The 69,489-nt window shown below is 50.4% G+C and overlaps 3 protein-coding genes and 1 long non-coding RNA gene across 9 annotated transcripts; 2 read left to right on the top strand and 2 right to left on the bottom strand.

The window, feature by feature from the left end:
* Positions 1 to 4,032: 4,032 nt before the first annotated feature.
* FPR2 (formyl peptide receptor 2) lies at positions 4,033 to 11,594 on the bottom strand. Of its 3 annotated transcripts, none has more exons than XM_047834128.1 (2): positions 11,560 to 11,594; positions 4,033 to 6,182 (listed from the first exon to the last, which is right to left on the bottom strand). In XM_047834128.1, exon 2 carries the CDS (start codon positions 6,169 to 6,171, stop codon positions 5,116 to 5,118), a length of 1,056 nt encoding a protein of 351 aa, XP_047690084.1. In that variant the 5' UTR covers positions 6,172 to 6,182; positions 11,560 to 11,594; the 3' UTR covers positions 4,033 to 5,115. The 3 variants fall into 3 exon arrangements, with proteins under 3 accessions (XP_047690084.1, XP_047690085.1, XP_047690083.1); XM_047834129.1 differs by lacking the exon at positions 11,560 to 11,594 and adding an exon at positions 10,658 to 11,016; XM_047834127.1 differs by lacking the exon at positions 11,560 to 11,594 and adding an exon at positions 7,138 to 7,645.
* An 18,651-nt stretch (positions 11,595 to 30,245) lies between these two features.
* Positions 30,246 to 40,122, top strand: HAS1 (hyaluronan synthase 1). The gene is made up of 5 exons (XM_047834938.1): positions 30,246 to 30,369; positions 34,110 to 34,817; positions 36,550 to 36,775; positions 37,376 to 37,508; positions 39,178 to 40,122. Exons 1-5 carry the CDS (start codon positions 30,361 to 30,363, stop codon positions 39,851 to 39,853), a joined length of 1,752 nt encoding a protein of 583 aa, XP_047690894.1. The 5' UTR covers positions 30,246 to 30,360; the 3' UTR covers positions 39,854 to 40,122.
* Positions 40,123 to 45,834: 5,712 nt separating this feature from the next.
* SPACA6 (sperm acrosome associated 6) lies at positions 45,835 to 55,888 on the bottom strand. Of its 4 annotated transcripts, none has more exons than XM_047834942.1 (9): positions 55,129 to 55,888; positions 54,588 to 54,665; positions 48,460 to 48,528; positions 47,761 to 47,784; positions 47,305 to 47,414; positions 47,108 to 47,212; positions 46,506 to 46,662; positions 46,216 to 46,426; positions 45,835 to 45,887 (listed from the first exon to the last, which is right to left on the bottom strand). In XM_047834942.1, exons 1-9 carry the CDS (start codon positions 55,376 to 55,378, stop codon positions 45,854 to 45,856), a joined length of 1,038 nt encoding a protein of 345 aa, XP_047690898.1. In that variant the 5' UTR covers positions 55,379 to 55,888; the 3' UTR covers positions 45,835 to 45,853. The 4 variants fall into 4 exon arrangements, with proteins under 4 accessions (XP_047690898.1, XP_047690900.1, XP_047690899.1 ...); XM_047834944.1 differs by having other exon boundaries at positions 55,165 to 55,886; XM_047834943.1 differs by having other exon boundaries at positions 47,108 to 47,217; positions 47,337 to 47,414; positions 55,129 to 55,882.
* Positions 46,499 to 50,733, top strand: LOC125152716 (uncharacterized). Its single transcript, XR_007147287.1, has 3 exons — positions 46,499 to 46,608; positions 47,323 to 47,484; positions 50,024 to 50,733. It is a non-coding gene; the product is annotated as an uncharacterized LOC125152716 (long non-coding RNA).
* Positions 55,889 to 69,489: the final 13,601 nt, after the last annotated feature.

Raw genomic sequence — 69,489 nt, 5'->3', positions numbered from 1 at the left:
ACCTAATTATGTGTACCTAAGTAGTAGAGTTTAATTTTGCCTTTTGGAAAACTGCACGTAAAAAAGAATATAACAGATCTATTCTGATATCTGTGGCTTTTTCATTTAGCATGATGATCTTAAGATTGATCCATGTTGTGCAGACTACTTCAGTTATCTTATTGTATAGTAATTCATTTTAGGAATATACTGCAATTTTTTAATGTTTACTTATTTATTTTTGAGAGAGAGAAACATTCAGAGTGCAAGCAGGGGACAGGCAGAGAGAAAGGGAGATACAGAATCTGAAGCAGGCTCCAGGCTCTGAGCTGCCAGCACAGAGCCCAATGCAGGGCTTGAACCCACAAACTGTGAGATCGTCACCTGAGCCGAAGTCAGACGCTTAACCAACTGAGCCACCCAGGCACCCCTGCAATTGTTTATCCTACTGTTGATGGACATTAGATTTGTTTACAGTTTGGTGCTATTATGAAATATGTACGTATTTTATAATCTTGGACACACACTTGTTCAGCTGTGTTTTTCCCTTACCTACGATGTATGTGCCCTAGCGTTCATAGGCGCACATTTGTTGGTAGGGGATTTATGCATTTATCTAGGAGTGGATTTGTTGGGTCATAGAGTGACTTTTAAAAGACTTTGAAGTGGAAAATGGAAACATATACAGGAGTAGTAAGCTTCAAAAGTTGAAAACAGTCTGCTGATCTCTCACTGATTGCCTTTTTTTCTTCTGGGGATTATCTCTAATCAGATATCATGTGTCATGTCATTTTCCCTGTAAATACTTTAGTATGTATCTGTAACAGATAAGGGTTTTAAAAGACTATAGCCACCATTACACCCAACAATTAACAATAATTTTTTAAAATATATTAGGGTTCTCCAAAGAAACAGAACCAATAGGTTGCATGGGTGTGGGTGTGTGATTTATTGTGAGGTATCCACTCGCGTGATTATGGAGGCTGAGAATTTGGAGTTGGAAAGGGTGAGGAAGATGTCTTCCTGATTAGTAACTTGTTAGCTGATCCTGAGAACCTCTCCTTTTAGAATAGAATTACCTCACCCCCATCTGCCATTTCAAGACCAAAGCAGCTCCAGAGGATCTCAAACAAGATACTGTACAGCAACCTTTCTGTTAAGATTTATTTTGCTGGGGCGCCTGAGTGGCTCAGTCGGTTGGGTGACCGACTTTGGCTCAGGTCATGATCTCATGGTTCGTGAGTTCAAGCCCCGCATCAGGCTCTGGGCTGAGAGCACAGAGCCTGCTTGGGATTCTCTCTCTCCCCCTCTCTCTGCCCCTCCCCTGCTCATGTGTTCTCTCACTTGTGTGCTCTCTCTCTCTCAAAAGTAAATAAACATTAAAAATTTTTTTTATTTTGCTAACTTAACTGCCTACATTGCCCTCCTAAGAGCTGCCTCACCACCCCATAAGAAGACCATTTGTTCTTGGGTGTGGACTTTAAAGATATATCTGTGTCTCCAAGATCTGATCCTGGTTCTTAGTTGGTTCTCTTGTAAAGAGAACACTTATTCAACTGCTAATCAGCACAGGAATCTGATTGTACAAATAGCTACCAGGGAGCTTTGTGAATGAATACAGATTCCTGCATTCTGTATCAGACTCTGTTGATCAGATGGCTTGGTGCTGCAGTGACCTAACCCATATTTAAAAACATACCTCCCCAGGTGATTCTGATGGAACAGCATCAGTTGTAGATCCTTATTTGGGAAACAGTTACCTAGATGGTATTTGGAGCTGGGAGAGCCAGGAGATGGAAACACAAGGAAAAAACACAGTTGCTCAATCTTCAGTGTCCCAAGATTATGAGACATTCACACAAAGTCCCTTTTTATCTAGTAGCGAGTTTATCTAGTATCTTAGGGTGGGATGAGATACAGGAGACATGCCCACTCTCCTATCTCTGGAATGAACATTCTGGAATGAATGAGGGGGACTTCCTGGATTACAAAACAGATTTCCTTGTTCAGATGCATTTGGAAATTCACTTTGGGGGAACTCACCTGGAAGAGAATCTGGTTCTTCAGAGGATCTCTCCCAGTGAGGTTAGGTTGTAGAGCTGAGGAGGCGGCCAGACGCCTGTTTCCTTGCTTAGTTTTCTGGAAGCCACAAGGTGGAGCTCTATTTCTAAGTCTGTTTTCTTTAGTGCTTAAAGGACACCAAAGCTGGGTTTGTTCACTGCTGCTTGCTTCCCTTTGACCCCTCAGCTCTCCCTGTCCTAATAAATCCAAACTTAGAGAACTGCAGTGTCTGTATGAATGGGTTGCCCTACTTGAATCAGCCTAAATCCAGAAGCTATGAAGTTTTCCTGGTATGAAGGAAAAGGGATCTGAATTTCCCTGAACTGTTAAAAAAACAAAAAAAAAAACAAAAAAAAAAACAAGGAATATAACAAACCTAAGGGCAAAAACAGATAGAAGATAAACATGGAGATTAACATATTTGCATAAAGGAAATCCCCATGTACCACCAGCAGTAGAGATCACAGCATTCCAGAAGCCATCAGCTGCAACATACATTTTCCTGATCAGTTTCTCTCCTTTCTTCCAATTATATAACCACAATCTTGATTATGGCAATCAATTCATCACTTTCCTTCATAATTTTACTGCATAGGTATGTATCTCTAAACTGTATAGTTTAGGGGCATCTGGGTGGCTCAGTCATTTAAGTGTCTGACTCTTGATTTGGGCTCAGGTCATGAGCTCATGGTTTGTGGATTTGAGCCCTGTGTCCAGCTCTGCACTGATGGTACAGAGTCTGCTTGGGATTCTCTCTCTCCCTCTCTCTGCCCCTCCTCCGCTTGTGCTCGCCCCCTCTCTCTCAAAATAAATAAATAAATAAATAAAAATACAGTTCAACTTTATTAACTAAAAATTTTGAAAACATAAATGGAATGCTGTACATACTGTTGTCTTTTTATTTTGTCTATGTGATAGATTCATGTTGTAGTTTTTAAATATTTTATTGCTGAAGAGTAATTTACTATTACTACACTTTATTCTGTTAATGAACTTTTGGGTTGTTTATAGTTTGGGGCTGTTGTAAACAATTCTACAGTGACCATTTGTGAAAACATGTGCTGTTGACATGAATATATAAAATTGAGGGTATGTGGGATTGCTGGGTATAGGAATCTTTTTTTTTTTAAGATTTTTTATTTATTTTTATTTTTTTTTAATGTTTATTTATTTTTGACAGAGAGAGAGAGACAGAGCATGAGCAGGGGAGGGGCAGAGAGAGAGGGAGACACAGAATCCGAAGCAGGCTTCAGGCTCTGAGCTGTCAGCACAGAGCCCGATGTGGGACTTGAACCCACAAACCGTGAGATCATGACCTGAGCCGAAGTTGGACGCTTAACCGACTGAGCCACCCAGGAGCCCCTGGGTGAAGGACTTTTGATAACAAGACTACCTAATATTTATTTTGAGTTCTTTCTTTTGCCAATGCATCAGGAAAGTATGTTACACAGTAATGGATTATTTGCAAGTGATTATTTGCAGAAAGCCAAAAAAAAAAAAAAAAAAAGAAAATGAAAAAAAAAAGCCGAGTATTATCGTAGACTGATTTATGTCAAAACAGAAGCACCAAGCAACAGTCAGAGTGCTTTACTTGAAGTAGAAATTCAAAACCAGATTCATAAAAATGTAAGCCACATGGGAATTTGTAAATCTTGTAAACTGCAATGATATGAGGGTCAGAGATCATTTTAGCTAGCTTTAAAGGTTCTCACTTGGGGCGCCTGGGTGGCTCAGTTGGTTAAGCGTCCAACTTCAGCTCAGGTCATGATCTCATGGTTCACAAGTTCAAGCCCCATGCTGGGCTCTGTGCTGACAGCTCAGAGCCTGGAGCCTGCTTCAGATTCTGTGTCTCCCTCTCTCTGCTCCTCCCCTAATCATGCTCTGTCTGTCTCTCTCTCTCTCTCTCTCTCTCTCTCTCAAAAATAAATAAAACATTAAAAAATGTTTTAATAAAATAAAGGCTCTCACTTGATATCTGGATGATACCATTGTTTATTTATTCATCAATTCAATATTTATTGAGTGTCTGTCTATCACATGCTAGGCACTATTTTACACATATGGTATGGGGATCCATTGGTGAACAATACGGACCAAAATCCCTGCCTTCAGATAGCTTACATTCTCATTATGTAAAGGAAAGCATACCAAGTACTACACACAGTTATTATACCATTTCATGCCAATAGATTTGACAGTTTGGATGAAATGGCTAAATTCATTAAAAGTCACAGTTTGTCAAAATTGATGGAAGAGGAAATAGAAAATCTGAATAGTCCCATAACTATGAAAGAAATTGAACTTGTTACTAAAAGCCTTCCCAGAAAGAAAACCCAGGGCCAACTGTCTTCACTGGTGAATTTCTGAACATTTATGAAAGAATATAATCAGAGAAATCACTTCCCAAGTCTGTGTAGGAGGCCATTAGAAGTTTGGTGCAAAAGCTGACCAGGATATTAGTGGAAAGGAAAATAACAGACCCATCTTTACATAAACATAAATGCATAAGTTATAAACAAATCTAGTGACATAAATTATAATTAGACAAAATACATCATGACCAATCCTGGTTTATTCTAGGAACGCAAGGGTAGTTTCACATGCAAAAATCAATCAAGGTAATGTATGGTGGCGTAAATAAAAGGATAAAAATAATATCTTCATATATGCATAAAATTCATTTGATACAGTTCTATAGCCATTCATGATTTTTAAAGGAAGAAAACACTGAGTAAACTATTAATACAAAGAAATTCCTGTAATCTTATTAAAAATAGCTTAAAATAAAACCTACAGCAAACATCTTAATGGTAAAATAACTAAAGTTTTCCCCTTACCATACCCTCTTATCTAAGCGTTACCAGTTCCCCATTACTTTCTCTTCTCCTCCCTTGTACCCCTTTACAGTCTCCACTTATCCCAGGGGAAGAAGCCGAGGCCCAAAATCCAAAAATGACATCTTATGTTACTTTTTCCTTTCATGATGCGTGTCTCAGTATGACCCAAGGTAAGATGGAGCTGGAAATGGGAGAAGGGTAGGAGCATACAGAGCTCAAAAATGTCCCCCAGCTGCCCTCACATTGCCTGTAACTCTGCTTCTTCATGAGGTAAAGTGGATTTGTTTGTTGTGTCACTGGTCTGGGATAAGTCCTCAGTAAGGGCCCTCTCCAGACTGGCAGGCAGGGAGTGGATCAGTCTCTCTCGGAAGTCTTGGCCCATGAAGACATAAAGGATTGGATTGAGGCAGCTGTTGAAGAAGGCCAGGGAGCTTGTTGGATTAGTCAGGACATCAAGGATTTTGTACTTGCCCTCAAACAGCATCTGTTTGAGCCAGACTGTGCTTAAAAGGGCAACCATTTGAAAGGGGAACCAACAGAGAAAGAAGGAAGCCACAACAGCAGTAAGGACCCTTAAGGGACGGCTGGATTTAATCATGCCTTTTTTACGTATCTTGGCAGCAATGAGCCCATAGCAGATAGCAACAATGGACATTGGCATACTGAAGCCAATGATAAACCGGATGATCCCTCTGATTGTCAACATGGTGATAGCCACCTTCAACCTCTGTTCAATACTGTTGCCCCAGTGTGCAAAGTTGAAAGTACAGTATATATTCCCTGTTCCATCATTTACTGTAGTCAAGAAGATGAAAACTGGCAAGGTAAGGACTAGGGCAAAAATCCAGGGTCCAATGATGAGTTTTGTAGCCAGACTTACAGTGCGGTGGTTCTGGGCCCAGACTGGATGCAAGACACAAATACAGCGGTCCAGGGCAATGAAAGCAATGAGGAAGACACTTCCAAACAGGTTGATGTCCACCACAATGTGAATTACCTTACACAGGAACCAGCCAAAAGGCCACCGTTCTTTCATGGCCATTGAGACAATGAGAAATGGCAGAGTGGCAGTGAAAGAGAAGTCGGCCAAGGCCAAGTTCAGGTAACAGATGGTGGTGACACTGCGTGCCATCCGGAATCCAGCCACCCAGATCACAAGCCCATTGCCCAGGACGCCAAGGACAAAGGTGATCCCAAGCACCACCAGTGATAGGATCCACAGAACAGTGTAGCCAGCAGACTCGTGGAGTATCTCTTCATATTCATTCGGAGCGATGGAGAGGTTGGTTTCCATCTTGCACACACCTGAAACATTTCAACATTGGCCATTTCCAATCCATGAACCATCTTACAGCCTCCCTATTCATGGACAACATCAACTACCACTAGGTAGTAGTGGTACCCCCTCTCTACTAGGACCCCCACTCTACTGAAACTTGGCCGGTAATACTATAAAATTGACACTCTTTTGGCTATTACTTTGAGAAAGGATAGTTCTCCATATTCCCATAATAATTCATATGCATTCCACCTATCAGGCTGATTGCTTAGCCAAGAGGATTACAAGGCTCCTGTTTACTAGCAGAAAACTACACCGAGGGTGAATAGATAAGAGAAATTGATTAGGAGCCAGTTACAGCTTAGTGAGGGAAGCAGTAGACTCAGAGTCAGCAGAGGAGGCACATTGCTTAATGTCATGCAGAGTTTCTCAGCCTTGGCACCATTGAACATTTGGAATTGGATAATGCTTAGCTATGGAAGGCTTTCCTGTACATTGTACAATGTTTTAGCAACATCCCTGGCCCCCCTCTAGCAGCCCCACCCCCAGTTGTGACATGCAAAAGTATCTACAGACGTTATCAAATGTCCCCTGGGTGGGTGGGTGGGTGGGGGAGAATCACTCCCAGTTGAGAGCCACTGTTAACAGTATGAAGAGTGTTGGGCTCTGGGGGCAGGTCAGTCTGTATTCTCATCTGACACCTGCCCAGTGGGTTCTTGGTGACATCTCTTTGAGCTTCAGTTTGCTCCTCCACAGAATAGAGGCCATTTTATGGAGGAGACTGATTTTCAGGTGAGGGTTAGTTGAGAGCGGACATGGAAATCTTTCAGGCAGGACCAAGTGAGTCTAACAGACGGGAACTTTCAGTTTTCCCCAGGCTCTATGCTGTGTCCTGGGGCTTAGTCCTGGGCCATCCACGCATCATGGAATCTCAAGTTCAGGTCAAGTACAGTGCTCGCAACAGTAGCAGCTAGGACTTACGAGCATTTTCCATATGCCAAGAGTTCCTGTAGCCCTCACCACAACCCTTGTGTATGGCGTTTGAGGATTGACGTGTGCCAGGATTTGAGCTCAACCAGACAGATTCCACCAGAATTGTCCTCTCAACCTTCTTCTACCTGCTATACTTCCATAACAGAGTCAAGTTCTCTCTGCCCACTCACTAAGCACCCTACAAGGCACTCAGAAGGGATGATGTTGCTGCAACAGGGAAGGCCAATTGTGCAATGACAGGAGAGGAAAGGCCAGTGAGACAAAGTTGTAAAATTAGGGCCGCACCCTGGTTGCAGTGTGGGACACAGAACCTGCAAACCACAGACGATACCCCAGTGGATTATGATGACTACTATTTGGTAAGCCCCTCAAATGTGCCAGTCACTGTACCTTTTATGATCTCCAATTACAACAGTCTTGCTTTTGGATAAGTATGATTACCACATCATTGGGGCGCCTGGGTGGCTCAGTCAATTAAGCGTCCCACGCTTGACTTCTGCTCAGGTCATGATCTCGCTGTTTGTGAGCTCGAGCCCAACATCGGGCTCTGTGATCGCGGAGCCTGCTTGGGATTCGCTCTCTCTCCCTGTCTCTCTGCCCCTACCTTGCTCTCTCTCAAAATAAATAAATAAACTTTAAAAAAAAAAAAAACTGAAGTATCATTACCACATAACGTAAAAGGAAGCCATGACTCTGGCAGGGGAAGTGACTTGTCCAGTGTCACAATTACTAAGGAGCACAGTTAGATTTCTGACCGAATTTCATATGGCAGCTCAGCATTTGTGTGTCTGCTGACTCTACTTCTCCAGCATATTTGCATTTCCAAGTTTTGAAATAACTGTTGTAGTTCCGCTTCCTCCCGTCTGCTTTTCCCTGGCCTCTCCCCTCCTCATCTGTGCGCTCATCTGATGCCTTTGCCTCATATTTTAACGGGAAAATGGTAACCACTGGAACTTTTTAGCCTTCCCTGCCCCAAACCTTCCAATCTGCCTGCACTGCTACAGCCAGTGTAGAGTTCTCGTTCATCCCAGTGGCTACCTTCCCATGTTTGCTCTGGATCCCTCTCTAGCTCACCTTCCCAAGAACTTTCCTCCTGCATTATCCCTTTTCTTTTTTACCAAGAACAAAAACCCAAGATTTTCTTAAAATTAGATTATGTTATCTTATCTCTTCCCCTTACAAAGAAACCATCCCAGGGGCTCCTGGGTGGCTGAGTCAGTGAAGCAACAGACTTGATCTGGGCTCAGGTCATGGATTCATGGTCGTGAATTCAAGCCCCGCATCAGGCTCTGTGCTGACAGTGCAAAGCGTGCTTGGGATTCTCTCTCCCCTCTCTCTCTGCCCCTACCCAGCTCTCTCTCTCTCTCTCTAAATAAATAAATAAATAAATAAACTTCAAAAAAAATTTTTTTTTAATAAAAAGAAACCATCCTGGGGACCCAAGGGGCCCAGTTGGTCAAACATCTGACTCTTGATCTCAGCTCAGGTTTTGAGCTCAGGTCTTGATCTCAGGGTCGTGAGTTCAAGCCCCACGTTGGGCTCCACGCTGGGTGTGAAGCTTACTTTAAAAAATAAGTGGGGCACCTGGGTGGCTCAATGGGTTAAGCATCCAACTTCAGCTCATGATCTCACAGTTTGTGGATTCAAGCCCTGAGTTGGGGTCTCTGCTGTCAGCATAGAGCCTACTTTAGGTCCTCTGTCCCCCTCTCCTTTTGCTCCTTCCCCACACTGTCTCTCAAAAATAAACCTAATAAGTAAATAAACAAATAAATGAATATTTAAAAATAAAAAGAAACCATCCTGTTCTGTTTTTTAAAGATTTCATTTTTAAGAAATCTCAATACCCAACATGGGGTTTAAAGTCACAGCCCTGAGATCAAGAGTCACACACTCCACTGACTGAGCCAGCCAAGAGCCCCCTCTAAATTTCACTTTCAATGTTAGGGCAGCCCAGGGTTTGTACCTGCTCCCCTCCATCCTCTCTATGTAGTCTTTCCATAGGTAGTATCATCTGGTCTCATGGCTTATAATACTACACTGATAACTTCCTTTTTAGGTTTTTTTTATTTAAGTCATCTCCACACCCAACAACCCCGAGGTTAAGAGTCCCACACTCCACCAGCTGAGCCAACCCAGGGCACCTATACTGAAAACTTCTCATCTAAGGCATCAGCCTTGGCTTCTCCTTAGAGCTCTAGCCTGATATAACCACCTGACTTCCTGACACCTCCCTGTGGGAATGCCATAGGCACTCCAAACCTGACATTACCCAAACCAAACTCAACTATTCCATCCTCCCAAATCTGCCTCTCTCACAGTATCCTGTATCTATTTGGAATGTAAACACCCAACTGTTAAAGCTCCAAAACTAAATCGTATCCTTGCTGTCTTTGCCTTATCACCCAAAGCAATCCAAGTTTCTAGATTCTGTCTGCAAAGCAACTGAATCCACACCCAGCATCACTTCCATCTCCACTGCCCTTGCCCATGCCCCCTCTTCTGGTCTGCATGTTTCCACTGACCTTGCAAATAGCTTGTTCCTGTTCCGAATGCCTCCCCCCCACTCTCCCCAAAACATCCATTCTCCAGACAGTGGCCCTATGACCTTTTAAAAACACAGATCATGACATTATTCCGTTCAACACCCTCCAGTGGTTTCCAAACTCCTAACTCAAGCTTACCAAGCACTGTTGGATCTGCCCTGTCTATCCTTCTTTTGTGACCCAATTTCCAAAGCGTGAGGGAGTCCCCACACCAACAAACAATTTCCAAGAATTCAGCTCAGTTCTGACACCATCAGATCACATCGGTTAAACGTTCAGTCCTAAAAGATGCCCCTCCTGCCCCTGGGCCAAATCAGACACCAGCTGCAAGCCCAGGGTACCTGTGCGACTGACTGACTGGCTGTAAATCAGAGGTTCCCATAACCTCTTCCTCACAAAACTTAATGATTTCCAGAACCCGGAGAAATATTTTACGTACTAGATCACCAGTTGATTAGAAAAGGTTGTAACTTAGGAACAGCCAGTTGGAAGAGATGCATAGGGCCAGGTGTGAGGAAAAGGCGCAAGGCTTCTATGGGCCCTCCAGGTGTGCCGCTCTGCAGGCATCTCCATATGTTTTCACCAACCCGGAAGCTCTCTGAACCCTGCGTCCTTTTGGGGTTTTATGGAGTGTTCATTACATAGGCATGACTGATTAACTCATTGGGGTTAATGAGGATTGGGGATTGAACTGGGGATTGAACTCAGTTTCTACCACTTCTTCTCTCCCTGGAGGTCAGGGGGCTGAACCTGAAAGTTCTGGCAACCAGCCCCCAGCCTTAGGTGCCTCCCTCAAATCACTCATTAACATAACAAAAGACACCTCTATTACTCTCATCACTTAGGAAATTCCCAGGGTTTTAGGAGCTTGGTGTCAGAAACAGGATGAAGACCCGACATATATTTCTTATTATGTATCACAACATCACACTGGATCGTACTTCATACATTCACTGTGATCTTACATAATGGGCTCCATCCAAATTGAATTCCTTCAATTCCTCCAACATGCTGAGCTCACTGCCATCTCAGGGCTTCTGGATCCTCTGTTCCTTCTGCCTACGATGCTCTTTCAGGCTTCCCACATTTGGCTCTTACTGAATATTCAGTCCAAGCTTAGATACTAACATGTTCAGAGGCCCCACCTGGCCCATAATGCAGAGGAGCTATACCAGATATTTTTCCTGTGTATCCATTTGTTTATTTTCTACTCTAAATATCCTCCACATTAGCATATATGCTAGAAGACTACCAAATTCTTTCAATGTTATACTTCTAGAGTAACGCTCTCCAATGGAAACATAAATGTAAGCCATAAATATGAGCCATATATGAGGGTTACCATTCTCTTTACAAAGTAAAATAAATTGATTATAATAACATATTAACTTTGATAATATATTCTATGTAAGCAAACATATCAAAAGAATATTATTTGAAAATGTAACCAATATAAGAGTCATGAGTCAGGGGGCTCCTGGGTGGCTCAGTTGGTTGAGCGTCATAATCTCACAGTGAGTGGGTTCGAGCCCCACTATGCTGTCAGCACAGAGCCCGCTTTGGATCCTCTGTCCCAGTCTCTCCTTGCCCCTCCCCTGCCTGTGCTTTCTCTCTCTCAAAAATAAATATTAAAAAAAAAAAAAGTTACCAATCAGATATTTTACATTCTTTTTTCATGCTAAGTCTTTGAATATAACATTGGTTTCACACTTCCCAGCACATCGCGGTTTGGCCTAGCAAGAGCTCAACAACCATATGTGGCAAGTGGATTCTGTATTGGACAGCCCGGCCTAAGGGCTTAGGAGGTATCTGCCACACGGTAGAGGTTCAAATAATAAGTTTTGAAATTGTCAAGCCCCCAACTTACCACCAGCTGAGATCCTTTTTCTGTCTCTAGTTCCTGGCTTCCTGCAGAGTGACTCAACTCGGGCAGATGCTTTATTGGACAAGGGGGAGGGACAGTGGAGCTGGGACCAATCAGGTGACAGAAACCCAGGCTTCTTGCAGTTTCCAGAAAGCAGCCTGGATGTGTTGTCAGCATCCCCTTCTTAGAAGTCTGAATATTCCCCTCACCTCCAACCTTCTGTGGGAGACAGGAATTCAGCCCTCTAAATGTCAAGAATCAAGGAATCTGGATGTCCAGGCCCTCCCTTTCTCCTTCAGGGATTCAAGAAAATGAAAGAAACAATTAGTGAGATGAGAGGAACTCAAGGCAAGCAATAAAAAGCATAGAAGATAGTCAAAATCTTGTTTCTCTACTCACACAACAGTTTGGTTTTTTTTTTTTTTTTAGTTTATTTTTTAAGTAGGCTCCATGCCTGGCATGGAGCCCAAAATGGGGCTTGAACTCATGACCCTGAGATCAAGAGTCAGATACTTAACTGACTGAACCACTGTCCGTGTAGCACCCCTGTCCATGTAGCACTCATGATACCAAATGTGTAGTAAAGGGCTCAGTCCCACAAGCCTGCCCCCATTTCAGATGCTACTTCTCAGCTTGCCACCTGTACTTCTGACTGACCAGCTAAATCAGGGGCTCCTGTGACCCCCTTAGGTTCAATAATTTGCTAGAGTGGCCCAACAAACTCAGGAAGGCAATTTGCTTGTGTTTACCAGTTTATTATGTAAAGGTTATGACTCAAAAACAACCAAAGCCTGTGTCCATCTTGTCATTTCAGATGAAATAAAGAACAATAGGGTTTGTATCAACCCCCAGGCACACCTGGACAGCCAAGGAATCTGTGGGAACCCTACTAGCTTGTAAGTAGTTAATCAGCACTACCCTAAAGATATAATCACAAGGGGTACCTAGTGAAACCTCTAACATAAAAAATAAAGGTATTTTTCAGGGCACCTGGGTGGCTCAGTCAGTTAAGCGTCCGACTTCTGCTCAGGTCATGATCTCACAGTTCATGAGTTCGAGACCGCATCAGGCTCTGTCTGTGCTGATAGCTCGGAGCCTGAAGCCTGCTTTGGATTCTGTGTCTCCTTCTCTCTCTGCCCCTCCATGACTTGCACTCTATCTCTCTCTCTCTCAAAAATAAAAATAAACATTAAAAAAATTTTTTTTAATTGGAAGGAAGTAGGTTCTGAGTCTGAACAAGAATTGAGTTTATTATAATTCTTCCAGTCCACCATCCCATTGGTTTTCTTCCAGGGGCTTCCTGAACATGACCACGAAATGGCTGCCATTGTTCCAGACATCACCATCATGGCCACATAACCTCCCAAGCCAGGAGAATGGGGATGGGCAGAAAAACAGACTTCATTAATATGCCTCTCTCATTTTATAAGGAAGGAAAATCTGTTCTGCCGTCTTTGCAAAACCTCTTCTTACTTTCCACTGGCAGAACCAAGTAATATACCCATTTCTAGACCAATGCCTCACACACACACACACACACACACACACACACACAAAGTTTTAATGAAGTTGTCCTGATTGGCTTACGATGAAGGAAATTGCCACCTGGATAAAATGGAGTCCACTTATCAAGGAATAAAGGTGGTAGATAACTGTATAGGTATAGATCTCCAAAGGAGTTCTCCCTTGCTGGTTCCTGGGGACGTAGAAAGTAATCAGACATGGGCTCTGACCAACTGGATGAAGAGATGAGACAGTGAAGGGCTTGTGTCACTGACTTAGGTCCTTTGGGTTCTCCAAGCAATAGAAATTTACTAGAGGCATTGACTAGAGGAGTTTCAGGCTTTCATTGGAGCTTATGCTCAAGCACAAGGGTCCTTTGTGCTGGCTCTCTGGCAAAGGCCAGAGAACATTCTTTAAAAGAGACTGAGATGGGGCAGGAGTGACTCTAAGTCATGTAGTTGGGGAGAGATACAGGAAATTGGGTGCACAGGTATAGTGAACAGAACATGCTTCATCGTGCATTGCATGTCTAATTAGTATGTTAAATCTCCACCCCTGGGAGTGTTTTTAGTATTATAATTGGGGAAGAAGTCAGTGAAAGGTCAGTGCTGGGGTCCACTCTTGGTGCAGGCTGGTTTCGATTTGTCTTTGCCAGTTGAGACCCTCCTTTGGTAAGCATCCTGCTCCCACATTCCTGCAAAATATGCTACTTAAGGGGCCTAGGGCTTCACCTATCAACGGACACTGGGTTGCTTAATCAGGATTGAGGGGACTCAAGTCCAGTCCCTGCTCTGTCTCACTTGGTCACAGTAGAGTGAGAGTATACATAGGGATAGAGAGATGCCTGGGTTTTTATGCAATGCTCCAAAAGAAACAGCTAAACTCAGACTGAGAAGACCTAGTAGTATAGTGATGTTGCCTAGAGGGAACATCTAGGCTGGGTCTTAGAGGCTCAGGTAAAGAAGAGAAAGAAAATTGCATTCCAGGCAGAGGGGAGTGAAAATGCACAGGAGAGAGGCCAAGAAATAGGTTAAGTTGGTTATTGGAGCGTAGGTAGTGAGGCAGAGATAGCAAGTAAGATAGTAAGATAGTAAGTGATAGCAAGGGCCATCTCTTAGAAGCTCTTCACTGCTACAAGAAGGACTTGGACTTTCTTCTTAAGGAAATGAAAAGCCATTGGGACCATACCAAAATAGAAAGCTTCTGCACAGCAAAGAAACCCGTTAACCAAACAAAAAGACAACCTAATGAATGCGAGAAGATACTTGCAAATGATATATCCAATAAGGGGTTAATATTCAAGATCTATAAAGAACGTATACAACTCAACACCGAGAAAACAAAAACAAAAACATATAATCTGATTTTAAAGCGGGCAGAGGACCTGAATAAACGTTTCTCCAAAGAAGCCATCCAGATGGCCAACAGACACATGAACAGATGTTCAGCATCTCTAATCATCAGGAAGATGGAAATCAAAACCGCAATGAGATATCACCTCACACCTATTAAAATGGCTAGAATCAAAAAGACAGAAATAACAAGTATGGTGAGGATGTGGAGAAAAAGGAACCCTCATGTTGGTCGGAATGTAAATTGGCGCAGCCACTGTTGGAAACAGTATAAACGTTCCTCAAAAAATTAAAAATAGGAACAAAAGTAGAAATTCAACTACCGGGTATTTATCCAGAGAAAGCAAAAACACTAAATTAGTGTTTCATTACTGTTTAATTCTTTTTGAATTAAAAAAATAGAAGCACCCTTATGTTTCTTTGCAGCATTATTTACAATAGCCAGTGGGGTGCCCAGATGGCTTAGTTGGCTAAGTGTCTGACTCTTGATCTCAGCTCAGGACTCGGTCTCAGGGTCATGAGTTCAAAGCCCTGCGTTGGGGTCCATGCTGGGTGTGATGTGTACTTTAAAAACAAAATACAATAGCCAACATATGGAAGCAACCAAAGTGTCCATCAATAGATGAGTGGATAAAAAATATGTGGTATACGTATACAATGGAATATTAGCCATAAAAAAGAATGAGATCTTGCTATTTGCAACAACATGGATGGACCCAGAGGGTATTATGCTAGGTGAAATATCGGTCAGAAAATGATAAATACTGTATCATTTCATTTATATGTAGAATCTAAAAAAATAAGACAAGTGAACAAACATGCAGAAACAAAACCATAAATACAGAGAACGAACCGTTGGTTGCCAGAGGCGGGTGGGGAGTGGGAATTGGCAAAATGGGTGAAGGGGAATGGGAGATACAGGTTTACAGTTATGCAATGAGTAAGTCATGGGGATGAAAGGTACAGCATAGGGAATATAGTCAATGCTATTGTGATCATGTTGTATGGTGACAGATGGGAGTTACATTTGTGGTGAGCATAGCATAATGTGTAGAGTTGTTGAATCACTATGTTGTACACCTAGAAGTAATGTAACATTGTCAACTATACTTCAATTTTTAAAAAATAGGAAAAATGAAAAGCCATTTAAACAAGAAAGGGACTTGTCAGATGCATGCTTCAGGAAAAAAAAAAAAAAAAAAGCCCTAGAGTTCTGCAAAGGAGTAGACTTGAGAATGCTCCCAATTGAAGCCAGAGACCGTAGAGTGGAGGGTCTTGCAAAAGATTAAAGGAAAGTTGTTGAAGAGCTGCCCAGGGCAGGAACAGTGTCATAGAGAGGAAGTGTGGTCTGAGGAAAGATTGTTCAGGCTCAGGAGATGGGCTCTGGAGACTGGGCAGCCATGGGGAATGAGAAGGAAGAAGGGCTCTTAATGAATCCCTCGGTTTTTGAGTTCCTGTTACTATTGCTACATAATAAGCCACCTTAAAACATAGCGATGTTTGAAAAACAATTTGACAATAAATTATATTATTGATTATATTATATCATATTAAAAAAAACCATAGCGATGTCAAACAACCATTTTATTATGCTCATGGATTATATGGGTTAGGAATTAGAACAAGGCACAGAGGAGATGTTTCTTTCTGCCCCCCTAAGTCTTGAAAGTTTGGAAGTGACTTGAAGGTTGGAGACTGGAGTCATCTGGAGCTTCCTTCATCTACGTGTCTGGTACCTGGGTTGGGATGACCCGAATGCCAAGAACCTACACAAGGTCTTTCCAGCATGGCGCCCCAGGATAATCAGATTTCTTCCATCATGACTGCCTTCCTCCAGAACGAGAGTCCCAAGAGAACCAGTAGAGGGGTGCCTGGATGGCTCAGTCGGTTAAGCATCCGACTTTGGCCTAGATCATGATCTTGCCATTCCCGAGTTCAAGCAGGGCTGTGTGCTGCCAGCTCAGAGCCTGGAACCTGTTTCAGATTCTGTGTCTCCCTCTCTGCCTCTCCCCCGCTCATGCGCTCTCTCTCTCTCTCAAAAATAAATAAATGTTAAAAGAAAAAAGAAAACAAAGAACCAGTAGAAGCCTCATGGCCTTTTCTGACCTAGCCTCGGAAGCCACGTAGTGTCATTTCTACTACATTCCATTGGTCAAAGTAGTCCTGATCCCACCCAGATTCAAGAGGAGAGGGCACAGACCCTACCTCTCATGGGGAGAAGTGTCAAAGGATTTTGCAGCTATTTTCTTTAAAATAACCATACCAGGGGGCACCTGAGTGGCTCAGTCGGTTAAGCGTCTGACTTCGGCTCAGGTCATGATCTCACAGTTCATGAGTTCCAGCCCTGCGTCGCGCTCTGTGCTGACAGCTCAGAGCTTGGAGCTTGTTTCAGATTCTGTGTCTCCCTCTCTCTCTGCCCCTCCCCTGCTCATGCTGTGTCTCTCTCTGTCTCAAAAATACATAAACATTAAAAATAAAATAAAATAAAATAAAATAAAATAAAATAACCATACCAGGGTAATTTGGTGGGTTTGGGGGCCATCACTGATAGAATTCCATGAAGAGAAACAGAATATTTAGTTTCCTAGGGATGCCTCAACAAAACCACCACAGACTGGGCACCTTAGACAACAGAAACATATTTCCTCATGGTTCTGAAGGCTGAAAGTCCAAGATCAAGGTGTCAGCAGGGCTGTTTTTTTCTGAGGGCTCCCTCTTTGGCTTGTACATGGATGTCTTCTCACTGTGTCTTCACATGATTTTTCTTCTGGGGCACCTGGGTGACTCAGTTGGTTAAGTGTCTGACTCTTGATCTCAGCTCAGGTCTTTTTTTTTTTTTTTTTTTTTTAAGTTTATGTATTTTGACACGGAGAGAGAGCAAGTGAGGGAGAGGCAGAGAGAGAAAGGGAGAGAGAGAGAGAATCCCAAGCAGGCTCCACACTCAGCACGGAGCCGGATGCGGGGCTCGATCTCACAACCACAATTTCATGACCTCAGCCAAAATCGAGAGTTTGACACTTAACCGACTGAGCCACCCAGATGCCCCTGGTTTTTATATTTTTTAATTACTGAATAAAACCAAAAGGATAATAATCTGTGTTAAATGAAATGACATAAAATTCCATTTTCAGCATCTTAAATAAAGTTTTATTGGCACACAGCCGTGCTCATCGTTTACATATAGCCGATGGCTATACTCACACTATAATGGCAGGGTTGCATAGTTGTGATAAAGACAGTACAGCCTGCAAAACATGAAAGATTTACTATTCTGGCCCTTTAGAGAAAATGTTAGCCAACCCCTGGGTTAGATGGCCTGATTGATTGCGGAAGGAGTCAAGGGTACATTTGGGTTTCCAGCCCAGGCAATCTGGCTTCACCATCTCAGGCACTGCAGTTTACTGAAAGACTTTGAGGTTCACGGAGGCCACTCAGGATATCAGCCACCACAGGGGTCAGGGATTTTGCAATAGAGGCAGGAATTTGCCCCACCAGGGCCAACCCCAAAATCATTTCCCCTTTGGCCTTACACACATTAGACAATGTGGACATTCAGGAATCAGAGTCCACTTGGGACTTGCCCTTTTTTTCACCTTAGTCACTTTGCCTCTGTCAGTTCTGCAAGTCCTGGTGTGTTAATCATGGGCCACTTGGTAGCAAAGAATAAAACCTGCATATACTTCACGGCTTATGGGAAAGAGGCAGGGGCATCCAAGAAGTCTGGTTTGGGGAAGTCAGACTCCCAAAGACCTGGAAATTTGAGAGTTACACTCCATGGGGTCCCATGTCTCTTGTTTTCTCTCAGCATCTGAGCCCTTCTCCTCGATGAATAGTAGTGCCCTCTGCCATTCTTTTCACTTTAATTCCCAGCAAGACTGTGACTTCCTTTTGTCTCGTGGTCACATCCACACTTGTTACCCTTCCTCCCTTGGGAACATTCTAAACTGTGTCTTCTATGTGTGCCTCCAGAGAAATTTTTATAAAATACACATCTGAACATATCCTACTTCTTTTAAAAATCTTCAGTGATTCCCGTTTCATCCTCATCCTCCTGACTTGAAGTGCTGTGGTGTGAAGTTAGGAGCTGTGGCAGCTATCTTGCAGCCATTAGGTGGCAGTCTCCAGGAAGAAAGCCACCATATTGGGGATGATAAAATGGGAGAATTAAAAGTAAATGTTCTCTGAATAGACACTTCTCCAAAGAAGACGTCCAGATGGTGAACAGACACGTGAAAAAATGCTCAACATCACTCATCATCTGGAAAATACAAATTAAAACCACAATGAGATACCACCTCACACCAGTAAGAATGGCTAACATTAACAACTCGGGCAACAACAGATGTTGGCAAGGATGTGGAGAAAGAGGATCTCTTTTGCACTGCTGGTGGGATTGCAAGCTGGTGCAGCCACTCTGGAAAAAGTATGGAGGTTCCTCAAAAAATTAAAAATAGAACCATCCTACCACCCAGCCATTGCGCTACTGGGTATTTATCCAAGGGACACAGGTGTGCTGTTTTGAAGGGGCCTGTGCACCCCAATGTTTATAGCAGCGCTATCAGCAATAGCCAAAGTATAGAAAGAGCCTAAACGTCCATCAATGGATGACTGGATAAAGATGCAAGGGGCGCCTGGGTGGCTCAGTTGGTTAAGCGTCCGACTTCCGCTCAGGTCATGACCTCGCAATTCGTGAGTTTGAGCCCCGCGTCTGGCTCTGTGCTGATAGCTCAGAGCCTGGAGCCTGCTTCCGATTCTGTGTCTCCCTCTCTCACTACCCCTCCCCCTCCCCCCCCCCCCCCCCCCCGCTCTTGCTCTGTTTCAAAAATAAATACACATTAAAACATTTTTAAAAAATAAAATAAAATCTTAAATTTTTTTTTTGTAAAGAGTAAGTGTCTGGTTTAAGACATTGTTAGGTGTAATTGTAAATTGTAAGTGACTTAAAATTGAAAAGACCTAATTGATTCAGGGCCTTGGGAATAATGTTTTTAGGAGGACTGCCTTTACTCTTCTCAGGACACCAGAACTTAGAACTATCTGGAAGAAGAACAGGAAAAGGCCAGGTGGGAAATGTATCCTTAGAGTCTGGGGAGCTTGACAAGGGCACACTCGGAATGGAAGGGACGACAGACTCTTTGGAGTGAGTTATAGAAAAATGCACGGTGAAGAAATCAATATATTGAACATACAGTATTCCTTCAGGATGTCTTTCTGTGAAAGACAGCCAAGGAATTTGTTGGAAACTAAAGAAGGATGTGGCATCTAAGAATTAATTTCTTAAAAGATAAGAGTTCCTGGGGCACTTGGGTGGTTCAGTGGGTTAAGCGTCCAGCTCTTGATTTCAGCTCAGGTCATGATCTCACGGTTTGTGGGATCGAGCCCCTCATCCGCAGAGCCTGCTTCAGATCCTCTGTCTCCCTCTCTCTCTGCCCCTCCCCGACTTGTGCACATGCGCTCTCTCTCTCTCTCTCTCTCTCTCTCTCAAAAATAAATGTTTAAAAATTTTTTAATAAAAAATAAAAGAGGTTCAATACCATATCAGGGTGCTGATGGGAATGATGGAGTCTTAGAAAATACTGTTGCAACAGGAGAAAGAGGGGAAAACAAAGAAGGAAAGTTCTGGAGAAGGCGGGGGTGGGATTCAGAAGAGAAGTAGAAGGATAGGTCTTGGGCAGGGCTACTTGCTTTCTGGTCATGGAAGCAAAAGCAGCGAACGGTGATGTAGTCACAGACAGGAGGGTAGATTTGGTGGAACATAAAGCAAGTACATCGGCTGTGAGTGGGCATGATAGAGGAGGTCCGCAGCTTTATGGAGAAAGCAGAGGGGCCAAAATAATTATTATAGGGGTGCCTAGGTGGCTCAGTCGGTTAAGTGACTGACTCAATTTCAGCTCAGATCATGATCTCACGGTTCAGTTCGTGGGTTTGAGCCCTGCATCAGGCTCTGCACTGACAGTGCAGATTTCTCTCTCCTTCTCTTTCTGCCCCTCCCTCTCTCTCTCTCTCTCTCTCTCTCAAATAAATAAATAAACTTTAAAAAAATAATAGGGGCACCTGGGTGGCTCAATTGCTTAAGTGTCTGACTTCAGCTCAGATCATGATCTCACCGTTCGTGAGTTTGAGCCCTGCATCGGGCTCTGTGCTGATGCCTCAGAGCCTGGAGCCTGCTTCAGATTCTGTGTCTGCCTCTCTCTCTGCCCCTCCCCTGCTCAAGCTCTGTCTCTCTCTTTCTCAAAAATAAATACACATTAAAAAATTATTATTATAGAACTTGGGGAAATGAAGGTAATAGGGAAGCAGTAGCCTTCCAGAGCAGTGATCATGCGTCCCCACATGAAGAGACTGGTCCTGGAGGTCCCATGGGACCAATCAACAGGACTCAGCTCTGCCTCCTCGAAATTGCGATCTTTGGGGCACCTCGGTGGCTCAGTCCCTTAAGCATCTGACTTGGGCTCAGGTTATGATCTCATGACTCATGAGTTCAAACCCTACATTGGGGTATGTGCTGACAGTGTGGAGCCTGCTTGGGATTCTCTTTCTCTCTCTTTGCCCCTGCCCCCCCCCCCACCACCTCAAAATAAATAAATAAACTTAAAAAAAAAAAAGAAAGACACTGTGATCTTAAACCTTAGGGCAGTCATTTCCCCTCTCGAAGCCAGAGTTTTTTCTGTCATTTGGTGATGACGATGCTTAGCCAGTTGGGAGCTTGTTGAGCTCAGAGGCAGGAAGAGTCAGGATGTGGTACAGTGACTGCCCCAATAGAAGCAGCTCAACGAGGGCGGCCACCATGATTTGTACTGATTGCAGATAACAGGTTTCCTCCCCACCCTCAAGCCTTGATGGAGTAACAACCACACAGCCTTTCCTCCGTGGTGTGTCCCTTCCTGGTATTACAGAATCTTCCCTATGCATCGCTTTTCAAATGATTGCGTTAAAGATTCTTGAGGACAAACTGTCCTCAGGGCATCTCTGTGGTTGGTTGGGGGTGAGAAAACATCTACAAGCTATTTCTAGGCTGTAGAGCATTGAATTCCATCGCAAGGTGAACCATGTCTGTGACACCGGGCATCTTGGGGCACCTGGCTGGCTCAGTCAGTAGAGCATGTGACTCTTGATCTCAGGGTCATGAGTTCAAGCCCCATGTTGGTTGTAGGGATTACTTTGAAATAAAATCTTTAAAAATTGGGGAGCCTCGGTGGCTCAGTCAGTTGAGCATCCAATTCTTGATTTTGGCTCAGGTCATGATCTCACAGTTCATGAGATTGAGCCCTGCATCAGGCTCTGCGCTGACAGCATGGAGCCTGCTTGGGATTCTCTCTCTCTCTCTCTCTCTCTCTGTCCCTCCCCTGCTTGTGCTCTTGCAAACACACATACACACACACACTCTCTCTCTCTCTTAAATAAATAAACTATAAAAAAAGAAAAGAAAACCAACCAAATATTGTGCCTGACCTTTCACAATGGTGGAGGAAATGGGGGCTTTTGTGCCCCTTAAGAGAGAGGGGGAGCAGAATCTGAGACAGAGAAGTTGCATATCTTACAGCTCTCAGGCAGAGACTCATGGGAGGAAGAAAGTCTGAGCTCATGTCTGTCTGTCTGTGAGTCACTGGACCCATCCTCAATCTCATCAATCAATCATCAACCAGATATCCACACACCTTTTTTTTTTTTTTTTTTTTTTTTTGCTTTTTAAAAATTGTGGTATGGGAGCCTGGGTGGCTCAGTCGGTTAAGTCTCCAACTCTTGATCTCAGCTCAGGTCTCGATCTCAGGGTCATGAGTTCAAGCCCCACACTGGGTTTCATGCTGCGTGTGAATTAAAAAAAAAAAATTGTGGGGTCGCTTGGGTGGCTCAGTTGGTTAAGCATCTAAGCTCAGGTCATGCTTGCAGTTTGTGGGATCGAGCCCCAAGCTGGGCTCTATGCTGGGAGCAAGGAACCTGCTTGGGATTCTCCACACCCCCTCCCGCCCCCCAGCTCTCCCTCACTCATGCACACTCTCTCTCTCTCTAAAATAAATAATAAAATTTTAAAAATTAAAAAAAAATAAAAAAATAATTTAAAAATTGTGGTAAAATACACGTAATATTTACCATTTTAAGTACATAAATCAGTGGCAGTAAGCATATTTGCATTGTTGCACAGCCATCACCACTGCCTAGTTCCAGAACTTTCTCATCACCCTAGACCGAAACTATGTAGCCAGCCAACAGTAACTCCCCATTCCCCAGCCCATGGCAACCTGAATCTGCTTTCTGACTCTGTGAATTTGCCTGTCCTGGACATGTCAACTATGTGGAATCAGATGATACGTGACCTTTTACGTATGGCTTCTTTCTCTTTGTGAGGCTTATCCACGTTGTAGCCAGCATCAGGGCTTTGTTCATTTTTCTACAGCTGAAAAATATTCTGCTGTATGGATGGACCACACTTTTGTCTCTCCATCCATCTGTCGATGGACATTTGGGATGTTTCCACCTTCTGGCTGCCCTGGAGAGTGCTGCTATGACCATTTGTGCACATTTTTGTTAGAGTTTTTGTTTTCTACATATACCTTTTGCCCAGTCTGTTCTCTTGGAGGGCAAGGACTTTACCTTCTTCTTCTTCTTCTTCTTCTTCTTCTTCTTTTTTTTTTTTTGATATTTATTTATTTATTGAGGGAGAGAGAGCAGGGGAGGGGCAGAGAGAGAGAGAGGGAGAGAGAGAATCCCAAGCAGGCTCCACTCTTGTCAGCGCAGAGCCTGACGTGGAGCTCCATCCCACGAACCATGAGATCGTGGCCTGCGCGGAAGTCAAGAGTCTGATATTTAACCGTCTGAGCCCCCCAGGCACCCCTGGACCTTATCTTCTTTGGCTAAGTGGTCTCCCTGCTAGGTGGCTTGTATGTTAACATCTGTGATACTGTGATGTATAATAAGAAATATCTATTTGATCTTTATCTCTGTTTCTGGCATAAAGCTACCAAATCTGTTGGAATTTCCTGCATTGGGAGTGATGAGGGTGTCTTTGGTTACGTTAATGAGGTGGCTTTTGAAAAGCACCCCAGGCCCGCAGACCCATGGGTGGGACATTTGGATATTCAGACCAAGAGTAGATGGTGGAACCAGTTTCCGGTCACATGCTCCTGGGCACTTTCCTTCATCACCTCCCTGAGTGCCAATTTTGGCATTTGGGAAAGGGAACTCAGTACAGGAATCAGAGTTGCCCCGGGGAGGATAAGAGCTGGGTTGGAAACACGCAGCCCGGGTGCTGCCACCAGGTGGAAAGCGGAGTCTGCATTGTTTCCTTTTCTCGTCTCCCAGCTTTGTGACTGGAGCCCCCGGAGGGCGCGTGCCTGCAGCACTGACCACAGAAAGGGGCTCCAGGCATCTCGCCTGCTCCTCTGACTTCCTCGTCTGGAGCCCACAGGGGCAACTCTCCTCGACACACCATCTCTGCTGCACGCCGTCTGCTCCCTAAACTTGTCCGAGCTCCTCGAAATAGCCTGGAGTAGGCAGGATCTTCACTCTCCTCCAGACACGAGGAGGCCGGGGTCCAAAGATTTGCTCCATGGCCAGCCCAGTCCCGTCCACGCACATAGTGGGGTCGTGGGCTCTGCTGGTCTGCAGGTGGGACACCTGGCCAGGGTAGGACATAGCTTGCCTAAGGCCACCAGCCTCAGAACCCTGGAGCAGCTGACTCCAGACCGTGGGCCCCTCCAGGCCCCTACCAGGCTGACTCCCCAGAGCACCAGTGAGGTGGCCAGGACAGGTGGAGAGCCCCCCTGTTGCCACCTGAATCATTCACGGAGACCCTCCATGCGGCCGCTTCAGGAAGAGCTAACACGTATCTCACGTGGCAGTGTGCCAGGTCGAAGCCCTCTCTCTGACTCTTACGCTGACAACTTGAGATATTCCCATTTCACAGATGAGGAAAGAGAGGCTCAGGGGAACGAAACGGCTCCTTGCCAAGAGCACACAAGTCACCAGGCCCTCCTTGGGGCCCCAGACTGTGCCTCCAACTCCACATCCTCGCATCTGTCTTCTGACTCAGATGGCTGTGTTCCTTCCATGGAAGCTCATCAGGCCTTGGCCTGTGCTGGAAGTGGACTTGGGATTCACAGTGGACTGCTTCCGGAAGGGAGTGGCGGAGGCACACAGCCAAACCATGCGTGTAAGGGTAACCTGGTTCTCACAAGATCTCCTGTCCGAGCTCGGAAGAGAGGCCAGGGCCAGTCCTCTGCAGTACGCAGAAGTGCAGACCCCTCGCTCAGACCCAGGGTCCTGCCCCAGCCCCCTCCTCCCTCAGAGCCAGTTCAGGCCCCCAGCCCCCTCCTCCCTCAGACCCGGGGGTCCTGCCCCAGCCCCCTCCTCCCTCAGACCCAGATCAGGCCCCCAGGCCCCTCCTCCCTCAGACCCAGGAGTCCTGCCCCAGCCCCCTCTTCCCTCAGACCCAGGGGTCCTGCCCCAGCCCCCTCCTCCCTCAGACCCTGGAGTCCAGACCCCAGCCCCTCCTCCCTCAGACCCTGGAGTCCAGACCCCAGCACCTCCTCCCTCAGACTCAGGAGTCCAGACTCCCAGTCCCTCCTCCCTCAGACCAAGAGTCCAAGCCCCAGCCCCTCCTCCCTCAGACCCAGGAGTCCTGGCCCCCAGCCCCTCCTCCTTGCTGCCTCACTCTGGCTAAGGAACTGTTCTCCTCAGGCGGCAGGCTCCCTCTCTGAAAAAGGAGACCCCTCCTCTCTTTCTTCCCGGGAGAGGACAGAACTCCCAGAAAAAGAAGTCTCCTTCTCCCCTCTCCCAGTCTGTGGCTGTCTCTGTTTCTGTTTCCTACAGGGACGTGGACAGCAATGAAGGAATCTGGGATGTGGCTGCAGGGACGTGGTCACGGGAAGACAGGGCCCCGCAGGCCCCACAGATGCTTCCCAGAGGCAGAAGACAGACCTGCAGTCACCCCTGCCTCCCTCTCTCCCTCCCTCCCAGATTTCCGCAGAATCTTGGAGGCCTAGGTGTTTCCCAGAATTCCGGTGTTGGCTGCCACTGTCCAGGGCTCCCCTGAGAGCACTGGACCCAAGCCCTCTGAGTTCCTGGAAGTCCAGAGGCAGTCTGCTTCCAGATTTGAATCTTGGCCATCCTGTCCCACCTCCCTGGGAGCCCCTAACCCCACCCCTGTGAGGACTGGCCACTCTGGGATGCTCCCCAGCAACTGGGTTGGGCTGGGGGTGGGGGGTCCCAGCGCGGGGGCTCTCTCCCTCCCACTTTCTCCTCTCTCTGCCCCTCCTCCTCCTCCCTCCCTCCTTCCTGTTCTCTCCTTTCCCTTCTCTTCTTTCTCTTTCCTCTCCGTCTGTCTCGACAACTATCATTCCGTCTCACCATCAGGATCTCACTCATGCCCTCGACACGTATTTGCCGGGCACCTACTGCGTACGGGCCACGGTCTGGCTCCTGAACAGTCACAAACAAGAGAGGCAGAGACCGCGCCTGCTGGTGGCTGGTGGGGAGCTTGCATTCTAACGAGGGAGATGCCCATTATCCAAGAAGGGCAGTCAGTGGGCAAGTGACACTTTAGGTAGGAAGGTGGAAAATGCTGTGAAAAACAAGAAAGGGCAGAGGGAGGGAAAGGGGAAGGGGGCTCCCGGGGTGGGGCACGTTTCCGTAGTAGAGTGGGTGGCCAGGTAAGCCTGCCTCCCTCTTCCCTTCTCTCTCCCTCCCTTCCTTCCTCCGTCCCTTCTCTCCCCCCTTTCTCCCTCCCACCCTCCTCCCTCCTCCCTCCCTCTCCCCCTCCCGCCTCCTTCCATCCTCTGCCTCTCCGCATCTACTCTCCCAAAGCGCTTCCTAGTCCCCCTGGAGGCAGGCAAGTAATCGTCGCAAAGGGTACCCGCCCGAAATGAGGCAAATGCCGTCGGAAGGAGTGCAGACGAAAGGCTCCGTGAGCCGCCTCCCAGTCTCCTCGCTCCTCAGGGTTTTCTCAGGGACCTCTGCTCGGCCTCGCTCTGTGCGCTTCGTCTCTTCTCCAGCCCCACAGCTTCTGCCCGCATCCCGGCTGAGACTTGCTCAGAGAAGACCGTGATAGAAACACCCTGGCCAAGAGTCCCTGGGCCCTCCATCCAGTCTCTCCCTCACGGGCACCCACAGCTGACCCAGCCCTCCCACAGCATAGCTCTCCCGCACCCCCAGGACGAATCCCAGTCCCTGAACCTGTCAATCCAAACCCTGCTCCAGGTGAACTCAGCCAGGTACTGCACCCCCACCCCAGGGCTCCACCTATATGCCTCTACATCAACCAATCTATACTTTGCTGACTGGCCCAGGACATTTCCTGCCTTGCAGGCCCTTCCAACTCCACTTTCTAACCACCAGCCACCGCCCCCCCCCCCCCCCCGCCCCTGCCCTTACCTTGGCTAATTTCCCATCAGTCAAAACTCTGCTCCTCCAGGACATCACCTCCACCACGAAGCCCTCCCTGACTCTCCAGCGGGGTTGGTGCATCCATGCACTGGTCTTTGACCCTCTGTTTACACAGCTGTCTCCTCCCCAAGATTGGCATCTCCTCAAGGGCAGGGCCCAGGTCTGAGTCATCTCTGTGGGCCTGGCATCACCCAGTCAAGAGCCTGGAGCACCAGCGGTGCAGGAGATGTCCCCACAGTGAACAAATGTTCTTTTCTCCTGCCTTTTCTCCATTTCTGCCTTATTATCTCCCCACTCTTCACTCCTTCTGTCCTGGTGTTCTGTAAACCAGACCCTGAGGTTTTCTGATGATGATTGAAATCTTGGGAGGGCCACTGTGCACCCAGGGCAGGGACAGAGATCGGCCTCCACTGGAGTGGAGGGTTCTGGGAAAGAAGGCTGTTAGGGCAGCAGGATATCATCCCACCACTACCTCTTGCCTCCTGTGGGAGTGTCTGGTTCCATCTGTCCTTGTCTTGGCTACCACCAAGCCTTGGTCATCTCTCCCTGCAAGGAATTCTGGGAGACTGGATATGTAAATCTGAGGGAGGAGGGGGCTAGGGGCTTGGACTTTTGGGATTGAGGGAGGAAGGGGATGGGGGTCTGGACTCCTGAGTCTGAAGGAGGAAGCTGGGGGCCAGGACTCCTGGCTCTGAGAGAGGAGGGACTGGGGTCAGGACTTCTGGGTCTGAGGGAGGAGGGGGCTGGAGGCCTGGACTCCTGGGTCTGAGGGAGGAGGGGCTGGGGGGCAGGACTCCTGGGTCTGAGGGAGGAGGGGGCTGGGGGCCTGGGCTCCTGGGTCTGAGGGAGGAGGGGCTGGGGGCCTGGGCTCCTGGGTCTGAGGGAGGAGGGGCTGGGGGCCAGGACTGCTGGGTCTGAGGGAGGAGGGGCTGGGGGCCAGGACTGCTGGGTCTGAGGGAGGAGGGGCTGGGGGCAGGACTTCTGGGTCTGAGGGAGGAGGGGGCTGGAGGCCTGGACTCCTGGGTCTGAGGGAGGAGGAGCTGGGGGGCAGGACTCCTGGGTCTGAGGGAGGAGGGGGCTGGGGGCCTGGGCTCCTGGGTCTGAGGGAGGAGGGGCTGGGGGCCTGGGCTCCTCCAGGTCTGAGGGAGGAGGGGCTGGGGGACTGGGCTCCTCCAGGTCTGAGGGAGGAGGGGCTGGGGTCCAGGACTGATGGGTCTAAGGTAGGAGGAGCTAGGGGCCAGGACTCCTGGGTCTGAGGGAGGAAAGGTTGCCCCCCCCCCCCCCCCCCCCCTGGACTGCTGGGTCTGAGGGAGGAAGGGACTGGGAGCCTGGATCCTGGAAGAGGAAACCATAGGGGTTTAAAGTCCCGGTCCCTCCTCCCTCATCCACACTCTGGTTTTAGAAACATCTGGTTTTATACAGCTGCTCCACCCGGGCAGGGTGGGATGGGGGCTGGGCAGCCAAATGCCCAGCTTCTGAGTGGAGCCTGGGCTGTCCCCACCCCCACTCTGGGGTAGAGGAATCTCCCTCCCCTGCTGCTCTGGGCTCAGCTCCCGCCGGAGGATCCATCATCCTGACACAGCCGGACACCAGGCAGCCCAGGCTCCAGGCAACAGCGTCACAGACGCGGCCCCGCCCTGGTGAGGCAGGCGGGGTGCCTCTCACTTGGGCCCTGAACTGGCCTCCCCGACAGCCAAGCTCAGGCACGGCCCAACCTAGCGATGGCCCCCCACACCCTGCGTCCCCGGGGAAAACCAGGGAGTGAGGACTTGGTGTCCTGCAGGGGAAAGCTCCGGGGCAGTCTGGGCGGATGGAGCCGCAGGGAGAAAGAAAGGAGCACTTAAGAGACAGAAAACACAGAGAGAAACAGTGAATGAGAGAGCGTGAGAGAGAGAGAGACCGAAAAACACACACAGCGATGGAGCCTCAGAAGGAGATGCACAGAGATGCGGGGAGACCGAGGGAGACCGACCGAGAGAGGGAGAGAGAGACAGAGAAACAGCCACTGAGAGCAACAGGGAGAAACAGAAAAACTGGGAGATGGGGCGGAGGGAGGGGGGAGATACGAATACAGATATTCAAAGAGAAACAGAGAAGATAGACAAATGCAAAGGAAACAAAGGCAGAGACACACAGGACGCTGAGAAAGGAAGAGAGACAGAGACTAAGAAAGTCAGGGAGACCAACAGAAATGAAGAGACAGACAGACACAAACCCAGAGGAAAGGAGGTAGAAAAGGACACAGAGACAGAAAAGGGGGGGGGGGGGGGGAATAGGCATTGGAGACAAAAGAGACAGGAACACATGGAGAGAAGCAAGACAGGGGGACTGGGAGGTAGAGCCAGAGTGACAAAGTGACAGAGACTCAAGAAAAAAAGGAGAAGGGAATGTACAGCCAGGGGCAGAGGGAGAAGCAGGGAGAGGCAGCTACAGAGAGAGAGAGATGGGCGTTGTCAGTCCACAGGAAGAGAAACAGAAACAATTAGATATAGAGAATTGGGGGGCGGGGGGGGGGGTGCACCGGGGTGGGGCTCAGTCGGTTGAGCTTTGGACTCTCGATACCGGCTCCGGTGAGGATCTCAAGTTCCTGGGATCCAGCCCTGTGTCGGGCTCTGCACCGACAGCTCGGAGCCTGCTTGAAATTCTCTCTCTGTCCCTCTCTCTGTCACTCAAAATAAATAAAACATTAAAAACAAACAAAAATTTTTTTAAAGATACAGTTTTTTGTTTTTGTTTTTAATCATGGAAAGAAGGGCATGGAAGCAATGGCATTTATCACAGTCTCCTTGTCCTGAGGGGCTGGGGGCTTAGATGCCCAGGACCCAGTCTCTTTGACCTCTAAGCGAGGTCACTGCCGCCTTCGCTCTCAGGTCGCAGGGGGGTCTCTGGGGGCAGCTGACCTACAACTCTGTGAGTTCGCCAGGGAGCCCCTGGGAGACAAAGCCCAGCGCCCAGCCCCCTCCCCAGCCCTGGCACACGCGGACACGCACGCACACGCACACACGCACACACGCAGACCCACAACCACTCACAGCTCCTGGCAGACGGCGCGCCCCACGGCCAGCGCACGCGGCCACGCCCACAGCCGCGCACGTGTGCGCATTTTCTCCATCCCCGGGGTTTCGAGGGGAGGGGCTGGGGTGCGGGGGGCTGGGCGGCTGGGGGAGAGATCGGACAGACGGGGGGGGGGAAAGACGGGCGTTGGGGGCGCCCGAAGGCAGAAGGAACGCGAGGGAGAGGAGCGCAGAAATGGAGAGAGACCAGAGGGGGAAGAGAGCGGAGAGCCGGAGAAGGATGGGTGCGACGGAGGGGAGGCCTCGGAGGGCAGGGAAGGGCGCGACGGCGGCCCTAGGACGGGAGGCCGTCGGGCGCGGGGGTGCGGGCAATGGCGGGAAGCGGGTGGAGCTGCCCGGCTCGTCCGTGACCTCAGAGCCCCTGGCCCAGCTCCGCCCTGACGTCAGCCCTCCTCCGCCCCCGCCCGCGTCGGGCTTCAAATGACCCCCGGGCTTCCGAGCCCCAGCGAGACCCGGGAGCCCGCAGAAGAGGAGCGCCCGCCGGAGCCATAGCGATGACACAGGTGCGTGCGAGAGTGCGGTCGTGCGGGGCCCGCTGGCACCTGTGTGACCACGTGGGTGGGCGCACTGCGCGCGCTCCTGTGCGTGATGGCCACCGTCAGTGTAGGACAGGGACCCCGTGAGGCCGAGTTCGGGTTCCATATCCCTGTGTGGGTGGCCATCCCGCCGGTAGTATAGACGTGACAAGTCCATGCTTATCCTGCTTGAAGTCCGCGCCTGTGTGCGGGGTGCGGGTGGGGAGGCAGGGCGGTATTTGCTTGACACATGGCCTGGATTTGTACTTTTTTGTGTCCAATAACTATTAAGTTGAACCAAACGAAATCACCGCTGTCTGGTCACTTTTGCCCTTTCAAACGGCAATTTCATGCAGTTCAACCTTAACCCTTACTTTCTTCTTGCTCCGGACCCAACCTTAACCGTTACTATTTCTTCTTGCCCGTGTGTTTCTTATCCTGTGGGCTTCCCTTCTAGGCTTAGCTCCTTTCTGCTCAAGGGCACGTGTTCCCAAGTTCCCCTGCATGGCTGTTGGTGGGGGTCTCAGGATCACTAAGTTGTTTCTTTAAGTTTATTTATTTCTTTATTTTTGAGAGAGACAGAGCGTGAATTGGGGAGGAGCAGAGAGAGAGGGAGAGACAGAATCCCAAGCAGGCTCTGCGTTGCCAGCACAGGGCCGGACTTGGGGCCCGAACCCACGAACGGTGAGAACATGACCTGAGCGCAAACCAAGAGTCGGCCACTTAACCGGCTGAGCCACCCAGGTGCCCCAGGATCACTAAGTTCTAAGAGCAAGTGCCTGGGGAGATCTTCTAGAACATGAATGTTCTCCTATGTTGGCACACTCTCTGGGTCTCTTGTCATGTGTGAGTATATGTGTGGGGCTGTGTGTCCACAGCTGATACAGGTGTGTTTGTGAGTGTTGGCATTAGAACCTTCTGTTCACCCGCCTGTCCCAGCATGAATTGGGCCACCCCCAGAATCTCAGTCAGGGCCAGGTTTAGGGCAAAAGGACAGAAAAGGAGAATTCCAGAAGAAATAATAATGTAATTATTAATATTGAGCATTTATTAGCACCAGGCCAAAGCTCTATAGAGAACCTAAAAGTAGTATCCTATAGAAACATAAAAGTATGGGGCGCCTGGGTGGCACAGTCGGTTAAGCGTCCGACTTCAGCTAGGTCATGATCTCGCGGTCTGTGAGTTCGAGCCCCGCGTCGGGCTCTGGGCTGATGGCTCAGAGCCTGGAGCCTGTTTCCGATTCTGTGTCTCCCTCTTTCTCTGCCCCTCCCCCGTTCATGCTCTGTCTCTCTCTGTCCCAAAAATAAATAAATAAACGTTGAAAAAAAATATTTTAAAAAAGAAACATAAAAGTAAAGTGAATTTCAATAATATATTTTATTCAACTCAGTTCATGAAGGGTCCTCAAACTTTTTCTGTACAAAGCTAGACAGTCAATATTTGAGGGTTTTGTGTGCCATATGGTCTCTACGGCAACTACTCAACTTTGGCCTGGTGTGAAATCAGTCACAGACAATATGTAAACAGAGGAGTGTGGTTGTGTGGCAGTAAGACTTGATTTAAGGATGCTGAAGTTTGAATTTCATGTCATTTTCATATGCAACAAAATTGGGTTTTTTTGTTTTTTACTTTCTTTACCCATTTATTTTTTAACTTTTTTTAGAGAGAGAGAGAGAGAGAGAGAGAGGCATTGAGAGAATCCCAAGCCAACCCTTGCTATCAGAAACATAATTTAATGGGACGCCTGGGTGGCTCAGTCATTTATTTAAGCATCCAACTTCAGCTCAGGTCATGATCTCCCGGTTCATGAGTTCGAGCCCCCCATTGGGCTCTGTGCTGACACCTCAGAGCCTGGAGCCTGCTTTGGATTCTATGTCTCCTTCTCTCTCTCTCTCTCTCTGTGTCCCTCCCCCACTTATTCTCTCTCAAAAATAAATAAACATTAAAAAAATATTATAATTTCATGAATAGATGCAGTAGACTATATTTGCTACAACATAACAAACTTCATAACAAGATTTTTAAAACTATCATTTCCATATGTAACCAATACAAAAATATTAATGAGATACTTTCTGTTTTTCAAAGGAAAGCCTCAAAATCCAGAAGCGTAGCACATCACATACAGATGCTATATTTTCATTGGAGATAACTTGATCTGTATTTAGATTTCATAAAATTTACACTTGAAAAAGTAGGGCTTCCCACGCCCTACTTGTTTCAGACATACTTAAAAGCTTTCCAATAACTGAATTAAGTATCAGTTCCTAAACTTAAATATTGAAATAAAATTAGAATTTCAGTTCCTTTGTCATTTTGGCTGCTTCCCAAGCGCTCAGGAGCCACACGTGGCTGGTGACTCCTATACTGGACAACACGAATCTGTATCTTAACTCACTTAACTCATAAATAAGCCCATGAGGTAGGAGCCAGTGACACACGAGGCAGTTGAGCATAGAGGACGATGCAGCCAAACTGTCTGAGTGGCCCTGGGCCAGAGAATCACCTCTCCGTGCCTCAGTTTCCTCATATGGAATAGGAGTGATAACAGTATCTACACCATGGAGCAGTCCTTGGCATGCAGAAGGAGCTAAATCTCCATTTTACAAGATGAGAAAATGGAGCCCCCCCCCCCCCCCCCCCCCCCCCCCGGTCTGATTCTGAGATCTTCCAGCAACATGAACTGGGCACTTGGCCCTGTTGGGGAGACCTGAGCAGTGGAGTTGGAGAAGGTAGCCATGGCTTTGGGAAGTCAGAGAAAAGATTCCTCCTCCTGTGAGCTTCATGACCTTGAGCGAGCCCTTCTTCCTGGCTAATCAGTCCTGTTTTGCCATGTGTATGGTGTCAGTAAACATTATTTGTCCCCCCCCCCCCCTCCTGAAGAGTAAAATCAGTATATGAGCTGGTGATTCAGTGACCAGATTCCTGAGGTTCAAATCTTGGCTTCTCTGCTATCCAGGTGTGACCTTGGGCACGTTGCTGCCCCCCTCTGTGACTCAGTGACCCGATCTGTATAATGGGGATAATAGTAATAGTACCTATTCCTACCGCTGTTGGGAGGATTAAAATAAGTTAGTTTCTGGGGGCGCCTGGGTGGTTTCAGTCTGTTAAGACTGGGACCTCAGTTTAGGTCGTGATCTTGCCTTTGTGAGTTTGAGTCCAGCATGGGGCTTGCTGCTGTCAGCGTGGAACTGCTTCTGATCCTGTCCCCCTGCCTTCTTCACCTCCCCTCACCCTGGGCTCTTTCTCTCAAAACAGTTTCTGTAAAAGGCTTACAGCAGTACCTGATATATGTCAAACTGCATTATATTTTAGATATTGATGATGGTTGTATCAACACTAGGAAACCTTTGATTGTGAGATGAGTGATTATGTTCTGTGGCACTAAGATAAGAAACGGGGGGGGGCGGGGAGAGAACCCCTGTTCCCCTGTGACATTCCATTGAGTGTAATCCTCACGGATTGAAGATCTGTTGAAAATGTGAAAACAAAAGTACCAGAATGCATATAATCAAGCATTAAGCCTTGCTGTTTGCCACAATTATTTTCAAATAACTTTGCAGTACCCAGGGGATTTTTTTTTTTTTTTTTTTTTTTTTTTTTTTTGACGACAAGGGGATGCAATGTTGGCTTGGGGCGGGGGGCGTGGGTGGATCTGGGTCTTCTCTTTCCGGAGGAGGATTTCAGAACTCTCTTCCCTTGCTATCCCCTCTCCCCGCTCCCAGCAGGACGTGCCCAAGCCCACCCCGGCCGCCCGCCACTGCTCCGGCCTGGCCCGGCGGGTGCTGACCGTCACGTTCGCGCTGCTCATCCTGGGCCTCATGACCTGGGCCTACGCCGCCGGGGTGCCGCTGGCCTCCGATCGCTACGGCCTCCTCGCCTTCGGTCTGTACGGGGCCTTCCTCTCGGCGCACCTGGTGGCGCAGAGCCTCTTCGCGTACCTGGAGCACCGGCGGGTGGCGGCGGCGGCGCGGCGGGCTGCGGCGCGGGGGCCCCTGGACGCGGCCGCGGCGCGCAGCGTGGCGCTGACCATCTCGGCGTACCAGGAGGACCCCGCGTACCTGCGCCAGTGCCTGGCGTCCGCCCGCGCCCTGCAGTACCCGCGCGCGCGCCTGCGCGTCCTCATGGTGGTGGACGGCAACCGCGCCGAGGACCTCTACATGGTGGACATGTTCCGCGAGGTCTTCGCCGACGAGGACCCCGCCACCTACGTGTGGGACGGCAACTACCACCGGCCTTGGGAGCCGGCGGCCACGGCGGGCGCGGCGGGCGCGGGCGCCTACCGGGAGGTGGAGGCCGAGGACCCCGGGCGGCTGGCGGTGGAGGCGCTGGTGAGGACGCACCGCTGCGTGTGCGTGGCGCAGCGCTGGGGCGGCAAGCGCGAGGTCATGTACACCGCCTTCAAGGCGCTCGGCGACTCGGTGGACTACGTGCAGGTGAGTGGAAGGCGTCCCCTGCCCACCGTGCCCCTGACACTCGGAATGCCCCTTCTCTGGGATCCTTTTTCGGTGCAGAGATCGGAATGAACCTCCAACTCCCTTTATTTATTCATCCGTTCAAAGTAGCGATTCTTTCCTTCACTCGTTCATTCTTACGGGGAGACAGACTCATTTGTTGTTTTCGTTCATGCGGCGATTCGTTAATTCCTTCCTTTCTTCACTCATTCATTCTCGAGTGCATACTCTCTTTCTACTCTTTTAAAAAAAATTTTTTTTAATGTTTATTTAGTTTTTTGAGACAGAGAGAGACAGAGCACGAGCGGGGGAGGGGCAGAGAGAGAGAGAGGGAGACACAGAATCTGAACAGGCTCCAGGCTCTGAGCTGTGGGCACAGAGCCCGACGCGGGGCTCGAACTCACAGACTGTGAGATCATGACCTGAGCCGAAGTCGGACGCTCAACCGACTGAGCCACCCAGGCACCCCACTACTCTTTTTAAGTTGAAGTGTAGTTGACATCACACATTCTTACACCCACCTCCAATATGGAGATCATTCATTTTACTCATTCATATATCAGTTGGATGCAGACTCTCCTTCATGCATTCACTCATCCGTCCATGTCGTCATCCACTCAGTGTAAAGATTTTTTCATTTATGCATCTAATATAGATTTATTTGTTTGCTTGTTTAAGATTTTATTTTTAAGTAATCTGTGCACCCAACATGGGGCTCGAACTCACAACCCCAGGATCAAGAGTTGCACGCTCTACTGATTGAGCCAGTCAGGTAGCTCTTATTTCTGTATTTTCATCCATTCCATGTAGAGATTTCTTGCTTTCTTCATCCAGTGTAGAAATTCTATCCTTTACTCATTGGTTCATGCATCCATTATCCATCTAATAGGGAGACCGTGCATTCATTTATTCATTCATTCACTTACCCATTGAATGTAGAGACATTCAGTGTGGAGATTACTTTGTTCATTTATTCATCCACTTATCTAGTCAATATATTCATTTGCTCAATTAGTCATTCATCCATTCAGTGTAGAAATTCATTCATTAATGTACTGCATTCGTTTTCTATGACTGCATAACAAATTACCACAAATTTGGCCGCTGGAAACAAAACACTTATTATCTCATAGTTTCCATGAATCAGGAAAGTCTGGGCAAAGTCTTACTGGATCCTCTATTCAGGGTATCATCAGGCTACAATCACGGTGTCAGCTGGGTCCTATCTAAGGCCCGGGGCCTCTAACAAGCTCATGTGTTTGTTGGCAGAATTCATGTTCTTGCCGTCCTAAAACTTGCCTCTTCCAGACCAGCAAGAGAAACTCTCAGACTTCTAGACCCCCTTTCAAAGGGCTCACCTGATTAGGTCAGACCTACACAGGAAATGTCAACAGATTAAGGATAAATTACACTGCAAAACTCCTTTACCATTTGTATACAAGGTAGTATAATCATGAGAGTTGTGTCCCATCACTTTTGCCATATTCTGTGGGTTAGAAGCAAATTACAGGTCTCACCCACACACCAGAGGAGGGTCTTATACAGGGGAATGGGTCTCGGGGAGGAAGTCATCTTAAAATGTGATTAGGCGTTGGAAATAACGACAAAATTCAAATGTATGTTCAGATTGGCTGTAGAACGTCCCAGCAGCTCCCCACCCGTGGGTGCCCTCCCCTCAGGATCTGGCCTGATCCCAGCCCCTTCCGCTCCACAGGTTTGTGACTCGGACACGAGGCTGGACCCCATGGCACTCCTGGAGCTGGTGCGGGTGCTGGACGAGGACCCCCGGGTGGGGGCTGTTGGGGGGGACGTGCGGATCCTTAACCCCCTGGACTCCTGGGTCAGCTTCTTAAGCAGCCTGCGGTACTGGGTGGCCTTCAATGTGGAGCGGGCTTGTCAGAGCTACTTCCACTGTGTGTCCTGCATCAGTGGTCCCCTAGGTGAGCAGAGGTAGGGCTTGGGAGGGCCATGGGTGGGGTGGCGGGGGAGAAGGGAAGCCAGAATGGGTTGAGGAGGTGATTGAGACTGGGGACAGAGATGGGGCTGCAGCAGGAATTGGGAATAGGGATAAGACTGGAAGGTGGGATGGTGTCTGGTGGGGTTGGAGAAAGGGTGTGGATGGGGATAGGTGCTCGGTGGCTTGGGGAAGGGGGTGGGATGCGGTTGGAGTCAAGGGCAGGGTTGGGCCAAGTCTGGGGTTGGTGATGGTTTTTGGATGGGGATGGGTAGGGGAGAGGACTGAGAATGGATACGGGGTTGGGGATGGAGTTGAGGTGGCTTCGCCATCAAAAATGGATGTAGGTGTGGGCCAGGGGCAGGACTGGGGCAAGTTTGGGCATAGGATTGCAGTGTGGGTTTGAGGGTAGAGGGTTAAGGAAGGATCGGTGTTGAGAACGGGATCAGGGCTGGAGGTAGGGCTGAGGACAGGACTGAGGTGGTTGAGGATGGGCTGGAATGGGAGGCGAGTTGGGTTGGAGATAGGATTGGGGACAGTATTGGCAACAGTAGAGGCTGATGCTCTTCCTGTACTCCCCACCCAGGCCTGTACAGGAACCACCTCCTGCAGCAGTTCCTTGAGGCCTGGTACAACCAGAAGTTCCTGGGCACCCACTGCACCTTTGGGGATGACCGGCACCTCACCAACCGCATGCTCAGCATGGGTTATGCCACCAAGTAAGCTGAGGGCTTGGGTGGTGTGTGTGTGTGTGTGTGTGTGTGTGTGCTGGGAATTACCCAAACCCCAAATACCTTGCCGCACAGTGGGCTCTACCAAGTGAGACATTAGGGGAGAGTGGAAGACACCAGAAGGGACAGGGGTGGCAATCCCATTGATCACGTGACCCAGTGGACTCTACCAAGTGAGGCAAGGTGAGGGCGGGGGGATTCCACCTAGGAGACACAACACGAGATCGGGGCAAGGTGGCTCTACCATGGGCGGCACACATTCCTCCCAGTGACGTGGGAAGGGAAAGAGATAAACAGTGGGATCTAGTGAGCGAGTGAGCGAGAAGAATCACATGCTTCAAGAAGAGTTGTAATTCCATGAAACTAGGGGAGTACGTCTTCCAGCAGGTCAAGTTCGGGTGGGGTGGGGGGGAAGAATTCTACCAAGCTAGACCCCATGAAAGGGCCAGAGAGCACGTGGGGTATATCAAGAGAACCCATGCATTCATTCACCCAGCAAGTATTTATTACAATTTTTTTTAAGTTTATTTATTAAAGTAATCTCTACGTCCATTGTGGGGTTCGGCCCAGTGATCAAGAGCCACACTCTCCCGCTGAGCCAGCCAGGCGCCCCGCATTACAATGTTCGAAGCTCTAAGAATGCAGCAGAGACACAAATTCATGCTCACAGACACCTGGGGACACAGTAAATACGTGGATGATGGCACATGCCGTGTGGTTGGATAGTCCGGGAAAAGGGGGGATAGGGTGTTTGGGAGCAGGGAATGAAATGTTAACTAGGATGTCCCAGGAAGGGCAGAGGCAGAGGCTGGAAGCGGTGCCGCTGGAGCCCTAGCAAGGGGGAGCGCATCAGGGCAGGACGGAATGGTCACGGGGGCGGGCGTACTACGAAAGGCTTGTAGGCCACGCGAGAACTTTGAAGTACGGGAGGGTTCCGGCCAGAGGGGTGAGGTGCTGCTTGTGGTAACAGGATCCCTCTGGCTGCTGTTTGGAGTACAGACTGCAGGAGGCAAGGGCAGGGCAGGGAGGCTACACAGGGGGAGACCGGACACTGTCCAGTAATACCCGTGAGGATAGAATAGTTGGACGCCTCCTAACCAACCGCCTGCTAGCGGCCACCTGCTGACGTTCCCTAAGAGGGATTCTAGCCTTGCGTGGGCTTAGCTGGAAACTGGGTGGGGACCGATCAGGATGTCTGCTGCGGCCACGGTAAGGGGGCTTGATGGGTCCCTTGAGCTCTAACCCGTTGGGCAGCTGCCTTCGGCGGGAACATCTCCTGGCTTGTGCCTCACCCTGAGGCCTGCCAATAGTAGTGAGTGCTAGAGTATTCGTAATAGATTAGTGATAGCATTAGTAATAGGTCAGTAACTGTAATGCTGTTAGTAACGACAGTAGTGACATTAGTCACCGTGAAAACAGTAGTAGCTGCTAATATTCATTGAGTAACCGGGCTGGTGATCCTGATTCAGTGCTCACGGCAGCCCTGTTAGGTGGGAATCCTCGTGGATCGCATCTTGCCTACGAGAACCGGAGGCCCGGGGAGGTCAAGAAAGCTTACAGCCCAGTGGCGGCGCCGCAGTGGCCTCTTCTGGCCCCGAGCTCTGTCCTGGCCACGGGGAGGGCCGTGCTGACGCCCCGCCTCGTCCCTCCCGTGCAGGTATACATCCCGGTCCCGCTGCTACTCCGAGACACCCTCTTCCTTCCTGCGCTGGCTGAGCCAGCAGACGCGCTGGTCCAAGTCGTACTTCCGCGAGTGGCTGTACAACGCGCTCTGGTGGCACCGGCACCACGCCTGGATGACGTACGAGGCGGTGGTGTCGGGCCTCTTCCCCTTCTTCGTGGCGGCCACCGTGCTGCGGCTCTTCTACGCCGGCCGCCCGTGGGCGCTGCTCTGGGTGCTGCTGTGCGTGCAGGGCGTGGCGCTGGCCAAGGCGGCCTTCGCGGCCTGGCTGCGCGGCTGCCCGCGCATGGTGCTGCTCTCGCTCTACGCGCCGCTCTACATGTGCGGCCTCCTGCCCGCCAAGTTTCTGGCGCTGGCCACCATGAACCAGAGCGGCTGGGGCACCTCCGGCCGCCGGAAGCTGGCCGCCAACTACGTGCCCCTGCTGCCGCTGGCGCTCTGGGCGTTGCTGCTGCTGGGGGGCCTGGTCCGCAGCGTGGTGCAGGAGGCCAGGGCCGACTGGGGCGGCCCCTCGCGGGCCGCCGAGGCCCGGCACCTGGCCGCAGGGGCCGGCGCCTACGTGGGGTACTGGGTGGTGATGCTGACGCTCTACTGGGTGGGCGTGCGGAGGCTCTGCCGGCGGCGGGCGGGTGGCTACCGCGTGCAGGTGTGAGTCCTGGCGTGCGGGGACCCCGGGAGCCACGGACTTGCCGGCCTCGGGTTCTGTGGGCCTCGCTTGCCCTCCTCCGTGAAGCGAGGGGGTCGACCCGAGACTCTTCAGCCTGGACTATTTGGGGGCTGGGACTTGGGGTCTTTGGGCAGGGGTATTTATTGATCAGGGTGTGGATTTTTAGGGGCAGGGGGAGACAGGGGTCCCCGTATGCTGTCCTGGGGTCTGCTTTCTCCCTGTTCGTATTTAATATACATTTGTACTGTGTGATTAGGACATAATAAAGAATTTTATTTATTTTCTTCTGAGTCTCTCCCCTTTTTTTTTGAGAATGGAGGGGCTGTGTGGTTGAAGGTTGGAGACTCATGGGTCTGTAATGTTTCTTTTTGAGAGACAGAGCATGAGCGGGGGAGGGGCAGAAAGAGGGAGCCACGGAATCCCAAGCAGGCTCCCGGCTCTGAGCTGTCAGCACAGAGCCTGATGTGGGGCTCCAACTCATGAACCGTGAGATCATGACCTGTGCTAAAGTCCAATGCTTAACCAACTGAGCCATCCAGGCGCCCCAAGCTGGTTGTTGTTTTTGTTTGTTTGTTTGTTTTTTAAGTTTTATTTATGGAGGGTGAGAGAGGGAGAGAGAGAATCCCAGGCAGGCTTTGCAACTGTCAGCACAATGTCTGATGCGGGGCTCAAACCCAGGAACTGTGAGATTGAGACCCAAGCTGAAACCAAACGTTGGCTGTTCAACTGAGCCACCCAGGTGGCCCAGCTTCTTTTTGTTTGTTTGTTTATGCATTTATTTGCGGGGCAGGGGCAGGTGCAGAGAGGGGGAGAGGGCGAATCTCTAGCAGGCTCTGCACCATCAGCGCAGAGCCCGATGTGGGGCTCGGACTCACAAACTGAACTGTGAAATCATGACCTGAGCAGAAGTCAGCTGCTTAACTGAATGAGCCACCCAGCGCCGCCACCCCCCCCCCTCCCCGCCTCCCAACTGTTTGAACCTAGACAGGATACCCTCCTTCTTCGGAGTCTCGGTTCTCTGGGAGACGGGGATACTAATCCCATGGCTCAGAGGTGTGAGGGTGAAATTTCTCAACTCCTCACTCACAGACACTTACGGAGTACCTACTACATGGGGACACTGTCAGGCACTGTGGGTGGTGTCTTCCTGGTCCATCCGCTCTGCTCCTAAGAAGGGGAACTTTGTACCGTCTCTCTTCAAACCCCTAGCATCTCACCCTTGGCTTGCTTCCCATTCACTGAGAAAACAGAGTTGGACGAGAAGACTTCCAGTCCCCACCCACGTCTTCCCACTGCCTCTGTGCCCACACAGGCCACCTTCCCCCACTACTGCAGGTGAACCCTCTGTGTTCTGATGCCAACCCCTTCAGGCACTAGACCTCATGCCGTCTGGTCTGTCTACTCAAAGATCTCCCACGTGCTCACCGTCATCAATTCTTCCCTTCCCACCAGCATCCAAATGTGCCATCACTCGAATTTTTAACACTCCCTTCCTATTCCTATTTCCTCCTGAGCTACTCATTTTTAAAAAAGTAATCTCAGGGGCGCCTGGGTGGCTCACTCGGTTGAGCGACCAACTTCGGCTCAGGTCATGATCTCATGGTTTGTGGGTTCAAGCCCCTCGTCGGGCTCTGTGCTGACAGCTCGGAACTTGAAACCTGCTTCGGATTCTGTGTCTCCCTCTCTCTGACCCTCCCCCACTCACGCTCTGTCTCTCAAAAATAAAATGTTTAAAAAAAATTTTTAAAAATAAAAAAGTAATTTCTACCCCTAGGCACCTGGGTGGCTCAGTCAGTTAAGCGACCGACTTTGGATCAGGTCATGATCTCGCGGTTTGTAGGTTCGAGCCCCACATCAGGCTCTGTGCTGGCAGTGCGGAGCCTGCCTGGGATTCTCTCTCCCTCGATCTCTGCCCCTCCCCCACTCGTGCTTCCTCTCTTTCAAAATCAGTAAATAAACTTAAAAAGATTTTTTTAAAAGTAATCTCTACCCCCAGTGGGTCTTGAACTCACAACCCTGAGATCCAAGATTTGCAGGCACCCCAAACTGTCTCGTTTCTAACAACAAAACTCCTTGAGGGCTGTTTATATTTGTCTCCAGTTTCCACAAAGTTCAGCCGTGTAAGTGTATAATTCAATAGACATGTGCAGCCATTACTGTCATCTGATTTTTGAACATTTTCATCACCCCCAAAAAGGAACCCCATACCCACTGGGAGTCACTTGCATTCCTCACGCACTATTCTGGATCCACCTCCACACCCCAGGCAACCATAATCTACTGTCTTATAGATTCGCCTCTCCTGGATATTTCACACAAATGGGATCATGCAATATGGGTCTTTTGCGACAGACTTCTTTTGAGGTTCATCCGTGTTGTTGCATGTATCGGTGGCTCTTTCCTTTTCAGGGCCAGATAATATTCCACTGTAGGGATGTATCGCATTTGGCTGATGCATTTATCAGTTGATGGACATTTGGGATGTTTCCATTTTGGGGCTATTGTGAATAACGCTATGAACATTCACATTCAAGCTGTTGTGGACACACAGGTTAACTTCTCTCGGGTGGGATTCTCTAGGAGTGGAGTTGCTGAGTCACAGGGTAATCCTACGTGTAATTTATTGCCAGGTGGTTTCCACAGTGACTGTACCATTTTATATTCCCACCAGCGAAGTGTGAGGGTTCTGATTTCCCTGCATCCTCACCAACATTTGTTATCACCTGGCTTTTTGATTATAGCTTCCCGGGGGGTGTGAAGTGGTATCTCACTGTGGTTTTGATTTGCATTTCCCTGATGACTAATGTTGCCTCCCACTGACTTTTAAACCCATGCGAATCACATGGTTCCCCCACCTCCCACCCCATTGTTCTATAGAAATTGCTCAGGGTAAGTTCCTCAGTGTTGTCCATGTGGCTAAAACCTACGGCCACTTCTCAGGACTCCCTATTTCATGATGTGGCAGCATGTGACCCAGGTGGTCACTCTCCTTGAAATGCTTTCTTTGCCCGGCTTTCAGAATGCCACAGCTGCCTTGTTTTCCCTCTCCGTTTTCCTTCTCGGTTCCACGTAATGTTTCAGACTGCTTCACCTTGGAGAAGCCTCCTCCTACCCACTTCTCTTCTCTTTCTACACTCGTTTCCTCTGTGTATCCAGCGATACGGCTCTGAATGCCTCGTTCATGCTCCCTGCCTGGAGAAGGGACTCTGGAACTTGTATGTTCAGATCAGACCTCACCCCTACATTCGAGACCTGTATCCCCAACCGCCTCCAGGACATTTCCACTTGGGATACCTCAAAACCAGACCCAGCTCCTCATCTGTCCTCCCCTTCCTCCCCCTTAATCCCCAGGAAACCTGATCCTCCAGCAGCACCGATATCCAGAAACAGAACCCCTACCTTAGAGCTGCTCATGCCGTGTGCGTTGTGCACAACAGTGACCCCTACCACATAGGACTATTTGATTTCTTTTCATTCACTCATTCTTTGACAAAGTCAATCAGTCACAGACCCACTTAACCAAGTATGAATTGAATTCCACACTTTGCCAGGTTTGCAAATACAGAAATGAATTAAGAGGCAGCGCCTGACTTCCAGGCGCTCCTAGTCAAGTAAACAAAGAGTGTGATCCAGACTATACCCAGGATGCCCAGACACGTCCCTCTGTGACTACTGTTTTCAAAGATGAGGGACAATTTAAATTATCAAAGCTACAAAAGATTTAGCTCCTCAGTTGCACTGGCCACATTTGAGCTGTTTCGTGGCCGCAGGTGGCTGGCAGCCACCATGATGGACAGTGCACATCTAGAACATTCCCATCACGGCAGAGGGTTCTACTGGACATTGGTGCTGCCCTGACCATTGACACCTGCCCCTTCTCTTTTCTTCCCCTCACACCCAACACTCCGATCCACAAGCAAGCCCCACTGCTCCACCTTTAGGGCAGATGGAGAACGATTGCTCTCACCGTCACCACTTTGTCCCTGACGCCGGATCTCTTTCCTGGATTAAAGCTGTCCAGGTTATCACAGCACCAAACAGTGGTCTCTGCTTCTACCCTTCCCGCTACGGTGTAGTATCGACACAGTAGCCACGCAAATCAAATCAAATCATGACCTTCCTTGCCTCAAAAACTGCCCATAACGTTCATCTCAGAGGAAAACGCAGACCTTCCAGTGGCCAAGGTCCTGCATGACCTGGTCCCCTCACATCCTCTCTGACCTCACTGCGTAGCCATTTCCTAAAGTCCTGCTCCAGATGCCCTGCCATCTGGCCATGTCCCCGATGCTGGGCACACTCAGGTTGTTTCTGACTTGATCCATGCCTCATTTTTGCTTCATTTTGTTTATCGTCTGACCATACATGAGGACATAAACTCCATGAGGGTGCAGACTTTTGTCTGTCCTGACTTCTTCATTGCTGTCTTGACAGTCTCTTAAAAATGCCCGGCACATAGGAAGTACTCAGTAAGTATTCTCTAAACGAATGAGTAAAGGGGAATACATCAGTGAATAAGAATGAGTAGATGCCTAAAAGGAACTTATCTTTCACACGCGAAGACACAAACCCAAATAAAAAACACAAGCTGACATTAAGTCCCAATGAGTGCTTATGCACAAGCTAAAACAGGGGGATGTCCATGGAGGGGGAGCGTAGTCAGAGAAGATGGCATTTGGGCTGGGACATGTGCACTGAGAGAGAGGTAGCTTCGTGTGGTTCACAGTAAAGTCATTTCAAGTATGAAAAACAGCATGTGCAAAGGCCTGAACATGGGACCGAGCTTTGTATGTTCAAGGACCAAAAAATGGCCAATGGGGATAGAGAGTAAAGAGGGGGGACAAGAAAAGTCAGGCAAATACAGTGCCAGGCACACAGAGCTGTCGTGGGGATTAAATAGGTTAATACATGTAAAGGCTCTTCAGAGGAAACCCTAACTGGGTTAACTAGCCATGTAACAAGGTCCTGGAGAGAGTGACAAGAATCATGACAAACACAAGGAATAAGCAAAGGCCAAACGAACTGCAGAGTAGAAAGATCAAGGGGAAGAGTGGGACAAGGCTTGCCCGGTCATCAAGGGCCAGAACCTGGGGGATCTCGGAGGCCTTGACAAGGAATTGGATTCTGTCCCAATGGCAATAGGGAGCCACTGAAGGCTTTTGAGCCGGAGTAACCTGATCTGACACACTTATTTTTTTAACTTTATTTATTTTGAGAGAGAGCATGAACAGGGGAAAGGAGCAGAGAGGGAGAGAGAATCCCAAGCAGGCTCCATGCTGTCAGCACAGGGCCTGATGTAGGGCTCGATCCCATGAACTGTGAGATCATGACCTGAGCCAAAATCCAGCGCTGGACCCTTAACGGACTGAGCCACCCAGGCGCCCCTGATCTGACATACATTAAAATATTACTCTGGCTGCTATGTGGAAGATGGACTGCAGTGGGGCAAGGCCGAGTCGAGGCAGGGGGGCGAGTGGGGATGCTGCTGCAGGGATCCAGGCAAGAGATGATGGTGACTGGGACCACAGAGAGAGGGCAGCTGCACAAGATGTTTAGGAGTTAAAAAGGCTCAGGCATGAAAACCGGAGAGGAGGAGGAATTAAACTTAGGTTTCTGGGGGAGCAGCTGGGTGGACGGGGCGCCTTTAGCAGGAAAGCCTCAGGGAGGCACGGGCTTTCAAGGAGACATCAAGGACTCTATTTGAGGGTGTCTTCTGCAGGCTGCAATGTCAGAGAGACTGCCAGAAATCCTGGGAAGGGTCTGGGCTTGCACCTAAAGCCCTCAGCACAGGCCCTTGCACTGTGACAACTCTACATACTCCCGTCATTAGGAGCCTATCCGCCTGAACGTATCTGGGGTACGCTGCCTCTCCTGCTACCTGCGACGGTACTGACCACCTTCACAGATGGAAAGAATCTAGAGAGCGGAAAGACATTCTTTATTTTAGGGATGAAAACAGGACAAGGAAGTAAGAAAAAGATACCTTTATTAGTTGCCCTTGAAGTACCATCGAAAGAATACCCTGGGGAAACAAGGAGGCATTTTGTGTTGGGGGGCAGGGTTGGGGATGAGATACTGGGGTCCTGGAAGCCTGAGTCCCAAAGGTGGATAAGGCCTGAACTCTTGGATCCGAGGGAGGAGGGGGCCGTGGACCTGGACTTATGGGTCTGAGGGAGGAGGGGCTGGAAGCCTAGATTCCTGGGTCTGAGGGAGAAGGGGCTGGAGGTCTGGACTCCCGGGTCTGAGGGAGGAGGTGGATGGTGGCCTGGACTCCTGGGTACGAGGGTGCCGGACACTCAGGTCTGAGGAAGGAGAGCGGATGCTGGCACTCCAGGGTCCCGGGGACTCACCACACCATAAGGGTCGCACTGGCTGATGCTACGGCTGCGAGGGCCGCGAGCAGGCACTGGTTGCCCGGCGTCAGAGCCTCGGGCCTGGCCAGCAGCTCGCCCAGGCTTGGCCTCCATGGTTCCAACGTCTCCGTCTCCTTCGGCGCCCAGCGCAGCACTTTCCGAAAGGAGACCTGGAGCTCGATCTCCCCACGCGGGGGCGCACTGGTCACTGCGGGGGCGAGCACGTCAGTCGGGCGCGCTCCCGGCGCCCCGCGCAGCCCCGCCCCCTCGCGCAGCCCCGCGCGCACCGTTAAGAAAAAAGTAGAGCCGCGCCACTGGGCGCTGGTCGTGCAGGATGGAGCAAGAGAAGGTCCCGCTGTGCGTGGGCTGCACCGGCCGGATCCGCGCCAGGTATCCTTGGGCCCGCGGGATGTCTCGGAAGTAGGACTGGTCCTGCGTCCGGAGCTAAGGGACGCTCGGGCTGAAGCGGTGGGAGGAGCGGAGCCCTGCCCTAACTTGGGTCAGGTTCCCCCTGCAAGCGTCTCGCCAAACCAGAACGTTCGAGTCCCGACCCCGAACTAGACCACGCCTTCTCGAGCCTTGGCCCCACCCCTCATCCCTTATTAGCGGACCTCCCCCCCCCCCCCCCCCCCCCCCCGCCTCCACGCATAACCCTGCCTCCTGGGCGCCGTACTCACTCTCCGGCCCTAAATCCTTCCTTACACGTAAGCCACCCTCCTGAACCTTGACTCCACTTCTAAATCCTGGGACCGTCCCCTTGCACGAAACGTGAATCTAGACCGAGCTCCCTCGAGTCCCACCCCCCTGAGTCCTGACCCCCCCCCCCCTATCCTTTAGAGAAGCATAACCCGCCTCCTAAACCCTTCGCGTTGGCCCCGCTCCGACTCACACCTCCTCCTGCGAACTTCCAGGAATAGGTGATTTCCTCCTTAGGCAGTTGGAAGTTCACAGTGCAGGAGAACTTAGCCTGCTGACCCCGAGTCACCGTCAAGTCCTGAACTGAAGACATGTCCGCGTCACCACCCGGGCCCGCCCCCGTGCGGCCGCTTCCCTTCCCGGCTCAGCTCTAGTTTCTCCAGTTCGTACCGTTTCTTCTCCTTCCAGGCCCCGCCTCTCACCTGGGCAGTCCAGCGGGAAGTTGCAGGCCTTGGAGTAGCACCCGTAGCAGAGGAAACGCCGGGCGACATCCTGGAACCCTGTGGGACCGAAGCGTGCACGTGGGCTCCGTCTGCGTTCCCCAGCCAGGGTCCCTTTGGCCAACTTAAGGTCTGTTAAGCCTCCGGGCTCTATCGGCCAGACAGGCCCAGGGCGCCGCCTTCCCTGCGCTCACTGGCTGACTCGCCACACTCTCCGGCCTCTAGAACTCCTATTGGCTTGTTTTTGCTTTCAGGCCCGACTTATATGAGGTTTGTGAGCAATACCTGGTTTTATTACTTTTCTCCAGGGCTCTTATTGGCCTCCTTCGGACCCGACGCCCACCCAGGTTTCGATCCCGACCACCTCCCTGCCCCCTCAATTCTGAGCTTTGAATGAAGTGCTTACCGCAGGGAGGGACGCAGGCCTGGGCTGTGAAGAGAGAGGAGACGTAACTACCTTGGAGGGCCTGGAAGTGCCCATCTGGAGCTCCCATAGGGGATGTTACTGGGCCAGATGCTTTCCTCTTAGGGGGCGGGGCCAGGCCTGCCGCGGCCCACCTAGGGGGCGGAGCCAGGCCTGCCGCGGGCGATCCAGGGGCGAGGCCTGATCTGCCACCGCCCACCTAGGGGGCGGGGCCAGGCCTGCAGCATTCCAGTAACATCAGGCCCAGGCATGCTGTTTCTAAGGGCGCTGGGCGGACCCCAGTGTGTTCCACTGAGGGAGCGAGGCTAGACCCCGGGCGATTGTTTTAGGGACAGGGCCTAACTAGCGGGCTCAGGGTAGAGGTGTTGGCTAGGCTAGAATTCCCCCACTGAGGGGGTCCACTTGGAAAGGAAATGTCAGAGTGCGCCGACAGATCCAGGGAGAGGCCCAGGCCAATCTGGGACGGAACCATCCCAAGAAGGGGTCTAGCTGGAGAGGAAACCTTCCACCGAAGCGGGGACCACATCCAGAGTGGTCCTGGCAGGGGGAGAGGCTGTGTCAGGAGTGACCCACCGAGGGCAGCGGCTCAGAGGGACTGGGCAGGAGGGAGAGGATGGCTGGCTCAGGAATTTTCTAATCGTGTGTGTCGCGCCTAAGGGAAGGAACTGGAGCCTCTTTTACCTCCTTTAAGCTTCATAATGACCTTCCGCATTTTCTCGGCAGCATCAGGGAAAGCAACGTTAAAGGAGCCTGGGGAATGGAGGGGGGGGCCTTGTAGAAAAGACCCTTCCCTTCCTCAGCCCCTCCCCGTCCCTACGTGTCTAGTATATACTGCACCCCCTCTTCTCACCTCCTCCCACCCTGTCTACCTGGAAGCCTGACGACTCCCCAGATATCCTTCCATCTGCCCCAGGACTATCTCTCCAATGGAACCCCTCTGCATCCTGTGTTGATCTTATTGAGGGGGAAGGGGAAGATAAAGATCAAATTCCTCACCAAGTCCTACTACCCCTACATGGTCTGGCTGGTTTCCTCTGGCTCTCTATTCCATTGTGCCCACCTATCATTTCCCCTAGTGTGAAAACAACCATATTCTCTTTGCCTTTGCCATGCACATGCTGGCTTCTGTTTCTAACAAATCTTTCCCCCTATTCCTACCTATCCTTCATCTCCGACCTCATGTCGTCTCCTGCGAGGTTTTCCCTGACCACAGATCTAATCCAGTTCCCTATTTTTGTCTCCCGAAGTGTTCCATTCGTTCCATTTAGAGTTCTCAGTTTAGAATGATATGTATTTATATAATTTATTTTAAAAATTGTAATGTTTATTTTTGAGATAGAGAGAGAGCACAAGCAGGGAAGGGGCAGAGAGGGAGACACAGAATCTGAAGCAGGCTCCAGGCTCCGAGCTGTCAGCACAGAGCCCGACGTGGGGCTCGAAATCACAAACCGCGAGACCATGACCTAAGCTGAAATCGGACGCTTAACCGACTGAGCCACCCAGGTGTCCCCTTACATAATTTATATATACAGCAATCATGTAAGTGTGTACACTGTTAAGTTCGTAAACACATTGTTCTTCGTTCTTCAGTGCCGTATCCCCAGGACCCAGGGGAGGGCCCTGAGTCTTAGAAAGTGCTCAGTAAGTATGTGTAGAATGAATTCCAGGATCCAGCTGGAATGGCGACCACAACCGGTGGCCTGTGGCTCCAGTCCATCTCTTGCATGTGTTATATTTGGACTGGAATTTATTTTTAAAAATTAACCAGTTGCCAGCATGTAAAATTTGGGAAAGTCACATAAAACGTTTGGCATTTCTTTTAAAACATTTGGGAGAGGTGCAACACAGAGGCTGTGTTTTTGTGAGGGGGCAAGTAACTACAGCTTAGGGGCGGCTACACAGGGCAAGCACCTGACCCTCCTCTGTGGTCTCCAGTCTCTGTTCGTTCCTACCCCCCTTTTACGCTTTCTTTCTCCGTCCTTGTGGGTGTTGGCAGTTTTGACCCTTGCAGGGGCCTCCCAACTGTAAGGTTTTGTGGCTTTTCCCAAAGTGAACGGCTGGATGGTGGATTGGCGATTGGTGGAGATGGCTTTGGAAATTAGAAATGTGGCAGGTGTTATGGACTGAATTGTATGCAGTCTTCCCAAATTCGTATGCGGAAGTCCTAACCCCGAGTACCTCGGACTGTGACTGTACTTGGAGGTACAGCCTTGAAGAGGTCATTAAGTTAAAATTATGTCATCAGGGTGGACCCTGATCCAGCGTGACTGATGGCATTGTAAGAGGAGGAAAGCTAGACACAGACACAAAAGGGAAGAGCGTGTGAAGACACAGCAAAAGAGAACATGGTCATCTACAAGCCAAAGAGAGAGGCCTCAGAAGGACCCAGCCCTGCTGACCCTGATGCCTTGATCTTGGACTTCTAGCCTCCAGAATTGTGAACAAATACCTTTCGGTTGTTTAAGCAACTCAGTTTACGGCACTTTGTTATAGCAACCCCAGCAAGCTAACACACAGGGATTGCTAGTTGCCTCCAAATATCTCTTTAGTAACATCACACTGCATTTCAGCTGGGAAAGCACCCCCGGCCCCGCCAACCACCCAGCTAAAAGGCTAGATTTCTCAACAGCCCTTGCAGCTTGTAGCTGCAATCATGTGACCCAGTTGTGGTCATATAACCAAGTTCATAGGACATAGTCTTAAAAGAGACATAGCACATTTTATCAATCCTTCCCCTTTCTCCATTTTGCTGCCTGAAGCTTGGATGGATGGCCGGAGCTCTAGCAGTCATGTAGAACCACGAAGATAAGGGCTCCACTCTGGGATGGTAAAGCAGGCAGCCGGAAGGGGTTTGGGTCCCCAAGAAGATGAAATGGTGCTGCCGTACTGAAGTGCCTACCTCAAGACTTCTTTTACACGGGAGAAATAAACTTGTAGCTTGCTTAAGCCATTGCACATTCCTCTGTGACTTTTTTTTTTTAAGTAGGCTTCATGCCCAGCGCAGAGCCCAGCGTGGGGCTTGAACTCACAATCCTGAGATCGAGACCTCAGCTGAAGTCAAGAGTCAGACGCTTAACCAACCCAGCCACCCAGGGGCCCTGTTCCTCTGTGATTTAAGACATATAAAAATGGAAGATATTGGCAAGTGTGGCTGATGTGGTGATCTTTGGGTATAAATTGGAGAGAGGGGGCACTGAAGACAGGAAGTGGGTTCAGAATGAGGGGTCAAGGACTTAGGTGTCTCTCCTTGGTCACAGGGCAGATGTGTGGTCTGGAGATGGCAGGATGATCAGGAGGATGTGGTCAGAGTGGGGTGCTCAAATGAGAGGCCAGGATGTTGGAGTCGTCATCCAAGGAATATCTTTGGGCCAAACCAAGTGACTCACAGGGAGGATGAGTGTGGGATATACCAAGTGAGCCATGCCCAGGGTATGTGTGCGTGCTGTATCGATCGAGTAAATCATGGGAATAAAACAGGGATAGAGTGAAATGTCCAGAGGCAGAGGGGTGGAGGTTGTCTCAAGTGAGCCACAAGGGGGCGTGGGTAGATGTTGTAAAGTCTCCCCAAAAGAGGTGCATGTAAAAAAAAAGTGCGTATCCGTAGGAACTTCAACTGTTTCAGACCATCCGGGTTTGAGTCCTGGCTCATCCATCTGTTATGGGTGTTGGGAGTTTTGACCCTTGCAAGGGCCTCCAAACTGTAAGGTGTTGTGGCTTTTCCCAAAGTAACGGCTGGATGGTGGATTGGCGATTGGTGGAGATGGCTTTGGAAATCAGAAATGTCACAGCTGAGACATCCATTTCCAGCCCTCTTCCTTATGTGACCTTGGCCAGGTATTTAGCTTTCCTGATCCCCAGTTTGCAAGACGGGGACAATATCAGTGCCTGCCTCTTAGGGCTGGGGCGAGATTTAATGCCATACAATATAAAGGGCGTCCCCATGCCAAACGATGTGCCGTTTAATGGCCGTGTGACAGAATGTCTGTAAGCCTTCGGATGGCACACGGTGAGTGTTACGGACGGGTCAGCTGCTCGTATCGACCACCTCCAGGTTTGAGATGGGGAAACTGAGGCACAGAGAAGTTAGGAAGGTGGCCCGAGGTCACACAGCTAGACTTCAACCCAGGTGGTTGAGCTCCATGACCTGTGGCATACCTCCCTTCTCTACACCATGCCGTCCACTCCCTGGTTTTTATACGCAAACAGGATCACCTGCCACCACGGAGAGCCTCTCGGAGTCAGCGTGTCCATCTCTTGGGTCCTCCGTCCCGGAGACCTGGAGCTGCCCTTCCCATCCCCCTCACCCTGCACACACCCAATCCAGCATCTCCTGGGTCCGTCCAGGACAGAAAGTCCAGCCGGGCCCCAGCTTCCCCATCTAGAAAATGGGGCCACAAAACCCCACCTCACAGGGCGGGTATGGAGATGTCCTTGAGGAGGATAATTAACATGTGTAACTGCAGACACGGCCCCTCCCATGTATGGGGCACGTTTGGCACGGTCACATCCTTGACCTTCCTAATCTTCCACGCTCATGTCCAACCCTCGTCTTGGCCCACCTGGCCCACTACAGCTGGTCCAAACACCGCTGACCTTCTCAGTGGTTGCCCTGCTTTTGCCCTTGGCCTACATGGCTTCAGTCAGATATCATCTCTTTCTTTCTCCCTGAAATCCTCCAGTGTGGCTCCCGCCTCGAGAGCAAAAGCTGAAGTCAGTTCAAGGGCCCACAAGAACGGTTCTCAAAGTGTGTTCCTGGAGCATCACCTGGGAACTTATTGGAAATGTGCGCTTCCTGGCCCTGCCTCAGACCTACTGGTCCGAAATGGAGGGTGGGGCCCAGGTGTCTGCATTTTAACCAGCTCCCGGGTGATTCTGACATCCACGGGAGCTTGACAACCACTGGCCTACGAGGTCCTGCAGGATGTGGTTCTTCGAAGCCTCTGATTTCATCTCTCGCTTTTTCCCTCCGCTCCAGCCCCTTGTGCTGGCTCTTCCCCCAGATTATCTGCATGGCTCTGTCACCTCATGCACATCTTTGCTCAGCCGCATCTTCTAATTTGCAACTCCCCTGACCGGCCTACGTGACATAATCACCCCACGGGGCGCCTGGGGGGCTCAGTCGGTTGGGTATCCGACTTTGGTTCAGGTCATGATCTCGCGGTTTGTGAGTTCGAGCCCTGTGTCAGGCTCTGTGCCGACAGCTCGGAGCCTGGAGCCTGCTTCAGACTCTCTGTCTCCCCCTCTCTCTGCCCCTCCCCTGGTCGTGCTCTGTCTCTCTCTCCCTCCAAGATAAATAAAAACATTAACATTTTTTTTTAATAATCATCTCATGGGGCACCCTGTTCCCTTTCTGTCCTCTGTTCCCCTCCATATCCTGGATTACCAACTGACACACTATAGTATTTCACTGATTACATTTATTGTCTGTGCCTCCCACCGCCCCCAATACAAGCAACCTGAGGGCTAGTGGTTTGGAGTTCTGGTCACAGCTATGTCCTCAGTGTTGTTTCCAGCACATTCAATAGAAACTTGTCGCTTATGTTGCACCAGCTTCTCCCGGCCTCCGGTCTGTCCCCCACACAACCCCAGAGGATCTTGCTACGCCCAGAGCTGAGCCTGCCCTTTCCCCACTCACAGCCCTGCTCCTTCGGGACAGTCTCCAGTCTCCCTGACCTTGCAGCTAAACCCTGGACGCATGTGTCTAGCTGCCTCCTGGATGTCTCCTGCGTCCCTCATGGTCACTACATCCTAGCCCAGCTCACCACCTACTCCCACTCCTGCTCTTTTGCCCGGACTCCCCATCTCCAGGGATGACCCAGCCCCCACCCTCGCATGGGGACCCCGGGTGCTGTCCGTTATCTTATCGTGCAACTCCCCAAACAGCCCATCAGACCCACCCCCTGTCCCTCTTGCTCTGGACTCTCATCTGCGCCCGTGTCCTCTCCTGAAACGTCACGGCCCTTCCCTGGCTCAGGCCTCCCAGCCTCCACTGTCTCCCCACTCCAGTCCGTCCCACACACAGCTCTAGGGGGAGATCTTTTACGTGCAGAACGGGACTCGTTCCTGCGCTTTTCAGAAACTTCTGTGAGGAGGTGGTCTACGTGGGGAGAAAAGGTGTTTTCTGGAGTCCTGAGCCCCTCCCCCCACCCCAGCTCTGAGTCGCCCAGGCCTCTCTTTGGGGTTTGGGGGTCTGTAGCTGAAGTCTTCTCCACGCTCACCCCCTCCCCAGACACCCCCTGGGTGGATGGGAACCTCCCCATCTTTCAGGGTCGTTGTCAGAAAGCTTGGTGGGCAAGAGCAGAAAACAAAAGGCCTAACTGCAGATGTAGAAATAAACCCTGAGCCCTGGACCCCCAACTGGCCAGTTCATCCTGCAAACGGCGCTCAGGCCTCCCTCCTCCCTCCCACCCTCAAGGTCTGTCTGGTCGGGAGGCTTCTCCCGCTCACCACGCTGCACAGCCGTCAGGGAAGAAAAGCAATTGTCCCACCTTACAGGTGGGTGAGCTGAGACCCTGAGGGAGGCAGCAACACATCCAGAACCTCACAGCCAGGAAGAGGGGGAGCCACACAGCCAGGTAGCTCGGAACTCATGTCTGCCTGCTCCCGACTGGGCTTCAGACTCGAGGTCATTTCTGCACTGTTCTTTGACCTCCCTGCCAGCATCCGGCCGTCCCTTCTTCCCGACAGATAATCAAGCTCCCTCAGCCTATGGCACCGCCTCAGCATCTGCCACATCTGCCCCCCACACACACATCTACCTCTTGGGGGCTTCCAACCCACATCCGCCAGACCATCCCCACCCCACTCACCCTGGGCGGCAGCTATCTCCTGGAGAGAGTGGGTCATCTGGGTGAAGGCGTCATGCAGATGGCTTCTCTCATCATAGTCTGGGAGTAAGGGCGGAGGGCAGAGGCTGGGAAAAGCAGTCCCCTCAACACCACGTCCGAAGTGTGGAGATTCTCTGTCTCTCTAAGATACCTTCTGTCTCCGAGTCTCTGTCCACCCCCCCACTGCTATCCTGCCCTCTCTGAGTCTGTCCCCTATCTCTGAGTCTATCCCCCCATCTCTCTCCTCCCTTGAGTCTGTCCCCCTATACCTCTCTTCTCCTCCTCTCTGAGTCTGTCCCCCATCTCTGTTCCCCCCCCCCCGTCTATCCCCCCATCTCTATCCTCTCCTGAGTCTGTCCTCCATGTCTATACTATCCCCTTCTGAGTCTGTCCCCCCAAATGTCTGTCCTCCCCCGAGTCTGTCCCTCACTCTCCATCCTGCTCTAAGTCTGCCCCCACCATACCCTCTCTGTGTGAATCCCAGTGGTTCTCAAGGCACTCGGGGCCCTCCCTGCACATACCCCCCAGGACCCCGGAGGAGAGTGGCAGGTCTCCTCACTGATTTCAATGTCGGCGAGGTCCGCAAAGGCGCTGCTGAATGCCTCCTGACACTTCTCCAGCTCGGGGCCCTGTATACCAGCAAAGATCTGGCAGATGCGGGTGCGTTCCTTATAGGATGTGAAGCAGATCAGACAGGCCCAGGCGGGGGCCCTGAAGACCGTGAGGGCCACCAGGGCACACGGGACAGCGCTGTCTTGGGCCAGCAGGGCCATAGCGGAGGGTCTAGGCCCGGGGAGAAGCTGGCGACCTTTGTGAGGTCACCATGGTGGGGGGGAGGGGCACATGGTCTAGGGTCAGAGGTCGGATTTCTGTGGCTGGCCAAACGTCAAGCTCTGGGTTTTCCAGGAGAAAGGGTGTGAACGGTCAGGGGTCAGGTGGGCAATCCCCAGGCTTGTGGTTGGTCCGGACGCCAGGCTCCCAAGAACCTCACCTGTGACCCTGGATGTCCTCACAGGTTAAAGGGTCTCAGGGACCCAGAGGCCGGCAGTGTGGCATGGGGTGGCCTGACAGGCGCTGGCGTGGGGTGGGGGTGTGGGGTCAGAGTGGAGATGGCACAGAGATACTGTGAGATCCCGAGAGACAGGAGCTGAGACATGGAGGGATGCCAGAAAACACAGTAAGAGAGAGATGAAGACAGAGTCTGAGAGGCCGCTGTGCAGACACACAGAAGACTCCAGAGACACAGTGGAGATGGAGAGACAGCCCAGCTCCTCCACCCAGGGTCCCCCCGGCATGGGGCAGCGGTCCGGGGCTGGGGTCCCCGCCGGGCGTCCCGTGCAGGGCGCAGCCTGGGGAAAGCTAGGAGGCCGTATAGTGATCTCCGTGGGTGTCCTCCTCAACTATACAACCTCCTACCTCAGCCCGGGGGGCGCGGCAGGTGGACAGACAGACGGATGGACGGACAGATGGGGGCCAGGAGGACCAGGGAGGGCGGGGAGGGCCGGGAAGACCCCAGCCGCGATGGTGAGCCCCCGACACGGACCCACAGACTCGAGCTTGTGTGCGGCGAAGGCCCCGCAAGGTCGGTTCTACGGGTGGGTGCCAGGACCCAGGAATCCGGGCCCCCGGCCCCCTCCTCCCCCAGGAACCCAGGAATCAGTCCCTTGGCCCCTTCCTCAGCAGGGACCCAGGAGTTCAGGCCCCTAGTCCCTTCCTCCTCAAAGGGCCCTGAAATCCAGCCCCCCCCCCCCCCCCCCCAGCCACCTCCTCCCTCAGACCCGGGAGTCCAGCCAGGCCTGCCTCCCTGGGGAAGGCATGGCCTGGCTTCCCGGATGCAGAGTCAGAGGGAGCCTCACCTGTTTTGGAGTTGGGCCCCTTGGGCAAGCAGCTCCCTAACCTACCTGTCAGATTCTGGAATCCAGGACTAGGGCGGAGGCGGGGATATGAAACCTTCCAACATCTCTGGATATTTTTCCCCTCTCTCATTTCTTCTTTTGGCCTCCCATCATTTATATGGATGACAGCTGTGATCCCTGAGCGCTAACACTGCCCCAGGCCTAGTAGGGTGCTGTCGGCTCCCCCCCATTGGGCAGGTGAGAAGGCCGACGCACTGCCCCACGCACTGCCCCACGAGGGGGAGAGGCTGGGCCAGAGCAAGTGGGAGGGGTCGGGCCTGGTGGGCTCCGGGGCGGGCACCCAGCCTCCCCACCCGAGGGCTAACCTTTAGCCCGTCTGTGCACCTGCAGGCAGCAGGTCGGTCCCTCCGTCCAGTTCTGTCTGTCCCTCGCTCTAGCTCCATCTCTCTGGCTGTCTCCTCCTGCTGTCTGTTCCTGCTGCGCCTGGTGTCCGTGTCAGCTCCCAGCTTACCTGGTCTCTACCTCCTTCTGCGTCTGTTTCTCCCGGCTCCGCATTGCTCATTCCCCGCTCTCGGCCTTCTCTCTCGGCCTCGCTCAGTCTGTTTCTCCCCTCCTTGGTTCCGGCACTCTCCCTCGCAGATGGCCTCTCCCTCTTTTCTCCTTCCTTATTCTTTTTCTTTCCCTTCTGTCTTTCTTCCTCCCTTGTCCTCCTCCCTCCCTCTCTCTTTGTCTCTCATGCTCTCAGTCTCTTTCTTCCTCAATGTCTCTGTCTCTGGCCGTCTCCCTTCTCCTCTCCCTTTCTCTCCATCTCTGTCTCCCTCTGTCTCTTTCCTCCCTTCCTTCCCACCCCCTTCTTTCTCCCTCCCTTCTCCTTCGCCCCCTCTCTGCCTCTCTCTTCGCCTCTCTCTCTCTCTCTCTCTCTCTCTCTGTCTTTCTCCTTCCCTCTCTCCCTCCCCCTCACAGCTCAGAGCCAGGTCTGGAGCTGGGGGTGGGGTGGGGGTGGTTGGAGAAGGGGCCCAGGGCTGGGGTAGCGACCTGCTGAGGAGGGGGAGGAGAGGCGGGAAGGGGGCGGAGGAGGAAAGGAGGAGATGGGGGGCCAGAGTCGGTCCGGCTCTCATCCCCCTTCCCTCCTTCCCAACCTCCCAGACCCTCAGGCGGGGGCGAGAGTCAGGCCAAGGTGGGGAGGAAGGGGAAGGGAGGAGGCTGCCCCCGCCCCCCCACAACCTGGCCCAGAGCCCAGGCCGGGTTCCCAGCATGCCCCGGGGCTGCCTGGGGCCTGAGGAGGGGGTGAGAGGGGAGCTGAGAATCTTAAAGATTTGCAGGACCCGAGCATCTCCCCACTCCCCCCCAAAATTTCTCCTTGGGGAAACTGAGACGCAGAGAAAACCGTCAGGACTTGTTCAAGGTCACCGGACACGGCGCTGATGGAGACACGAACTCCCTGGGCCCATAGGCCCGATTTGGGGAGGGGGTTGGCGCTGGACTTCCCTCAGGTCTGGGTCCCCCTCCCCCTCTCTGCAGACCCTGGGGAGCCCCCAAGGGTCAGAGAGCAGACCCAAACAGTCTGGCACCATGGCAACCGGCTGGCCCCGCCCCCTTAACCCCCAGAGAGCTGGGATCCAGCTGGGGCTTAAAGAGGAGGTGGGGATGCCTGGGTTCGGGGGAGGAAGGGGCAAGGGGCCCGGACTCCGCCGTTTTTGTGAAGGGTGGGGGCTGGGCTGTGGACTCCCAGGTCTGAGGGAAAAAGAGGCCCGAGGCCCAGTCTCTCTCGGGTCCGGGGGTAAAGAGGGCTAAGGGTTCGGATTCTGGGGGAGGGGGCTGGGTTGCGGACTCCCAGGTCTGAAGGAGGAGGGGGCTGAGGCCTGGAATCCCAGGTCCCCAAGGGAGCCTGGATGCTGGGCCTCTCCTCCGCCAGACATCCCCTGCCCCCGCCGCTGACCCTGGCCTGTCTGGCAGCCCAGACAACCTCCCCCCCCTCCTCCGCCCCCACCTCGCACGGCTCACCCTTGACCCCTCAAAGCCCCGCAGCCCCTTCCCTGCCCCTCCCCCTCCCCTCCAGCCAGACGTTAACCCTTCCGCTGCCAGAGGCACCTCCAAAGCCAACCTCTCTCCCTCCACCTCCCCGGAGGGCTCGGGCGGGCATCTTGCCCCAGTGTCCTCCAGCCTCCGCGTCCAGCTACCTCGGCCCCAGCTCCCTCCTCCTCTGGAATCCGGGAGGCGTTCCCCGCCCTCTCCTCCTCCGGACCCCGGAATCCAGGCCCCCAGCCCCCTCCTCCGAGGATTCAGGAGTCTGGGTCCCCAGCCCCCTCCTCCTCCAAGAACCCAGAAACCCAGGCCGCCGCGGCCTCCTCCCCCTGGGACCCCAGGTCCGGGCCCCAGCGCCCTACCCCCGCCCCCCGCCGCCCCACCCCCCGCCCGCTTTCCGCAGACTCACGGCTCCGCCGCTCCCGCGTCGGAGGGCAGGGGCTCCCCGGCCAGCCCCCAGGCCGCGCCGCGCCGGGCCCGCCGCCGCCGCCCGCTCTCCATCCTCTCCCCGCCTCCGCCGCCCGACGGCCTCTCCCCTTCCTCCCGGCGGCCCCGCCATCCTCCTTCCCTCCTCCCGACTCCCTCCGGTCCGCGTCTCCGCCCGGGACCCCGCGGGCCGGCCCCCTCCCCGGGCGCCCCCGCCCCGGCCCCTCCCCGCCGCCGGCCGGGCCCGGCCTGCCTCCCCCGGCCCCGGAGCTGGCCCCGGTCCAGGGGAAAAAATTCCATCCAGCCCCGGGGAGGAGGCGCGGGCGGGGGAGGGAGCGCGCGGGGAGGCCGGCCGGGAGCGTGACGCAGGGCGGAGGGAAGGGACAAAAGGGGCCGGGGCGGCGGGGCGCCGCGCTCCACTTCTCCCTCCCTCCGCCTCCTGCGGCCGGCCGGGCTCTCCCCTCTCCGCTTTCTCCCGCGCCCTCCACCTCTGCGCCCTCGCCTTGTCGCCGCGGTCGCCGCCTCCTGCGCGGTGCATTCTCCTCCCGGTCTCTCCGTCTCTGTGTCTCTCCTCTTCCTCTCCCCCCCCCCCCCCCGCACCAGCGGGGTCTGCTCCCCTCCTCGCTCTCCCCCCTTCCTGCCCTCCCAGCCTCCTTCCCCTCCCTCCGCTTCGCCACCCCCCGCCCCCCGCGCTGGGGCCCCAAAGGTGAATCAGACCCATAGCTGCCCTTGCAGACGGAGCTCACAGTCTGATGGAGGAGACAGCCCCAGACGCAGACAGTTCCAATGCAGGGCGATCGGGGTATGACAGAGCCAGAGGCCAGCGGCTGTGCGAGCCCAGGGGAGGAAGGAGCCCTTTCGGCTGGAGACAGCCGAAGGGACCTCCGAGAACCGGGAGAAGTTAGATCTGGATGGCCGAGAGGGGGGCTGGCCGCAGCAAGGACGTTCCTGGCAGAGGCTCTAAGGCAGGGAACCGGGGGCGATTCCGGGAGGACCGCAAAGCAGTCAAGTCCGCCTGGAGCCTTAGAGGACAGGAGCCGAGGAGCTCCGAAGATGCGGCTGAGGCGGTGGGCGGGGCCAGGCTCGAGAGCGTTTTGAAGGCCAGGCTGGGAACTTTCTCCTGGGGGTGACCGGGAGCCGTGGAGGGTGGTAGTCAGGTCTGGACGTCAGAGAGACCCCTCTGGGGCCCTGTGGGGGATGGGTGGAGGGGGCGGATGCCCGGGCTGGGGCTGGGACCCTGCGGACAGAAAGGAGAGGGTGGGGCAGAGAATGTGTGCCGGCCGGAGGGACTGGGCACTGACCGACTGTGGGCGTGATGGGGAGGGGAAGACGTGAAGAAGATACAGCCACCAGGAGTCTGGCCCAGGAACTGAGGGGACAGAAGTTGTTCCCAAATGGGAACCAGGAGGAAGAGGGAACTGGGGAGGATAGGTGCTATGCGCAGCTTGGAACTTTGTGGGCGTTTGGGTCAGGGGACGTTTAGGGAACACATTCAGGCAGCGGTGGGTATGTGATTCTAGGGCTCCAACAGTGAAAAATGCGTTTGCCTTCCACCCTGCCCCCCAGACACCCAGTACTTGCTGGAGATAGCTTAGGCTTACCAATTTCTTGTGCATCTTTTCAGCCGAATTCTATATATCTATGCACATATATTATGCCACCCCTTTCTCTTTTTTTTGTCCCCAGCTGGGATCACATTGTCCTACACTTTGCTTTTTTAACACTGCGTCTTGAAGAGCCTCCGCTATCCATGCTTATAGACCCAACTCCTCCATTTTAGGGGCTATATAGTACTCCATTGCATACATTATCCATACTTAACTCAGGCAATTGGGAGATTTGTTTTCTTGCATACAGAAACTAATGCTTATGCATATGCAAATTACTTCTTTTAAAAAATGTTTAATTATTTTGAGAGAGAGCACGCATGCACAGGAACTGGGGAGGAGCAGAGAGAGAGAATCCCAAGCAGGCTCCACACCATTGGCACATTGCCAGATTCCGTGCGAAGCTCAGGAACCCTGATACCATGACCCAAACCGAAATCAAGAGTTGGATGCCTAACGGATTGAGCCGCCCAGGAGCCCCATTTGTTTTTTATTTTTATTTTTATTTTTTACTGATTTCTTCCGATGCTCTTAAGCCTCTGAACTCAGATATTGGATACTGACTTCAAAGTCTTTTAAATTTTGTTTTTAATTACTAACGATAGGAATAATGGTAATGACAACACATACCCTTTGCTGAGTGTCTAGTTTGGGGTGGGACCTGGGCTGGGTATTTGTTATAAATCAGATCATCCAGTCATCACAGCAATCTTACTATTTTTAAAATATTTTTAAAATTATTTTATTTATTTTATTTAATATTAATATTTTAGATTTAAATTTTATTTAAATTTAAATATAATTAAAATTAAATTTATTAATATTTTAAATTTAAAATTAATATTTTATTTAATATTTTTAAATATTTTTTAAAAATTTTTTTAAATGTTTATTTTTGAGACAGAGAGAGACAGGGCATGAATGGGGGAGGGGTAGAGAGAGAGGGAGACACAGAATTGGAAGCAGGCTTCAGGCTCTGAGCCATCAGCCCAGAGCCTGACGCGGGGCTCAAACCCACGAACCGTGAGATCATGACCTGAGCTGAAGTCGGACGCTCAACCGACTGAGCCACCCAGGCGCCCCTAAATATTTTTGATTTAGAGAGAGAGCGTGGGAGGCGAGGGGAGGAGGGGCAGAGAGCAGGAGAGAGAAAATCCCAAGCAGGCTCCAGGCTGTCAGCACAGAGCCCTATGTGGGGATTGATCTCATCGTGACCTAAGCTGAAACCAAGAGTTGGACGCTCAACCAGCTGAGCCACCCAGGCGCCCCTCAGAGCAGTCTTACTATTGGAATTGTTTTATCTCTGTGTAAGGATGAGGGAACTGAAGTTCTGAACAGGGAGTTAGCCAACCTCCAAAGTGAATGGCACTGACAGGACTTGAACCCTGGTCTCTCTGGCTCCACGGTCCATGCCTCTCCTTTGGAGGTGAGCTGCCTCTGCAAAAATATGCAGCTTACTTGGGATTAGTATTTGGCTCCTGTCATGCACACGAATTCACATGGGAGAAAAAGGACATTCTGTCAGGCCCTACACCTTGATTTGGTATCCAGAATTACTGTCACTCTACATTTACCCCAGATGCCCTATAGTCTGGACAGGACAGTAACTGCACCACCCTGCTGTCTCCTTTTCCTGGCTCTGATCCTGTCATGTTGTGATTCTCGGTGTCTGGGTCTGGCTCTGGGAATTCACTGAGGGAACCATCTAGGCCTGAGTCATCTCTGTGTCCTCACTATCACCCAGCATAGGGTGTGGCTCATAGCAGGGGCCCAGGAAAGGGTTTGCTAACGAAATGGAGGGATAGATGAATAACAAACAGCTTTATGGGTTGGGTTGGCTTGGGACTTGCTTAAGCCTCTGGGGTAAAAGAACATACATAATTCCCGTTAGTTCCTAAAACATAAGGCCTACATTCTCACTGGTTAGTGAGTCACAGGACCGACTGTTTCCATCATTCTCTGATATAGACTTTTCGACTCCCTTGGCACCTAAGACTCAGCTGACCCGTTCCCACTAATCCCTGAGACTCAGGACCCACCATTCCAACGAATCCCTGTCATGACCCACCCTTCCCACAGCCCCTGGGACTCAGGACCCACCTTCCCATCAGCCCCTGAGACCCTGGATCTACCTTTCCCATCAACCCTGGAGACACCAAGGCCACCATTTTCATCAGACATTGGCATACAAATATTGTTGTTCTTTTCAGTCCCTGAGACCCAACATCTATAATTCCTATACCCCTAAGATACAGGGCCCACCATTCCCACCAACTCCTGAGATACAAGTTCTGCCATAATTGTTATCCCTTGGAACAGTGTGCCAATGGAAAATAGAACCATCCCACCCATCACAAATACATCCCCACGATCCCAGAACAGGAACTATTAGCCATGAAGATACCTGTCTTGAAGTAGGTCTGAGTCAATAATTCACTGATTAATACTGTAGAAAAGAAGGCACCAGGTCATGAAGAACATCAAAGTAGCAGAGAATCCTTCCATATGAGGGATCAAACCCAAACCCGAGATAATCCTACAGTACCGCCAGAAAATCCTTCCACGTGGGGGTTAAACTCCAAACTCAAGATAATCCTACAGCACCACTTAATCCCCACAGGTGCGATAATCCTCAGGCTGGCAGAGCAACCAAAATACCAGATGATCCAAATGCAACACAAGCTCCCGTTGCACCATTAAGTTATCCCAGATGGGCACTTGCCCCTCGTAGGACTTGGGGACAGGGGCACCTTTTCTGTGTGTGTGTGTGTGTGTGTGTGTGTGTGTGTGTGTGTGTCTGTGTGTCTGTGTGGCAGGTGCAGAGAACACAAAGCTTTGTCCCTTTATTAACCCTTTCCTGGGCGGAGGGTAGGAAACATGGGAGGGATTTTGAAGGGAGAGTTTCTCCGCAGCCTGTTTCTTCCCCTTAGGGCCATGCCTTCTGTTCATCCAAATAGTGAAGGACCTCCAGCTACCCTGTTTTTTTTTGCATCTCTTTAAGGTAGGGAGGGTGGTTCTGAGGTTCAAGGAGACTGGCGTGGATGGGTGGTTTTCCAAGCCCCTCAGAGGCCATCTACTTCCGCTTCCTCTGGTAATAGAGCCTCTTTGGTGTACGAAATCCACCCATGTGACTCTACTGAGAATGTTCTGGGACTAATGCAACTTCCATTCCGCAAAACATGTGGTCTGGGCATTTGACCCAACACAGACCAATCAGAACATTCATTTGTGTCCCCCCCGACCCTGAAACAGAACTGATTAGAATCCAAGCTTTTACTTTTTAATCTTAAAAAAAAATTTTTTTAGAGGATTTTAAGACTCATAACCCTGAGATAAAGAGTTACATGCTCCACTGACTGAGGCAGCCAAGCACCTCTTTACTTTTTTATTTTGACGCCTCGTTTTGTTATTTATTTTTTATTTATTTGGTCTTATAAAATATACAAGCATTAAAAAAAATTTTCTTTAACGTTATTTGTTTTTGGGAGAGAGAGAGACAGAGCGCGCCTCGGGGAGGCGAGAGAGGGAGACACAGAATCTGAGGCAGGCTCCAGGCTCTGTGCTAGCAGCACAGAGCCTGACCCAGGGCTTGAACCCACGAACCGCAACTGAGCCACCCAGGCACTCCAAGTATACAAGCATTTGTACACACATGTAGTGTTTTTGTTTTCCAAGAACAGAATTATATTGTATATAGCAAAGTGTTTAAGAGCACAGATTCTGAAGCCAGGCTGAATCCTGGCTCAACCATTTTCTTAGCTGTGTCTTTTTAGGCCTCAATTTTGGCATCAGTGAAATGGGTATGATAATTAATAGTACCTACATCACAGGGTTGAGATATGAGGATTACAGGAGTTAATATGTATAAAGTGCTTAAAACAGTGTCTGGCTCCTAGTAAGCCACAGATAGGATTATCTGTTGTTATTATTCCCACAAAAAATAGAAAGCTAGATCTTTAGTCTAATTTCTACATAAACATGCACAGCATTTTCTAGAAACAGGACAATTTATACTTATGGAAATATTGTTTACTACATTCTTCCTCCTCTCCCTCCTCTTTCTTTTTCCTTTGCTTGCTTTTTTTTTAAGGTCTTTATTTTTTTTTTTTAATGTTTATTTTATTTTTTTTTTAATTTTTTTTCAACGTTTTTTTTTTTTTTTAATTTTTTTTGCAACGTTTATTTATTTTTGGGACAGAGAGAGACAGAGCATGAACGGGCGAGGGGCAGAGAGAGAGGGAGACACAGAATCAGAAACAGGCTCCAGGCTCTGAGCCATCAGCCCAGAGCCCGACGCGGGGCTCGAACTCCCGGACCGCGAGATCGTGACCTGGCTGAAGTTGGACGCTCAACCAACTGCGCCACCCAGGCGCCCCTCAACGTTTTTTATTTATTTTTGGGACAGAGAGAGACAGAGCATGAACGGGGGAGGGGCAGAGAGAGAGGGAGACACAGAATCGGAAAGAGGCTCCAGGCTCCGAGCCATCAGCCCAGAGCCCGACGCGGGGCTCGAACTCACAGACCGCGAGATCGTGACCTGGCTGAAGTCGGACGCTTAACCGACTGCGCCACCCAGGCGCCCCAACGTTTATTTATTTTTGAGAAAGAGAGCGAATGAGCACAAGTAGGGTAGGGGCAGAGAGAGGGAGAGGCCGAGGATCCGAAGCAGGATCTGTGGCTCAGCGCAGAGCCGGATTTGGGGCTTGAATTCATGAACCGGGAGATCATGACCTGAGCCCAAGTCACACCCTTAACCACCCGAGCCACCCAGGCGCCCCTAGCTTGTCTTTTCTCGACTCCTTCCTTCTTGTCCACGCCCCAGGCACCTCTTCACCCTGAATTACATATGGTATCTGTCATGGGTTGAATTATGTGCCACCCACCCCTATGTTGAATTCTTAACTCCCAGTACCTGTGAATGTGACCTGATTTGGGGGTCTTTAAGATGTAATCAAATTAAGATGAGATCATACTAGAGTAGAGTGAGCCTTAAATCCAATGACTGGTATCTTTTTTTTTTTTTTTAATGTTTATTTATTTTTGAGAGAGAGACACAATGCGAGCAGGGAAGGGACAGAGCGTGAGGGAGACACAGAATCTGAAGTAGGCTCCAGGCTCTGAGCTGTCAGCACAGAGCCCGACGTGGGGCTCGAACTCACAAACCGTGAGATCATGACCTGAGCCGAAATCAAGGGTCAGACGCTCAACCAACTGAGCCACCCAGGCGCTCCTAAGATCATAATAGCCACTTTTAAATTTAAGCATCCTGGTGTAAGGGGAGTGAAAACCTTGTGTGTGCATTCAAAGTCAAAATTTTATCTGTCAGTTGAAGTGTGTGTATATGTGCGCGCATGAGTAATTACATAATTACAGGAGTAAGACGCTGAAATAATTAATGATGATTGCAGGCTGTAGGTTGGGTTTTCAGGAAAGGGACTCTGAAAAAGAAATTAGGGTTTAGGATATTAACTGGGGAGCGCTGTCAGGTTCAGCAGCGTAAAGGGGGGCAGGGAGAGGAAGAAGCTGAACTAGGATACCTCATCCAGTCCCACAGGCAGCTAGAGCTGAATGCCCCCCAGGCATGTGTCTCAAGAGGCAAGAGGACCAAGTCTTCGTATTACACCTTGACCTGGCATTGGATGTGGGCTGCCCCTAGGGAGGGGCTGTGACCGAGGGCAAGGGAGTGGGCAAGGCAGCCCTTTTCCTCTGAGGGCAGTCTCTGGGACGGGCACTCATCTTCAAGACCTCAACACCCTCAGCAGTGTCCTGGAGGGGAAGTCTGTCCATTATAGGATGCCTTTTACATGCCCCAAACAAATTTTGAGAGCTTCCGTGTAATTATGTAAATCAGGAAGGAGAGTGAGTGTTGGTGTGAATATTAAAGGTGCTTCATTCAGATACCATTAGGAAGACAGTTTTCTCCTCTTGCAATGGACAAATTCCTGTAAAAATGTGAAGAATAAATAACGTGAGGCAAAACAGCAAAGATCAGATCGAATGGAAATTCAGAGATCATTTCTATGGCAGGCAGCCTTCTTTGTAGAATTGTTTTGTATTCTACCATTCATACTATTAAAAATAATCTTTAATAACTATATTTGATTTTTTAGTTATTTAATTGTATTTTTAAATATTTTTTTTTCAATGTTTATTTATTTTTGGGACAGAGAGAGACAGGGAGGGGCAGAGAGAGAGGGAGACACAGAATCAGAAACAGGCTCCAGGCTCTGAGCCATCAGCCCAGAGCCCGACGCGGGGCTCGAACCCACGGACTGTGAGATCGTGACCTGGCTGAAGTCGGACGCTCAACCGACTGCACCACCCAGGCGCCCCTAATTGTATTTTTAAAAAGTATTACTTTAGGGGTGCCTGGGTGGCTCAGTCGATTAAGTGTCCAACTCTTGATCTTGGCTCAGGTCTTGATCTCAGGGTTTTGAGTTCAGGCCCTGTGTTGGGCTCCACACTGGGCATGAAGCCTACTTAAAAAAGATAAAAAATAGGGGCTTCTGAGTGGCTCAGACAGGTAAGCATCCAACTCTTGATTGCAGCTCAGGTCATGATCTCACAGTTTGTGGGATCGAGCCCCATGTTGGACTCTGCACTGGCAGCACAGAGCTTGCTTGGGATTCTCCCTCTCTCTCTCTCAAAATAAATAAACATTAAAAAATTATAATGAAATAAAAAGTTAAAAATAAATAAATAAATGGTAAAAGTATCCCTTCACATTTGTGAGGATGAATTTTAAAAGTTGGACAGCTTTGCTGACTTAAATTTCTTGAAGTGGAAATAAAACTCTCTAAAATTATGTACAACAACTTGTATGATAAATCACCTTTGATCCAGAAATAATAGTGAATGCAAAGAGCATGAGGAAAATAGGAAAGTGTTAGAAAATTAGATCCGCTGAATACATGTTGTTCTTACCAATCAAACATCAAAACAACATATTTTATAAGAATACTTTTGAGGGGTGTCTGGGTGGCTCAGTCGGTTAAGCATCCAACTTTGGTTCAGGTCATGATCTCGCTGTTCCCGAGTTCAAGCCCCACGTCAGGCTCTGTGCTGACAGCTCAGAGCCTGGAGCCTGTTTCAGATTCTGTGTCTCCCTCTCTTTCTGCCTCTCCCCTGTTTGCACTCTCTCTCTCTCTCTCTCTCTCTCTGTCTCTCTCAAAAACAAACATTAAAAATTTTTTTTAATAAAGTAAAAGAATATTTTGGAAGGATAATTTATATAGATACAAGTGCCTATCTAAGTTTTGAGCCTATTAAGGCCAAAAGCTTACATCAAAGCTGCCAAGTTGACTGCAAAATACTGTCAACTTTTCAGAAGTGGAAAATATATGATTTTCAAAATTTTCCCAAGCTATTAGTCCCACAAGTTCTTTCTAGAAAACATAGTTTGAAAAATTGTCTGGATCTTATTAAGCTGTGTACAGACTTCCTGTGTGTATTACTTCCGTATCTTGTACATGGAACATTTGGATATGAAGAAACCATCAGGTATCTTTTTATCTGATTTGTAATGAAAAAAATTTTTTTTTTTTTATTTTTGGGACAGAGAGAGACAGAGCATGAACGGGGGAGGGGCAGAGAGAGAGGGAGACACAGAATCGGAAAGAGGCTCCAGGCTCCGAGCCATCAGCCCAGAGCCCGACGCGGGGCTCGAACTCCCAGACCGCGAGATCGTGACCTGGCTGAAGTCGGACGCTTAACCGACTGCGCCACCCAGGCGCCCCTGTAATGAAAAATTTTTAAATTTATTTATTTTGAGAGAGAGAGGAAGAGAGCACATGTGCATGCACAAGCGGGGGAAGGGGCAGAGAGAGAGGGAGAGAGAATCCCAAGCAGGCTCTGAACTGTCAGCACAGAGCAAGATGTGGGACTTGATGTCACGAACCGTGACATCATGACCTGAGCTGAAATCGAGTCAGATGCTTAACTGACCGAGCCACCCAGCTGTCCCTGATTTATAATGAACTTAACCCTGTTTCTACTTGATTGCTGAGATATTTCTAGGTCTTATACATAGTTAATAAGACAGTGAATATGGTTTATGAAATATATGTGGAATGGAAAAGCAGTGTGGTCATTGATAATGGAACGAAAATGGAGAAGGCTATGAGGGAATTAGAAATTGCAAGCGTATTATGATGTGTTCACACTCTTTAGCTGTGTGTCTAAAGTGACTGGAGCTCAGTACCAGGTGAACAATTACCGGCCATAAGCAGAAAGGTGGTGGGCTACACTGTTATGGTTCTTCTTCAGCCAAAATCAATCTCATGACATACAATAGGTTTTGGAACTGCATTCAAACAAAATGGCAAAAAAGCTTTTCTATGTTCAAAGGCCCACTTGAGCAAAAGAAGATATTTTTGGGGCGCCTGGGTGGCGCAGTCGGTTAAGCATCCGACTTCAGCCAGGTCACGATCTCGCGGTCCGTGAGTTCGAGCCCCGCGTCGGGCTCTGTGCTGACAGCTCAGAGCCTGGAGCCTGTTTCCGATTCTGTGACTCCCTCTCTCTCTGCCCCTCCCCCGTTCATGCTCTGTCTCTCTCTGTCCCAAAAATAAATAAACGTTGAAAAAAAAATTAAAAAAAAAAAGAAGAAGATATTTTTTATTTTTTAAAGTTTATTAATTTTTTTTTTTTTTTTTTTTTTTTTTTTTTAGTAATCTCTACACCTAAGGTGGAGCTTGAACTTACGACCCTGAGATCAAGAATCTCATGCTCGGGGTGCCTGGGTGGCTCAGTTGGTTAAGCATCCGACTTCAGCTCAGGTCATGATCATACAGTTTGTGGGTTTGAACCCTGCATCCCGCTGTGTGCTGACAGTTCGGACCCTGGAGCCTGCTCTGGATTCTGTGTCTCCCACTCTCTCTGCCCCTCCCCGACTCGTGCTGTCTGTCTGTCTGTCTGTCTCTCTCTCTCAAAAATAAAACATTAAAAAATATTACAAAAAAAAAAAAAAAAACA

This window comes from Prionailurus viverrinus, chromosome E2 (assembly GCF_022837055.1).
Source record: "Prionailurus viverrinus isolate Anna chromosome E2, UM_Priviv_1.0, whole genome shotgun sequence".
Lineage (NCBI taxonomy): Eukaryota > Metazoa > Chordata > Mammalia > Carnivora > Felidae > Prionailurus > Prionailurus viverrinus.
This window is presented reverse-complemented; position numbering and strand designations above follow the sequence as displayed.

Excerpts from the sequence above, each read along its gene's own strand:
- HAS1 (XM_047834938.1), top strand. Across the intron at positions 34,818-36,549 it reads ACTCGGTGGACTACGTGCAG|GTTTGTGACTCGGACACGAG; the intron begins GTGAGTGGAAGG and ends TCCGCTCCACAG. Across the intron at positions 36,776-37,375 it reads CTGCATCAGTGGTCCCCTAG|GCCTGTACAGGAACCACCTC; the intron begins GTGAGCAGAGGT and ends CTCCCCACCCAG.
- SPACA6 (XM_047834942.1), bottom strand. The coding sequence starts at position 55,378 with ATGGCCCTGCTGGCCCAAGACAGCGCTGTCCCGTGTGCCCTGGTGGCC. Across the intron at positions 47,213-47,304 it reads GCCTGGAAGGAGAAGAAACG|GACTTGACGGTGACTCGGGG; the intron begins GTACGAACTGGA and ends TCTTCAGTTCAG. Across the intron at positions 45,888-46,215 it reads AGTGCGACCCTTATGGTGTG|GGTATTCTTTCGATGGTACT; the intron begins GTGAGTCCCCGG and ends TTGTTTCCCCAG.